Consider the following 72,089-nt stretch of genomic DNA (forward strand, 5'->3'; position numbering starts at 1 on the left):
CTTAAAAGAAGGTCAATGATTGGAGATCCTTCTAGAACCCGGTTACTATTCTAGGACAGGTTGAACCAACCAAACTTCAGTGGGGAGGGTACTTACCTTTGGAACTCATGCAAGCCTTAAAACTTAGGAATGATTGTTGTATGACTTGCTTGTGCTTGTTATTTACTTAACGTCATAACATCATAACATCATAACATCATGGCATTGTACTAACCATTTCAAGGACTCTAAACATTGAAAACATTTCATACATTGCCTTGCATAACATAACATCGCATAACAGGTATTCTAAAGGATCAATATTCTCACGGTCTTCCTTCAACAGAAAAATGGACCTCGAACAAACTGTCAAAGATCTCCAGGCTTAGAATGCTCAATTCCAGGAAATGATCTTGAACTTATCCAAGGGGCAGGAGGAACTGAAGGCTCTCTTGCTCGAGAAGAAAAAAGACAAGAAACCTGTGTGTTACATTAACCCGGGAAGAAGGCTTAAAGGACAGGCTGCAGGAGTCAAGATTAGAATTCCGAAGGATCAAGAAGAGGGGACAGATTCAGAAGATGAGAATGCTAATCCTTTCAGCCAGGAGGATGAAGATGAAGATTATGAGAATGAACAGTACTCTCCAAGAGATGATAAATACAAGTTGCTGGAAGAACGTATGCTAGCTATGGAAGGTCAGAAGACGCCCGGTCTGGACTTCGAAAGCTTGGGTCTAGTCTCTGATATGGTCATTCCCCGCAAATTCAAGGTCCCCGCTTTCACTAAGTATGATGAGGCATCTTGTCCTCAGATGCATCTGAGAGCTTATGTGAGAAAGATTCAGCCGTATACCACTGATAGGAAGCTATGGATCCATTTCTTCCAAGAGAGTCTGGCTGGCACACAGTTGGAATGGTACTATCAGCTCGAGAGCTCTAACATCCGCACCTGGACTGATTTAGCAACAACTTTCTACAAGCATTACCAATATAATTCTGAATTAGCGCCTACTCGGCTACAGCTGCAGAGTATGACTATGGGATATAAAGAAAGCTTCAAAGAATATGCTCAAAAATGGAGAGATTTGGCTGGCAGAGTCAAACCCCCTATGACTGATCGAGAATTAGTGGACATGTTCATGAGCACACTGACTGGCCCATTCTACAGCCATCTACTGGGAAGATCTTCATCGGGTTTCACTGAACTTATATTAACAGGTGAACATGTTGAAAGCGGCATTCGAAGTGGAAAGATACAGGCGGCTACCTCTGATCCTCCGGAGACTCCTAATGTCATCACTGCTCCTCTGCCTAATCTTGACAAGACTGTCAATGTTGTGGAAGATGCTGATAACAATTGTGACTTGGATAACTGGGTTTTCCTAACAATTGGTGACGAACTCAATAATTGGAAGGCTGAGGACACTATCCTGATTTCCTTTAGTCAGGAGTAATTGTTATTGCTTAATTTAATGTATTAAGTTTTGTTAAATGTTTTGTCATTTTCATAAGCACATTTACATTCAATAAATCAATGGACCTTCTTTGCATTCAAATATTGCGCTCTTTATCTTTCTTGTCTTCTTTTAAACAAGCTATGTTTTCTCACACACACTCACGTAACAAATAACAGATCCATATCCACTCTGGATCCTGTTGATAATAATCCCGCTACTGTTCATTATGACTTTGAAAATCCGATCTACCAAGCCGAGGATGGAAGTGAGGAAGATTGTGAAGTACCTAGAGAGCTTGCCAGACTGTTACTGAAAGAAGAAAAGACTATACAGCCGCATGAGGAATCAATTGAAATTGTAAATCTGAGTACTAGAGTGGACAGGAAAGAAGTCAGAAGCTTCTTGGGACACTTGAATTACATTGCCCGATTTATCTCCCATTTGACTGAGAACAGTCAAGAGATGATGAATGTCAGGAAGCTTTTGACAAAATCAAGAAGTATCTCCAGGAACCTCCAATTCTGATACCACCAGTTGAAGGAAGACCTCTAATCACGTATTCGACTGTGTTAGAAAATTCAATAGGGTGTGCTGGGGCAACATGACGAGTCTGGTCGAAAAGAGCATGCCATATACTACCTTAGCAAAAAGGTACCGACTGTGAAACAAGATACTCACAACTCGAGAAAGCTTGTTGTGCTTTGGCTTGGGTTGTTCGCCGACTAAGACAGTATATGTTGAATCATACCACTTTATTGATTTCTAAGATGGATCTTATCAAATATACATCTGAGAAACCTGCTCTCTCCGGAAGAACAACAAGATGATTACTGAACTCTGCACGCGGTTCAAAATAAAACACCATAACTCTTCTCCGTACCGGCCAAAGATGAACGACGACGTGGAGGCTGCTAATAAGAATATCAAGAAGATCATACAAAAGATGACGGTAACGTACAAAGACTGGCATGAGATGTTACCATTTACTCTCCATGGATTATCGCACTTCAGTGCGCACTTCGACAAGGGCAACTCCGTTCTCTGTAGTCTACGGAACGGAGGTCGTCTTACCAGTGGAAGTTCAGATCCCCTCTCTAAGAATCATGAAAGAGGCAGGTTTAGATGAGGATGAATGGATTCAGACTCGACTCGATCAGATAAATTTGATTGATGAGAAGAGACTTGCGGCTGTTTGTCATGGTGTAACACCTCAAAATTTACCCTCCTCTCTTGGGACTAGTTTAGTACATTGCATATCATTTTTAGGTTATTAGGCATTGCATATTGCATATCATGTTGTTACATTGTGCAAGTTATCCTCACAAGTCTTGATCAGAAGATAAAGAGGTGGATATATGCAAGCTGATGGTTTCATTGATTGAATGGATTGATCATTAATCATCTAAGGATGTGGGGTCTGAATTAGGGTTTTGATTCTCAAGGAGATTGGTCTTGATCTTGGTTGAAATGGTACATCATCATCATCATGGTCTTGATATCATCCAAGAGGTTCAAGAGATTGATCATATTCCTTGAGATTAGGGTTTTGACCACTGGTCAACCCTAATCATCTGCATTGGGCCAATCAGGGCATGGCAAGAAGATGGGGTCTACAATGAATAGGGGGATCATCATGTGATTGTATTTAGCTTATGGAGGCTAGGGTTTCATCCTTGAGCCATTTCATCAGAGAATTGGGGCTCAACTTGATCAGTGCATTGCCAAATTCATCTATCAGTTGAAAAGTCAATTGTGGTCAACTGTGCTTGATTTTATGGATTTGGAGGTGGGAGAGAGTTGGATACACTTCATTCATGTCTAAACAAGCTTCATTTGACATTTCAAACATCAAGAATGAAGAAAATAAAATCAGGGGAAAAGTTGCCAAAAATGGAAAGTGACTTGTAATGGAAGTTTCCAAAAATGGAAAGTTTTTCACCACAAAATTACATGTCCAAAAAAGCTTCAAATGAAAATTTGTTCAACATGAAAGTTGTAGATCTTGCTCTCACCTTTCCAAAAAGTCCAAGAACTTGAATTTCTCAGGTATGGTTGACAAGTTATGGTCCATTCATTTTCCAAAAATGCCTATAATCAAAGTGGCATAACTTTCACATGGAATGTCCAATTTGGGTGATCTTTCTTTGAGAAAACCCTATTTCACATGTACTTTCATGATGCATAATCAAAATTCATCAAAAATACTCAAGGCAAAAAGTCATTTTTCAAGTGTTCAAATTGGAAATTGGTGGGAAAATAGGTGAAATCTCAAAATACATGGTTTTTGAATGCAAGGCCAATTCTAACACACTCCATATGCCAAATAGAACTTGTGCCAACTGGTTTTTGCTGTCACATTGCATTATTTGGCAAGGTCATTTTTGGACTTTCACTAAAAGTGCATTTGTGCTAATCACTTGGTTTTTGATAATTGAGATTAAGAAATGGATTAAGGAGAGAGTATATATTGTTAAGTATAACAGAATTTGCTAATTACAATCACATTCTCCAAGATCTAACTGTTTTTCCCTCCATTTTCTCTCAAATTCTCCAAGAACTTCATCACTATTTTTCAACATTTCTTCACCAATTCTTAATCAATTCGCATCATTCTTCTTTGGTTCATCTTCCACAAGACTCATTGAGGAACTGTTTGCTGAATTCGTGGCCAAAAGCATCAAGAATCGTGACTGTCCAAAGCTTGCATTTCCATGGCATTTTGATGATTCTCGAAGCTGAAGTTGTGTTGAGCTAAACTACTGGTTGTAATCACTTTCCTAAGCATTGATCTTCATCTGTTTTAGAGTTTTACACGAGGAAACACAAGAATTCACCTCTGCCATCTCCAAGAGGTAAATGCTCGAACTCTTCGATTGGTTGAATCATTATATGGCTTTTGTAGGTCTTTGAATGTAGATTATCATGATGTTTATAGTTTTTGATTTGGTTGAGAATTGAATGAGTAATCGTGATTTGAAGTTTGATGATCATTTCTTAAATCGTTCGATCCCGTTGCTATGCTTAGAGTTAGGTTGAATTGGTTACATATTCATGATCCTTGTTGGAAGACGGTTCTAATGATTATAAGTTTGTTGATTTTGGTTACGATTTGATGTTCTTCATTTTTCTGGAAATCTGAGTTTGTTCTCGTCCAAGAACACTCATGCACGTGTGTTTGATCTTCATTTCGCATGGCCTGAGTTTGAAATGTGTTTGGCGCCATCTCCAGCCAATAGAAACACGCCAAGCCGTTTAATGAAACGTCGCGTTTTGGCTATTCTGAAGCGTATTTACGCTTATGCCATTATCCAATTTAATTTACATTATTTCTATTTTCTTTTCCTTATTTCATTTCATGTTGATGCTTGATCTTTAGAAAATCATATCTAATTCATTTTTTGTCCAAATTGAGTGAGGTTTTTTCCATGATACTCCTTGAGATGTGTAGAATTTAATCATGATTTTTGTGATTTTTGTGCATATGTGAAAAATTAATTTGTCTAGGGATTGATTGAATGTGTCACATTTGTATATGTCTTGCCATATCTTTCATAAAATGATGATGCTTTCAAATAAATGGATGAAATTGTTTGTGCATATTCTGGACACTTTGATGGTGATTTTGATGTAGAGTTTGCTAATTTTGGATACTTGGTTGGGGAGATATGAATTTTTGATTAGAGGTGTGACAATTTGTGTCACACCAAGCTTGATGAACTTCATGATTTTATTTAAAATGCTTAGGGATGTTAGATTGAGCCAAAATTTTGCATGAATGAGCAGATGTATGTTGAGATCACATGTGATTTTTTCTGGATTTATTGATGGCATTTCCTAATTGATTGGAATTTTCTCTTCTGTTGGATCATTTTGTGACATTGTGTAACACATGATTGTATTTTGCTTGTGAAATTCTCATGGTGTATTGGATGGATGTGGAATTTGACATGTGGATTGTAGACACATTATAGGTCATTGTGGTTTTGATCCCATTCATTTATCTTGTTGTGTCACTGTTTTATGATTTTTGGAAGTTGATGCTTGTTTGGATACCATGTGTTGGCTTGCTTGAACTTGTCTGAAATTTATGAATTTAATTTCCATACTTCCATTGATCCAATTGAGCTGAAAATTGATATGCTACTCATTGAATGTGTTCTGTTTAGGTTGGAATTTTTGTGGAATTTATTGATTTGTTTTGATATTGATTTGATTGAGATCTTTCTGTTTGGTCATTTGGAGTTGCAAATTGCATGTTGGATGCTATTTTGTGCATAAAATGATAATGGTGATTGAGATGAGCATGGGACCAATTGCATTTGCTTCTAAATTGTTTGAATGTGGTTTTGGATAATTTTCACTTGCTGTTTTGAATTTTTCATCTCCTTTGGACCCTAGGCTTGGCCTAGTGGTCTTGTTTCTCATGTTTGGAATTGTGTTTCAGGTTTGAGTTGCAAATGCCTTAAGGAGAACAATGCAAGTTGTAAATTGAGTTTGTTTGATGTTGTAAACTAACATTGACTTTGTGTTGTAGGGTTTGATGCTTGAGTTTGAGCTCATGGCTTGCACTTGTGTGCATTAACTTGTGTTTGACTGTACAGATTAACATTTGCTGTTTACTGTTGGTTTGTCTGAGTACTGATGATACTTGATTGATTTCAGGTACATTTAGTTGCTTACAGTTCCTTGAGAACTTGCTTGCTGTTGCTTGGTTTTTAAACCAATTGAGGTAGAATTTCTATTCTCCATGTAGTCTGGAAGACCTGGCCTGTTACTTGGCCAGGCAACTGTCTGAAGTCCTCCTTAAGAGGCGATGTTTGTGATTGTTTAATTTTGTCCCCAAGCAGGTAAAGACCTTGATTAAGGCAATTGGTGGATCATAGAGATATGCAGTCTATCTCCCACTATTCTGTTGAGTCGTCCCTCTGCTCACACCACTGTGTTGATGCATTGGGACACAAACCCAAGATCTTGTACATTGTACAGTTGTGTCAGAGTCTTGAGTGTAGAAGGGTTCCTCCTTTCTGAACCCACACTCCTTTGTCTGAAGCTCTCCCTGGACAGGGATAAGAGCTGTGAAGTCTAATCTTCACTCACCTTTCATCTGGCTTCACCCTGACTCTCAATGTCAGGGTTAAGAGCTAACACTACCCTTGTACAGATGACTTGCCTTGGCAGTCGAACCCTTTGTTTGAGCCTCACTTGACTGGATATAGTGTGTGCTATCTGAAATGTGAATGTTTGCTTTGTTTATGCTTGTATGCTTGCTTTCTTCCTGGATAGGATTAGCTTGCTGTTGTGCAAGTAGGTAGAAACCATAACATAGGGCAATGATGCATGATAACACTAGGCTCGAGTACAGCTCCCTGGTAGTGTGTCTTCCCTTTGTGTCTGGCTAGTCTTTCTCCCCCGTTGGGGGGAACTACGTCGCCCTGATCCTCATACCAGATAAGGTACGTAGGCAGGAGACCGCGCGAGGTCTCTCCGGGCACTTTTTTTCCTTTTTGTGTGTGTCTGTTTGTTAACCCTATTATGTGTCAGGATATGGATGTAAGCCCAGCGATTGGCTGTCCGTATCTTGATTGTGTTTGTTTGGTTCGGAAGCCGATGTAAGTCCATCGAGTGGCATTCGGGTTCCATGTTTGCCTGAGTTTGTGTGTGTCTTGTTTGGCGTGCGTGAGCCGAACTACGGCAGCTCTGATTCTCGTTCCAGACGAGATACGTAGGCATAGGACGCGATGTCCTATCGAGCCCTCTTCCCCCTTCTCCCACCTGTGTTGTGTTTCTTGTGTGTGTGATGTTTGTTTTAGCAACCTTTTTCTATCTTTGAGCGTGGATCCCGTCGAGTACGACGGACGTGAGGGGTGCTAATACCTTCCCCTTGCGTAACCGACTTCCGTACCCTTTCTCTTTGGTCGCGAGACCATGCTTTTTCCAGGTTTACTCTGAGCGTTTCCTTTCCCTCTTTGGGATAAATAACGCACGGTGGCGGCTCTGTGTTGTTTTTGTTTTAGCCCGCCGGTTGTTTTTCGCGGATGCGACACATGGGCAGATATATCAGAAGCGCATGACCCATGCATTTAACAAAAGAGTCAAGAGACAGGTGTATCAAATTGACGACTTGGTAATAAAGCGTATCATTCTACCACAAGGTGATCCCAGAGGCAAATGGACTCCCATATACGAAGGGCCATTTGTAGTTAAGAAGGTATTCTCTGGTGGAGCCATGATACTTGCTACGATGGATGGCGAAGATTTCCCGCATCCTGTGAACGCGAACATAGTTAAAAAATACTACGCATAAAAGAGACCCGCTAGGTCGACGTATCTAGGCAAAAGTAAGGGCATCCCGGCGAACCAAAAGGGTTCGGGCAAAAATTAGGGATAAACATATAAAAATGTACACCCGGCAAGTCGAAAACCTGAAAAGGCGGCTTGGGCAAAAAAGGGTATCCTGGTGGACTGAAAACCTGAAAAGGCGGTCTAGGCAAAAATTAGGGATTAAAGCGTATGACTAGGTCCCGTTCTCAGTCAGCTTCACCCAAGTTCAAAGGACTGAACAAGCTAATCACTTTTATCCGACCGCAGGAGATGAGAGGCTTGAAGACATAATGACAGTGGTGGAATTAAAATCAATAGGACTTTTTCTGCATAGCTTTCTCTTTGTTTTCTTGACAATCTCCTCTTACTAGGATTTCTGTCTCCTTATACACAAATTGCCTGTTTATAGGCCCTCTTTCAAAATCAATACAATTTTATTTCCAAAAGATGCTTTTGTTTTACTTTCTCTGTTTTGTTTGCATAAACGTCCATTGATTTAATTTGAATTAATATATGCATTTGAATATGATCGATGTTTATCAAAAATACATGCATAAAATAGCAATAGCAATTACTAAAAGACTTCAGGATCGAGGATAAGGTCTAACCATGCTTTCCAAGGAATCCGGTTGCTAATTCTATTCCCCAACAAAAACCAGCTATTTCCCAGAAGAGGTCGGCATCACCAGACAGACGGGTCATCTCCTCCATCCCCAGCCAGGCTCTGTTGGATATTTCCACCATCAGACAGAAATCAAGTATCCCCAGCTAAGAAAGGGTCATCAATACAAGTATCTCCAACCAGAATATTGGGATTTATTTTCCCCTGGAAGAACTTTTCAGACGCATAATTCATTCATTACATCATTTCACAGCATACGCATGCATACATTGTTCGCATTTATTTTCAGAAGCATAAAACATCTCATGCATCATGACGTGGCATGAAGCTAACTTTATTTTTCAAGTTAATTATCCTCCGGATACGGTCAAAATAAAGAACCATTCAGACGGACATCTTTATCGATTACATTTACATCTTTCAGATATAATCCACATGAACATCCATTCCGACAAGCACTCTGATATCCTCCTAATGATGGCATCTCTAAGCCCATCCCAGACATTTATTGCGGATACAACATATACAAATATCATCGGATATAGCCTAGCGTACGACTCATTCTGATTCAGCCTAACGTATGGTTTCTTCAACTATTCAGATACAGCCTAACGGACGACTCATTCTGCTGCTCAGATGCTACCTAGCGTACGGTACATTCTGAAGTGTAGTCTGGCGTATGACTACCCCTTTCATCATCAGATGCAGCCTAACGGACAGCTCATTCTGCTGCTCAGATGCTACCTAGCGTACGGTACATTCTGAAGTGTAGTCTGGCGTATGACTACCCCTTTCATCAGATGCAGCCTAACGGACGGCTCATTCTGCTGCTCAGACGCTACCTAGCGTACGGTACATTCTGAAGTGTAGTCTGGCGTACGACTACCCCTTTCATCATCAGATTCAACCTAACAGACGACTCATTATGCTACTCAGATACGATCTAGCGTACGATCCGGTCTGACCTTTATTTCATCAGATGTAGCCTAACGGACGGCTCATTCTGCTACTCAGATACGATCTAGCGTACGATCCGGTCTGACCTTTATTTCTCCAGATACAGCCTAACGGACGACTCCTTCTGCTACTCAGATACGATCTAGCATACGATCCGGTCTGATCTTCCATCCCCAGTGAAGTCACCCGCTTAATGGACGACTCATTCTGTTACTCAGATACGATCTAGCGTACGATCCATTCTGATCTTTACCTCTCTAGACACCGCCTAAGGGACGGCGCATTCTGCTATTCATATACGATCTAGCGTATGATCCATTCTAATCCTTTATCCCCAGCAGGGTATGATCCATTCAGATCCTTATCTCATCAAGTTCAGCTCACCCTAATACCACCTAATGGATGACTCATTATACGGTCTAGCGTATGACCCGGTGTGGCACCCATGTCTTCAAATTGGTCTGATGTGCGACGCAATCTGAAGCTCTCATCATCAAACTTCCTGGAGGGCATCTTTAAGCCCATCTCCACCAAGACTAACTGTTGATTAACAAGTGCAAAATTTTGGGGCATTCTAGTGTTCAATAATCTTCCACCTCCAGACCACGAATGACATACATACCATTCTAACTCTCTCGGTTCAAGAATATTGAACAGGGGCAGCTGTCATACCCCAAAATTTGCCCGTTAATATTACAAGGCATTTTTTAAGGCATTCCAACGTGTTTTTCAAGACATTAATCTTAAAGGAACCAAGACCCAGCACACAGACGGCCGAATCCAGAAAATGGCTCAAACTGGCATGCTCGCTAGGCGAGCAACTCCTTCGCCTGGCGAACCCTTCGCTACGCCACTCGCCTAGCGAAGCTTGCGAATACCAGAAAATTCTGGGCTTCATGCTGAGCCCATTAGGTCACAAAAAGAGCATTATAAATACCACAACTTCAGTCAGAAAAAGGGGATCAGTCAGAGAACAAAAAGGGGAGAGAAAGGCAAACACCCACAGCCAGCAAACCCTGGAGGCTAACCCAGAGAATTCAGAGCAACCCTAAAGGAAACCCTGAGGGAAACCCATCTGCACAAAGGTTACCTCCGCCCAACTCAATCCGGCGCCAACCCTAAAAGTGACTTGCCAATTCAAGGTTGCAATTCAGTTGCAAACAGGTTTGCATTACTATTACCGCTTTATGTTCTTAACTTGCATGTGGCATTATGATTGAATCTATAAAAATATCTTAAGTTTTTGCATGTGAATTTAAGTATGTATGAATATCTTGAACGTTCAACCATGTAATTTCTGTAATGGATGCCATAGGGTGTGAAGCTTGCTGAAATCATACTGTTCTGAAATTCAAAACCCGCAGCCGCTCGCTAGCACATCGCTAAGCGAGCATGTAGCGAGTATTCGCTAAGCCTTCGCTAGGCGAGGCAGAGGCGAACGTGACAGTCGCTGATTTTTCTGTTCTGTTCTATGCTTATCTGATCTGTTTTATTCTAACCATGCGTTATTTTGCCTGACATTCCTACCGCTGTGTTTCTTTTGTGGTGTAATTCTCGATTGTACCCTAATTTGGTATTCTGACCTGTTTGCTGAATTTTGTAAGGGTTCACATACTCCCGGAGAAAGTAGCTTGCTAGGTATTCCACTTTATTTGTGGGATACCCTTGTGGAGATTCACCCTAATCACCTAATTGATTATAATGTGGACCTAATTACCTAATTGATTACAACTACCTAATTGATTATAAAGTACTGCCTTTGAATATGTGATCTTGGACCTCTCTTTGTTGCCTTACGATATTACGGTATTATGGTCATGTCCCGCGAATGTGGGGATACACTTAGCAAAGACCCTTCGACTAACTCATCATGTCCCTATAAAATAAATCATAGTCCCTCGGATGTTGCCTGCGAATATATGATTTTGTCCCTCGATGACCCGTCGTTATAGCTTACGGTTAATGATGATCGTCCCTTCGAATGCTAAGATATCCTTACAAATGTTGCCTTCCATGACCAATCGATGACCCTCCGATGACCCTTTTACATCCAAAGGATAAAACTACTTACTTCTCAATAGTAAGGACAGTTTTACCCTCATAAGGATAGGAAATGCCCATAAAGACCTTGGATAGGTATAACTCTTAATTGCTGGCTCACAACCTAAAACATTTTTCATACATCACACTTTGCAAAACATCTACTAGAAAATCACCACTTGGTATACATTCATACTAGAATCATTGCCAAGTTATATTTTTCTAAACAGTTTTCAAAATTAAACGAGATAAACACTTTGTATACATTCGTACAGGAATCATTACAAAGTTAAACTCTCTTTTCAAAACATTTTTAAGTAATTCACAAACATTTTTTTCAGACAAACATAAGTGATCAAGCAATTAAGAGCCCATGGATAACCATGGATACAAAGGGTGCTAACACCCTCCCTTTTGTATAATGTACCTCCCGAATCCAAAATCTAATTAAGGTCTTTCCTGTTCTTTTCCGTCTTTCTTTATTGGATAAAAGAAAAGTCGGTGGCGACTCTTGCTAACCGCGACATTTGCTTTCCAAAGCAAAAACACAAAAGTCCAGTTCACCGTATGACATTATCCTTTCAGATACTTCCACCATAAGAATACTTTGAAAGTACTCTTCTTGTGTCAACATCTTCTGCTTGCAAGCACCTCGACAATTTTGAAAGTCTTCCCAGATTAAATTCACCCTTAGGAATGAGAGAGATGAATTCTTCCTTGCAAATGTGTCACACAACCACCAGAACCCATGTGACACAGGTCAACAGCCAACCAGACCCTAGGCTGACCAAATGTGAGGAGGTTAACCAAAACTCCCCCTCAAATTAACAATCATGGAAACTTCACACCAATATCCATGCATTGTACAGACATGTCTCAACATGACATACACCATCCCTACCAGTGGCACCTAACTCTATGAGTTATACCTATACATACTCCAATCACACCAATCAGACTTCAGCTGACCATAAGTACTAGTGAAAAACAACACCAGTCAATAGTAGATATGCATTGCCAGAGCATACTACCTCAACCAACCTCTGAATCTTCATATTCTCACTCCTTGAAGGAACTGCCACTTCTGAGCGAGGTGTTTGAATAACAAGATTCATGGTCCCAATCCTCTTAAATGGAATAGCAGTCAGGTTACCCCATTATTGACTTCTATCATCCAGGGGACTTGTCTTCCAGCACAACATAGTACTTCAGGGAACAACTATCTAACCCTGATCAAGTTATAGGAATAAGGCAAATAGCAGACAATTGCACAATGTCATATCTCAACCAGCTCCACTTCTAGAGAACCACTTGCTTTAATACCAGATCGTCTTCTCGTATTTCTCTTGCCTCTACTTTGGAGTTATATCTTTAGGCGGAAAATTCTATAACATGAATGACTTCTCTCAATTCGTCAATCAGGTTCCATGCACATTCCAATTTTTCCTTGTTTACTTCTTGATTAAATTGGGATCGTCGCCACGAGGGTGTGTCAATCTCCATAGGCATCATGGAATTCGCTCCATATACCATGGCAAACAGAGTTTCCTTAGTAGTGGAAAATGGATGGTGTGGTATGACCATAATATCTCATGGAGCAAATTTTCCCATAAACTCTTCGCATAATCAAACTTCTTCTCGAGTCCCTTTAGAATTACTTTGTTTGCTGATTATGATTTTCCACTCGCCTGCGGGTGTACAACGATACAAACTTTGTCTGCACTCCCAAATCTCTACAAAAGTTAGTGATCGTAGCACTGACAAACCAAGTTCCATTGTTTGAGGAGATAACTTTGGGAAGTCCATACCCGCACATAGTTTTATGCCAATAGAAACTGAGAATTCTTTCAGTTATTATTTTAGCAACAACTTCCACCTCTATCCATTTGGTGAAATAATCAAATTCTACTATCAAGAATTTCAGTTATCCCCGCGCCACAAAGAATGAACCCAATATGTCTACGCCCCACTACTAGTAAAAAAGACATGGCAACATGTCTCTGGCACTGGTCACACTTATTAACAAAGGCAGTGGTATCCTTCATCAAAGTAGGCCAATAATATCCCACCTTTAACAGCTTGTGGGCGAGGGCTTTTCTGCTAATTTGATTGATGCATGTTCCTTTGTGTACTTCTACAAGTACCAGGGCAATTTCATGCTTGCTTAGGCACCGAAACATAGGAGAAGTTCTCTCCATTTTATAAGGCTTTTATGAGAGCATATTATACTTAGCATTCTGCTTTCGAATTCTCCTTGCTTCCCCCTCATCTAGTGGAAGTTTGTCCGCCTATACGTAACACAGTATGAACGACATCCAACTAGACTTAATGACAACTTTCATGGATTATACTTCACTCAACTCGATGTTGGGGGAGGCGAGAGTCCCTTGGATATTTTGTTAAATCATGTTATCTTCGAGGTTCTAGAGTTGGACAAAAGGTCTGCTTTGAAGTCCTGTTTGCAAGGAACATGTTCTATTTCAAAGGAAGTAAAATGAGAGGATATACTTCGTGCCTTTAGAAGATATTTCATCAGTTGGGGTTCTTTTGTCTGGTACTATCGAGAAACTTGGTTGACGACTAATTGGGAGTCACTTTTGGGTTTGATTCCTGAGGCAACCATTTCCAAAAATGCCTTGAAGTCGTACAAGATGAATTGGGAGTTGTCACAAAATTTCTAGGCAATTTTTTATGCTAACCAATTGATTGACACTTATATCCAATTGATCAAATTAGTGTAAAAATATGGCTTATTTGTTTAGGATAACACCTTAATGAATAGTAATGGCTAAATATCTTTTATTTCCTTTTTACCTTGCTAATCGATTAATTTTATGCCTACCAATCAGTTAGGCCTTAAGCCAATCGATTGGCTCATTAATTTTGCCTTCAAATTATTTTCTTTTTTTGCAAAAATCTCTAGTCTATAAATAGAGGTCTCTTCCCATACATCTCAATATCTAGAAAACGTGTGCTCTCATATCTCACTACTCACTCTCTCTAAAAATATTTTCTCATTTTCTCTCACTTAGAAAATTAGCCATAGTGCTTTCGAGAAAAGTATTTTGCGAGTGAGACAATTGTGTAATTTTGGAAGGGTAGTGAAATTCTTGAAGGAGAATTTGCGACCCAAAGCGCAGCGGAAATTAAAATTTCTCCTTTAGAGATCCTTACGAATGGTCATGATCAGTGATAGAATATTTACCTCTTGTGACGATTGAAACCTTTGGTGCAGATCTCTTGTAACGATCAAAACCCTTTGATGCAGATCCACGAAATGATCACGAACGTTGAACGATGACAACGTCTCTACTCAGTCCACACGAACGGATTCCTTCAATCTCAGTGCTAGCTGGTGTGAATGAAGGCTTTGAGTGAGAGAGAGAGAAAATGAGAAAACGAAAATAATGCAACCGCAAATTTTTGCTTCTGCACAAGGGTTCTATTTATAGAACCACTTGTGTGGGCTTCAAGCTAAAAGCCCACTTAAGTGTATTTTGGCCCATATCTTATAATATGCCCAAAATCACTTAAGCTCATGGTACCTTACCATATTTCGTATTCTACTCAAGTACACCGTACCTTACGATGTTCTATAACTCAGTTAAGGGCACCGTACCTTACGGTATTCCTTAGTTACTCTATCTCTCATCAATCCGTCCTTTGTGTGTGACCCTGTAGGTTTTCGTGACGTTGGCAATTATATTAAATCACACATTTAACATAATAAACAGTGAGCGGTATCTAGCAACATATCACTGCTACCCAAGACACGAAAATGTCAAGTGATCTGACAATTCCTTCTGTGATAATAATTATGTGTATAATTACCCTTTTGCCCTTATGTCTATATTGAACACAAGGCATAGACCGTGTCATCCTTGTCCAGTTCAATATTGGGCCCATAGACACTTATCCTGTTACGCAGGATGGGCAAATTCCATCTAGGTCACTCATGTCCCTTAGCATGCTTCGTGGAGTACCCATTAACTGTCTTTATGGTTATCCAGTTACGGACAACGTTGGATCAGCAATAAAGCACTCGACTCTACATATAGGATCCATAGTGGTTTCAGGTCGAAGAGTGGAATACACTATTATCACCATGAGAATAACTTATGACACTTTGCATAACTTTCTATATAGTATTCTCATAGCGGGTCAATCCGATATAAATATTACTCCTAATATTCATACCTATGTTTAAGACTTGATAACTCTTTATCCATGATCCATGAGATGTGATCATCAGTCTACAAACATAATAGTCTTAATGCTTTAATGCTATCCCACTTCACACTAAAGCTCGACTACGGATACTTTAGGAATAGTGTCCTTATGTTTAATGTGACCTCATGATTAAGTCATACTTGATACATTAAACAGACTAACTATTCTAGGGACTTTATTAAACAAACGTAATAAAGAAAAAGCCTTTTATTATTAATAAATAATTCGATACAAGTACCAAAAGTATTGGCCTCTAGGGCTTACACCAACAATTCTGGCGTAGTCAGATTTCAGATGTTCTACTCCAAGTTATGACATCTGATCCAACATTGCTACAAATACAACAAGATAGTTATACAATTCAAACCCAGTACTGATATGCACACATTCACAGATGTCACGACATCTGCTACTATATCACCATAGTATGGAAGAACACTCAGTTCTGTCCATTTGGTACAAAGACACAGCAGAGATCAACCATAACACTTACTTCTGTTGAGCCTGCACAGTTATCAGCATGATGTCTCAACATTGATTTGAACATCACCTGTTACAGCATTACATGTTTACCTTATTTTATAACAGACAAAATTATAACATGCAGAAGGTAAAAACACAAGTAATTGTTAACCCAGTTCGGTGCAACATCACCTACGTCTGGGGGCATACCAAGCCAGGAAGAAGATCCACTATCAGCAGTATTAATTCAGAGTTAAACTCCCCCGTTTACAACTCTTCACTTAATCCCTACCCAATGCAATCTATACCTAGGAACTCCTAGATAGAAACCTCCAGTTTCCATTCCTATCACTACAATTACAATGTAATGCTAAACAACTTGAACTTGCTTCACAGCTTCGTTCAAGAACATAATCACTCTTGCCTACAGGCTTTGAGTTACAAAAACTCTCAGCTTTGAACACTGAGAAACACATGGTAACCTTCCCACAGATTGGGAGGTTTACCTCACACACACCCCTAAATTTTCATTCTAAGAGGCTTACAAAAACTAGGTTACAATATGCTATTTATAACCTAATCACCCAACTGGATTTGGGCCTTCAGAAATCGCAGCAAACTTCTCCTTTGCTGTTACAACATCAGCAGAAACTTTCTGCTACAAACAAGGTCTTCAATCTTTTAGTTCCTAAAATATCTCCATATTTAGTTCCTAAAATATCTCCATATTTAGTTCCTAAAATATCTCAAGACCTCCACAAATAATGCCACATAGGATTCAAACTAATTTCCACATATTAGTGTGCTAACAAATAGGCTATTTGTTAGGTTCCTTAATTGTAGCTTGGTTGTTGGTTTCCTGGATTTTAGCCTGAGAAAAATGCTGAAACAGAAAAACTAAACAACCTACAATATAGCATATGCTGTCAGGAATGAATGTCACAACATTAAGTTTGACTTCCAAATCATTAACCATATGCTAAGTCTGTTTTTCCAGAAAACAGACTGTACAATTTGTTGTACTGTACAGAACCAATTTGTCCATACTTCAGTATCAGCGTACATTAATAAATGTCAAAACATCCAATTTGACATTCACACATAGAGCCTTACATCAGGTCTGTTATCCTCTTGATAAGCAGACTGAGTTGCATACTGAAATGTAGCAGAAAACCAATCTGCTTATTGTTCAGTATATGCTGTCAATGATGAATGTCATAACATCCAGTTTGACATTCAGACAGTAGCCCTTATGCCAGGTCTGTTATTTCCTTGATAAGCAGATTGATAATAAATACTGAGTTATAGTAGAACACCACCTGTTCTATTCCTCAGTATCTGCTGACAGGGATGAATGTCATAACATCCAGTTTGACATTCAATGAATCCTATATTAGCTAATCCTGCAGTACATTACTCAGAATGTCATGACATCAGCCAAGACATCAGAGTACAGCTAGGTATTCTAACATACAATGCAGTCAAACAAACATCTCCACAGCATGTCATGACATCAGTCAAGACATTAGAATCCAGCTAGTATTTTACCATACAATGCAGCCAATCAAACATCTACAGGTAGAATTGTAAATTCACCAAGGAACATTTGTTTCTGCCTTGATTTAATAATTTATCCATTTAGGAATTTTCATTTGGGTTCAAAGCTAAATCCGTTATAAGCTATGGTTTAGGATTTTATGATTAAGTCTCCATTTAGGTTCAAAATTTTAACACGTTCAAAAGCTTTCAAAGGTTTGAAATAAGCCTAGTATTAAAATCTCAAGTTGGTTGTTGGTTATCCTATATAAAACCTCTTTTCAATTCGTAAACTGAGCCCAATCAGAAGCTTACTACAGTTGGAGATCAACCCGATCTAAAATCTCCTAGGTTCGTGGTTAGCCCGTGAAAACCTTAGTTCGGTTCGAGTTCGGCTCGTGATAAAAGCTCACAAAGGTTCGAGATCAGCCCGTGTAAAATCTCAGTTTTAATACTTAAAGAATAACTGCTCCAAGTTGCTGTTTGGAAAGAAGACTAACCACTTAAATCCATCACTTGGAAGGAAGAATCTTTGTGTTCTTTCCATGTTTATTGTTTGGTTGGAAGTTAAGCACAAACTTCATTTTTCTCGTATAAGGGGGTTTGAGAGTTCAACTTACTAAAAACTCTTAAATTTATTGGTTACTGTCAAGATCAAATCTTGGGGACAAGATTAAGTCGTTTTTGACTGAAATTGTATAATTCTGGATGTTTTCTCTATTCCCTTAAATTTTATTTTCCACAATTTAAAATTTCCCTGTTTAATTATAAAACATTTTAAAAATGTTTTTAAACTCTGAAAATGATCTAAAAAGTTTTTCAAAATCAAGTTTTTTTGAAACCCATAATTTACCCCGCCTCTGTGTGTGTGGAGTCATATGTCTAACATTACATACTTTTCAACAATTCATTAGTTCCTTGTAGGCCAAGATTAGCCTATAAGATCTAGAAACTGAGGAGTGCTTCACGTCTAGTTACAACAGGCGATAACATGGGTCTGAAGGAATGTTTTCTTAAGTAGAATTGTGGAGCAGATCTGACAAATGCAGGAAGTTGAGAAGTTCCTTGATTTGCATTAGATTGTTCAAAGTTCGATGTCGGAAGAAAGAAATGATTAGTTGTCAAGACTTGATCGTGTTCCCCCTCGAGGAGGAGGTGAAGGATTCCTCGTTGCTTCAGCAATTACAATTGCTTACCGTTGAACGGAAAACGAATGACTTTGGAAGATGCCATCATCTGATGGATATGATGGAAATAGTTTAACTTTGAACTTAATGGAACCAATCTGGAGATGGATATATGTGCTTCGATCGAAGGAGATATGAATTTGATTCACTTGAGTCAAGAAACGATGGATCGTGGAAATCGTAGGAATCAAAAGTCGATTTCCATAATATTTTGCTCTAGAACTATACGATGATCGAAGAAAATGAATTTGCGTTGATTCAAGGTTTCCGATGCAGTGGAGATGGGACTGACCTACAAGGTTAACACTTTAACACTAAAGATAGTAAGAGAATGGAAAATGAGAATTGAAGATAAAAGATTTAAATACATAAGGAATGATACATTTTACTCTTTAAATAGGGGAGATGGCCGATAACCACATGTGTGTGTGAGAAAAACCAACATATTAGATTGTTTGGGAGATTGACATGATATCCTCGTGACGGATGCTTTATGACGTGAGAGAAAAAAGTCAGCATACTCTTCATGTGATGACTTCTTAATTTTGTTATTGTAATTTCATTTCTTATGCCTTGCAACCGATCCGGAACAAGTTTTAATTTTAATATTTTTTTAATATTTATTACACATCATAAATTAAAAAAGAAAAGAAAACGAATATATAAAATATATTGTAAAATTTTATTTTTCGAAAGTTTTAACTTATTAATTGAAAGGGTGATTTAGTATTTCTACATCTTTCGGAGGTGGGAGCTTAATGACTCTTAGGAAGAGAGGTGTGAACAACAACCCTTGGAGTGAGTAGAGAATGGAGGAGGAAGAAGAGAGTGCACCGGCGGCAATGGTGAAGTTGGGTTCATACGGTGGTTCGGTCATGTTGGTTGTTCCCGGGGAGGAATCAGCTGCTGAAGAGACCATGCTTCTTTGGGGTATTCTTCAGCCTACTCTTTCCAAACCTAATGCTTTTGTTGCTCAATCTTCCTTGCAGCTCTGCCTCGACTCCTGCGGTCACTCTCTCTCCATTCTTCAATCACCTTCTTCCTTGGTATCTCTCTCTTATTCTTTAATTAAAGGTTATTGGTAAAATATTTGATTTTGATGATAGTATGGGTTCTAATTTGATGACCCATTTGTTTTTTTAGTACAATCACGATGACCTAATTCATGAAATACTATCCCACTGATTGTTGCTGCTTAAAGTTAGAAGCTTTCAGTGACCATTGATTTGCTGTTTGTGTTCTGCCGGTTGTGTTTGTAATGATTATTCAGGATTATGTGTTTGTGTGTTTGTGTCTTTGTGTGTCTGTGTGTTTGTGTGATGATTCGGGATTATAGTTTGTATGTGATTGTGTACGTAGGCTGACACTTCATATTGAAAGTGTGTTTGGTGTCGAAGTGTTCAGTGTTTGTATTTGTGTTTGTGTGTGTTTGTGATGATGATTGAAGGCTAGAGTATGATTGTGTTTTTGTGTGTATGGTTGTATTTTAATGCTTCCGATCGTGTGGATAATTTGCATTAGTGCTTAATTAGTAGTTTTGAGTTTTAATGGTTAAATTGACATCATACCTACATACATACCATTGTTGAATTCAGTTCAAACTTCACAGTTGTGGCCTTTTGATTCAAGGGCACACCTGGAGTAACTGGATCAGTGATGTGGGACAGTGGAGTTATGCTGGGCAAGTTTCTAGAACATTCTGTTGACTCTGGATTGCTTGTTCTTCAAGGCAAGAAGATTGTTGAATTGGGATCTGGTTGCGGTTTGGTTGGGTAATTACAATCAAACTCTTATTGTTGTTGTTGATGATTAGTTTGTTGTACTAAAAGACTAAATTTTTTTACTAGTTTTTCTTTATTTGCTTTTAGCTTTTTAACAAGACAAGATAGGATTGGGAAAGAAATCATTAGAGATAAAGTTGGGTTAGCGTTCATAGTAAACCAGATAATCCAATAGTTGGTAGAAAGGGACCAAGGGATAATCAGTGTTTTCAAGAAGGGATTATAGCAGCCCCATAGTGTAGTGGAATTTTAACAAATTGCTTTTGTTCCACAATCTGCTATTTAGCACAAAATGTGGTCAAATAGAGGCTATAGCGGCAATATAACACTGTAGCGTAGCAGATTTGAACAAACAACTATTTACCGCGTTCGGCACACTAGGGAATGGGAATAATATAGGCCAAACCATTAAAAAAGATTTAGAATTAAATTTGATATATTGCCAATGAAACGTGTTAGTGTCGGCAAATCACAACATGTAAGGCTTAGTTATGATTGAAGTCAAATGTTTTTAATGATACAACTATTATGATTAACGGTTAGTGTAAATTTTTTTCCTAACACTGTATATGATTTTCTTACAGTCACATTGTATATAAAATAAAAACTTATTTTATTAGTTTTTACGGTCACGTTGTCTATAATGCTTGTTACTTATTTATTTTTCTTCCTTAGTTGTATTGCAGCTCTTTTGGGTGGTGAAGTCGTTCTTACTGATCTGCCTGATAGACTGAGGCTACTCAGAAAGAACATTGAAACCAATATGAAACATATCTCTCTGCGCGGTTCTATAACAGCAACTGAACTCACATGGGGAGATGATCCTGATCCAGAACTCATAGTTCCCACACCTGATTACAGTAATAACCCTCTCTCAACCCTTTTTATCAAGTAATGAACTCACTGTGACATGTTACTATCATTTGTATTGTTATCATCACCTTAATAAGTGTGTTATCAATCGCAGATTGCATAAAATAGCGATTTGTTCAAATTCCTCTGCACTACTGTGCTATAGTAGCTATCTAACAATACTATGTACCATAAGACACTTTGAGAAAATGTTTCCTTCTCTCATTTTCTGTTTTCACACCTTGTTTACGATCTGTCGGTCGTTTTCAAAGATTTGTATATGAAACTCACTTGATTTATTGCTTTCAGTACTAGGATCTGACGTGGTGTACAGTGAAGGTGCTGTTGTGGATCTGCTAGAAACACTTGCTCAGCTCTCGGGACCTAACACAACAATATTTTTGGCCGGGGAACTTAGAAATGGTAAGGAGATAATTCCCTTATCTTCATATATGGACCTAAATCCTTACTAGAGGGGTCAAAAAAGCCCTAAATGATAAAGCCCTAACAATTAGGCCCCTATTTGGCCCCATTTTTTTAGGCCCCCTACTAAATCAATAACTCTTTGGTCCCTTATTTTTAAGCCCCCTCATATTTTTGTTTTTTAAAGGGCCTAAATGAGGGACTCAAAATATAATTTATTTGAAACAACATATATTATTTTTTTAAATAAATATTTTTAAATAATAAATATTTTTGAAAAATATTTTTTTTCAAAAAAAACCTTATTTTTTTAAAATAAAAAAAAACAATTTTTTTAAATAAAAAAAATCATTTTTTTAAAAAAATAAACATAATTGATTTTTTTTTAAATATTAAATTTTTTAATTTTTTTTACAAAAATTTGATATTTTTGAAAAAAAAATAAATAGATTTTTTCGTAAAAAAAACTGATTAATTTTTTAAAATGAGAAAGGCGGTTTTTCTTTAAAAATAAAAAATCAATTTTTTTCGAAAAAAAAGTCAATTCTTTTTTAAAAGAAAAAATTATATTTTTCGAAAAAGAATATCAATTTTATTTTGAAAATAAACAATCGATTTTTTTCGAGAAAAAAGTCGATTTTTCCTGAATGTAAAAAATTTGATTTTTTTTGGAAAAAAATTTCAATTTTTTTTATATATAAGAAAAGTCGATTTTTTTTTGAAAAAAAACCCGAATTTTTTCGAAAATAAAAAAAACTGACTTTTTTCGAAAATAGAAAAAAAAAGTCAAAGTTTTTTCCAAAATAAAAAAAATCGATTTTTTCCAAAAAATTAAATCGATTTTTTTAAATAAAAAAGTTTAATTTTATTTGAAACAAAATCGAATTTTTCCTAATATAAAAAAGTTGATATTTTTTGAAAATAATTATTTTTATGAAAATAAAATAATAAAATAATTTTTTCTTAAAAAAAAGTCAATTTTTTTCTTTAAAATGTCAACTTTAAAAAATGATGGGGCCTTAAGGCTTTACTTGAATTTTATGGGCCTTTAGTTTAGAGGGTCTATATATTTTGGGGCTCATTTATTTTTAGAATTTTGGGCCCCCTATATTTTGGGGGCCTTAAAAGTTAGGCCCCGGCCCCCTAAATTGACGGCTCTAATCCTTACCATAGTTGTGAAAGATGTTGTTTTCTGATTTCAGATGCAATTCTTGAGTACTTCTTAGAAGCTGCAATGAACGATTTCACGATCGGTCGAGTGGATCAAACTCTATGGCATCCTGATTATCGCAGCAATCGCGTTGTTCTATATGTTCTAGTTAAGAAATGATTAAGAGTAATTTTGTTTAATGCTAGAAATATAGCATTTTATTCTTTCTTCCAAGTTATTTTTATAAAATTTCTATTTAGTGAATAGCATACAAAAGTTTGTGATGTGAAATTTGAATGGGATTGGATTAGACACTTTGGTTAGTCTTCCAAATTGTCAAATAAAGATTCCAAGCTCTCGAAGTGTTGTTATTATTGATTCTATTCTTTGTGGGTTTTAATTCTGAAATGAAGCCAACAATTTATACTTTAATTCAATTAGTACATAGTATTAATTGAACTATTCCACCCCATATTAGTTGAACTACTTCATTGGTGGAATGACAAGGGTCAAATTGTTTAAAATTTGTATACTTTTTAAACAAATTGACCTTAATTGAGATATATTAATTACTTTACTGAATTAGTTGCTTATTTGTTTTTTCTTTTTTAAATTACACTTTAAGTCTCTATTTTGTCTGATTTATGAAATTTGTAATCTTATTTTAAATTTAAACAATTTTGGTCCCTCTATTTTAAATGGAAATAGTTTTAGTTTTCTCTCATGTTTTTTAATAGAAAATTGATGGAATTTTTTGTATTTTTAACTTATATTTTTATCTACAAAGTTTAATAATATGTTTATATATGATAATTTGTTATGTTTTATAAGTAACTTGTCATTTAAAAATGAAAACACCCTAAATTTTAAATATAAAAGTATAAGAGAAAGACCAAAATTGTTTAAATTTAAATAGGGGGATTAAAACTATTTATATTTAAAACAAAATAGGGGAATCAATTTTATAAATTAGATAAAATAGAGAAATCAATAAGTTTTAATTCCCTATTCTTTTCTTTTTCGTCGTCCTTTTCAAATCTAAGTGTTATTCCCCCTGTCCTACAATAAGTGACCCATTTAGAATAAACGAGTGTCCCAAAATAAATTACACATTTCAATTTTCAATGTATCTTTTTCACTTTTATCATTTAATTAATATTACTTTCATCATTCTGAATACATGATAAGGGTAGTTTAGTAAAAATATCATTATCTCTTTCATTTATTCCTTTTTTTAAATCTGTGTGAAATAATCATCTGAGTCACTCATTGTGAGACAGATTGAGTACTGTAAAGATATAGATTCACACGATGGTAGCGTGACGCCTCTCAGGCCGTCCCACCCTTCACCCCTTTAGGGGTTGGCGTGATGTCGGCGTTGCGCTGGTCGTTTCGTTGTCACGGTTCCACTGCTTATTGCATTTTGCAAGTGGTTGGTTTTGTTCTTTTCAAATCTCCAAGAAAAGATCTCTTTGCAAAGCACTCCGGGTCTACTTCTCCGACAGTGATTCTACTTCTTCAGTGCCGTTGATTGGTTCGCACTAGCTTTGCTGAAATTTGATCTTTTTTCAGTTTTGCTTATACGATTCATTTGTGCTAAGTGTGGAATCTTTTCTTTGATCTCGGGTTCTTTCCGGATATGTAACTTTCATTGTATTTGGGTTTGACAAGACACCAGTGGTTATGTGGTGGTTATAACCTCTTCGTCAATGTGATGTTCAATTGTTGTTTGATATGATGCATTTGAGCTAGTTCGTTGCGATCCGGTTGATTAGGCTCGAAAGAGTTATTAAACTTGCTTTGGTTTACATTACAAGAGTATTTGTCCGTGTTGGCGGTCGAAACATTTACCATTCTATAAATAAAAGACAAATTTGTTTTTTCAAACTTGTCTGGTTTGTTTAGAATGCTTGTGATTTTTTATACTTTTTTTTGCAATTTGGTTTCGGACTTCAAGTTGGGTATGCTGGATTTATGCTATCTATGTATCTATTTGCTTCGCATTAGATTTTTTACTAGTTGTTGTCTTGTTTCTTTTACATATCATTTTTGTTTTCTATGTTGTATTACCCTTTTAGGATTGAAATGTTGTTGTTGGGTTAGGTTTATAAGTAACGCGGGTTGTAATTTCTATTTTTATTTATTAGATTTTATTTGGCTTAAAAATAGATTTTTTAATCATTAATTCAAACAATGGATTCAGTTTTTTCCGGAGAAACCGAGTATCCTGTACGTGCAATTGAAGACATTAATCCCTCGAGGTGGATAAAACTCTTCCTCAAGAGAATTTAACACTTTTGTGCGCCTAGAGTTAAGTTCGAACTCAGGACTAAAGATGCATGTGGACCAGTTTGGGTTGGATTTGACCAAACACAATACTCAATTCATATAAGATACTCTGATTTAGGTGAGGTAAAATAACCACAAACTATATCAATGGATTCATTTGTGCAAATTCACTCATTTTCAGATTGATTAAGTTGAATAGTGGGTTATCTAAGCAGTTTTTTTTTATATTTGATTAATATTAAATGACTGAATAATGAGTTAGCATTTTTTTATAAAAATTACATAATATTTTTATCTTCTTAAAAAAAACTAAATAATCTATTTTTATTATTTTTTAGCATCATAAATAAAAATATAAAAATTATTATAAAATATTAACAACAAATTAAAAATTATATAACATAAAATTATATTATCATCAAAATAATCAAAGAGTGAAACATTTATATTTAGTTAAAGTTACGGTTCACTAAAATACTAAATATTCAAGAGATTAATATTATAATAATTAAATTAATATTCATCAAAATTATTAAACTTATAATAATAAATATTTGATTAGTTTGTCAATCGACTTATTGAGTTTATGTTCGATTTTATCTCTTATTTTTCTAATGAGTTTTTTAATTTTAAAATTCATACCCACCCTATTACCCAATTCAATCCATTTCTTTTAATTTAAATTTTTAGATGGATTTGATTGAATTTTGTGGATTGACCCTTTATCCAGGACCATTGGTTAAGTTGAAAAAATCTTTTACCCTCCATTGTATATAATAGATTCAGTTTTTTAAAACATGGTAAAATTTCTGAAAAATGACATGTTTTGCAAGTGACATTTTACGGTAAGATCTATCCGTTGATTGTTTTTTATTAGAGTTAAAATCAATTAAAAAAATAATTTGAACGGTAGAGATCTTAAGTGGATTTCATCCTGTTAAAACTCTACAGGAAAGAATTCAAGTGTTGGTTTTGTTTTCCTTCTCCAATGACCCACCAACCAACCACCAACCAGATTGAGTCAATGGTAAAATAAGTGAATATATTTGCAGTTAGTTAATTAAAAACATTAGTTAATCACCTTATTAAATTTAAATTAATTGTGATTTAATATTTTAAACCATCAAACTTAGATTTAATTTGTATGATATACTCCTATCATATTCCTCCACCTACCACTGCCAACAACAACAACAACAACATCATCAACAATTCAACTTTTAATTTTGTTTTTCTTCTTCTTTAGACATCATCAGCCATCATGGCAGCAGCATCAACTCCTAGAGTCATAACCTGCAAAGGTGAGTTTGAGTTCACTTTACCATTTTCTTAATTTATGTTATCATATCTATCTATCTATAACCTATGTCCATTGTTTATGAATCGAACAGCTGCAGTAGCATGGGGAGCTGGAGAGCCATTGGTACTGGAGGATGTGGATGTCAGTCCTCCCCAACCATTCGAGATTAGGATTAAGGTTGTCTCAACTTCTCTTTGTCGCAGTGATCTTTCTGCTTGGGAATCCCATGTAAGTTTTTCTTTATTTCTATCTTACCCTTTTATTTTATTTTTAAGCTGTCACACAATTTATATACCAATCAACATTTTGTTTGACCCGATTAATGATCTGATTAAAAGTGTCTCCTGCACTACTAGTACGACATAACACTTGTGGTTACATTCAATTATTTCATTTTCTCAAATTATTAGTGATGTTGACGCTTCAGTGTTACTACTGATATATGTTTGATGTTTGTGTTTGTGTCAGTTCTTCATAGATGATCAATTAGTATTCTATTAAGAAATTCTAAACATCTGACATAAGGTGTTTTTTAATGCAGGCTATATTTCCTCGCATATTTGGCCATGAAGCATCTGGGTAATCTACACTTAATGTTCTACTTGTGATTTAATTTAACTACGAGTCATTAGTGATAGTGATCCTTTAGTTATTTTAGGAGAAGATCTTAAAAACAATTTCTCTTTTTTAGAGTTTCACAATTAGCTATTATGTACTTAGAATTAGATCAAATACTTAGACACCAAAGTTCGGTTAGCGCGACAACGATCAATACGGAAATGGACTCCTTACTGTTAAAACATTACATGCTACATTTGATTAATTAGAATCATTGGATGAAGATCAGACAACACACATTTTGCAGGGTTGTTGAGAGTGTTGGGCTCGGAGTGACTGAATTCCAAGAAGGGGACCATGTGCTAACGGTTTTCATCGGAGAATGCATGTCATGCAAGCCGTGCAAATCAGGAAAAAGTAATATTTGTCAAGCTTTGGGATTGGAAAGAAAGGGCTTAATGCATAGTGATCAAAAGACAAGATTCTCAATAAAAGGGAAGCCTGTTTATCATTATTGCGGTGTTTCAAGTTTTAGCGAATACACAGTTGTCCATTCTGGATGTGCAGTGAAAGTTAGTCCTCATGTACCTCTCGACAAAATATGCCTTCTAAGCTGTGGCGTCGCTGCAGGTGAAGTTCATGGAGAGCATTGAAACTCTACTGCCATAAATGAATTTTTTGTTGTGTTATTGATTGTTTGACAAATTTGCATTAGGTCTGGGCGCAGCATGGAATGTTGCCGATGTGACAAAAGGATCAACAGTTGTTATATTCGGTCTCGGAACTGTTGGCCTTTCTGTAAGTCCAACAACTCAACAACTATTCACGAATTCTCTTCGTGCTCGAGGTCTTATAATCTTCTTAACAGACGAATGATATGATATTTTGCAAATCATAACTTTCGTGTTCAATAGGTTGCTCAAGGTGCTAAACTAAGAGGTGCATCTAGAATAATCGGTGTTGACAACAATCCGCAGAAGTGTGAAAATGGTAACATAATTTGTTCTCCGAATTTATTCATAAACCTTAAAACCTGTCATAAATCATAACCTCTTGGTTTACTATCTGTTTTCTTGTTGATTGCCACCACAGCTCAATCTTTTGGGGTTACAGAAGTTGTTGATCCGAATTCGTACAGAGAACCTATCGCGCAGGTGGATTCTTCATCTCATTACAATATATCCAAAACTTAAAACCTTTTCAAATAGTCTTTTTGTTGGAAATTTCAGGTTATTAAGCGCATTACTGATGGTGGAGCCGATTTCTGTTTCGAATGTGTCGGGGACACTGATATGATAACAACTGCATTGCAATCATGTTGTGATGTAATACTCTATACCCTTCAACTCACATAGAACCAGCTTATACATAAACACTTATAAGATATAAGCGCTTAATTAAGTTATTTATCTAAACAATGAGCCTGCCTTGAACTTGATTCTATCTTTCTATATTTGTAATAGGGATCGGGTTTGACTGTAACACTCGGTGTGCCGAAGGTGAAGCCTGAGATGTCGGCTCATTATGGACTATTCTTGACAGGAAGAACATTAAAAGGATCTCTATTTGGAGGATGGAAACCTAAAACCGATCTTCCTTCACTAGTAGAAAAATATATGAACAAGGTAAAACAAGTTTGATTGAATGCTATGATAAAAGTATGTGCTAATAATATATATGATACATAAATGTGCAGGAAATTGAGATTGATGACTACATAACACACAATTTGGCATTTGATGACATTAACAAAGCTTTCAACCTCATGAAAGAAGGAAAGTGTCTTCGTTGTGTTATCCACATGCCATGATAATTTCTTTGGCTTCTTGTTTCTTTCATGAAATTATTATCCTAGAGTGTGTAGAAGATATTAACTACTTTATTGATGTACATGGGGAGAATTGTCGATTGTAAGGGACAATATTGATCATTTTTTTCACACAATATTGATCATTTTTTTTACCAAATGACATGATCTTCTCTATTATTAGTTATAAATGTTGTGTTTTTTTATTTGTAATTATTATATTAAAATTTCAAAAAATATTTATTTGCATGCAATTGGGTTGTGAGAGACTTTTTAGAGTCCAAGTGTTCTTTTTATTATTTTGTTGTGAAAATTGTTTGGATCAGAAAAATTAAAAAGTTTGATGGGGGCAGACTTTAACTTTTAAAAAAAGTAGATCGAAGATTATTTGTATTAGAAAAAGCTTCACCAACTTCTCATAGAGAAGAGATTAGTTTCTATGAAGGAAAATGAGTAAAACTTTCTCAATAGACAAACACTTGGTGTTATAAGATTTTTGCTATTTCAAAATGTTATTTTTAACATTGCAAAGGAGAAGACAATTGGTCTTATTTTGACTCTTTTTAACATGTATGAAAAAACCATTGACATCAAATAAAGTTAATTAGGTCAAATAAAACTAATTTGATGAGGAGGTTGTCTATACTTTGGATGATAGAACTTCCATCAATTGTGCAATATATCAATAAATTCAATATTGTCACAATCCAATTAAGTTTAATTGGAATTGAATTTGACGAGGTGATATGAGCAATGATACTTTTGTTTTTCTTGGTAGATAATTGGAGTGCTATTGTCACGATAGTGAGTAGCTCTTCGAGAAATATAAAGATAGAATTTGATAATGTTCATCTAACGAAGAGAGTTGGGTGAATCGTCATCCTCTTTAGTAATATATACAGAGTCAAGAGGAATAAATTTGACTAGAGGAAATGGATGTGATAAATCAAAGGACAAACATTCCAAATCTAGAAATCATCATAGTTCCCACGATTCGAAGACTATCCAATGTTGGAATTATGGAAAGATGTGGTACTATAGAAATCAGTGTAGGCTCCCACCAAAAAATCAAGAGGCACACAACGAAGAAAATGTTGTTTCCACCTCAAAAAGGAGATGATACTTTGATATGTTTTTTTGGAGAGTAAGGAAGAGTCCTGGGTATTAGACTCTAGAGCATCCTCTCACATTACTTTCCAAAAAGAATTATTTAAGTATTATGTCTCTGAAAATCTCAGTAAAATTTATCATGGTAATGAACAATCATGTGAGATTGTGGGAAAAGATGAAGTAAAGATCAAGTTGAATGTGTGTGTACGAGAATTGAAAAAGGCCAAACATATTCCCGACCTAAGAAAAACTTATTCTCTATAGGCTAGTTGGCCAATGACGGTTACCCAATAGTCTTTCTTGAAAATGATTAGAAGATTTCAAAGGGTGCAATAACAATTGATTATGGAAGAAAGAGTGATACTCTTTACAAAACACCAATAGCATTTGATTTGATTACAATTGCAACAAATGAAAGTCCCAATCTATGAAACCATATATTATGCCATATGATTGAGAAAAGAAGGATGGTTATGCACTGAAAATAAAAACTACCAAGTCTTCCATAAGTAGAAATCGATATATGTGAAGAATTTATATTTGGAAAATAAAAAAAGTTAACTTTCAAACAAGTAGAAGAACCCAAAAGAAAGAGAGGCCCGACCTTATTCACTGCAATGTTTGAGGTTCAACAATTGTCTCATCCATTGAGGAAATAACCACTTTATGACTTTTATCGATGATCACTTCAGTAAGGTATGCACATACTTTACAAAACTTAAGTATGCAATATTTGAGGCTTTAAAAAGGTGTAAAGCCATGGTGGAAAATAAGATAAAATTGAAGATAAAAAAGTTGATAACCGACAATGGCGGTGAATATGAAGACATCATATTCATGAAGTTTTGATATGAGTACATGATTAAAATGGAGAGAAAAATGTAAGGAATATATCAACCCAATAGTGTAGCAGAGCGTATGAATATAATATTGATTGAGAGATCTAGAAGCTTACCAAAGAGCTTTTGGGCAGAGGCAATAAACACACAAGCTTACTTAATGTTTGAAATTTCACTTTCAGTGTGTTCTGCCCCTAGTCCTAATATCCACATTTGGATTGTCTTATGTAGTGATATATTTGTGAGAATCCCATATAAGGGTGACCCGCGGGTCCCCGCCCTATGAGGCATCGGCCAAGCGGAACCTTTGTGCCATGAGGGACCCGCCCTAAGGTGAAACGTGGATAACGGTGTTTACTTAGTCCATAACGACATATACAAAGTCATGCTCACGACTCCCCAAAAAGTAGGCAGGCAATAGTCTCCTCCGATCTTGAGGGGAACAATTATCATCACTTAGGGTTCCTAAACCCTAGGCCCAAGAGCCCTATATAAATACCTCTCCCCTAACGGGAGAAAAAACAAATCATCATACCCTCAGCATAATACTAAAATACACAGAGTCTTTCACCTCACGTGAGCTAACCCTCTTTCTCCACAGTAAACATCACCAAGCAGGGCCTCTCACCACTGTGAGCAAGCCCTAACCACCCTTAATTACTTAGGCCTTTGAGTATCCCACTACTACGGATTACATATCTTACCACGGCTGGTAAAAATACTCCACTATGGACGGTGGTCCGTAGTAACGTAAGATGTGGTTGTATGCACCCTATTTACCACCATGGGCTACTAGCCACGGTAAAAACTGAAGGAGAATTGCGATCCAAAACGCAGCGGAAATTAAAATTTTCTCCTTTAGAGATCCTTACGAATGGTCATGATCAGTGATAGAATATTTACCTCTTGTGACGATTGAAACCTTTGGTGCATGTCATACCCCAAAATTTGCCCATTAATATTTCAAGACATTTTTCAGGGCACTCCGACTCATTTTTATGACACTGATCTTAAAGGAACAAAGGCCCAGCTCACGAGTGGCCCAATCCAGAAAATGGCCCAAACTGGCCTGCTCGCTAGGCGAGCAAATCCTTCGCCTAGCGAACGTTCGCTGCACGCTCGCCTAGCGAACGTTCGCTACACGCTCGCCTAGCGAAGCTGGCAGATAATAGAAAATTTTGGGCTTCACTCTGAGCCCATTAGGTCATGAAAAAAGGCATTATAAATACCACAACTCCAGTCAGAAAAAGGGAGAACGAAAACGGAGAAAGGAGAGCCCTGGCAAGCAAACCCTGATACTCACTGGAGACAAACCCTGAAGGAAAAGCCGGCGGCAGCAAGGTCACTTCCGCTCCATTCGATCCGATCGGCCAATTCAAGGTTACAATTCGATTACAAACAGGTTGGCATTGCTATTACTACCTTATGTTCTTAATTTGCACATGGTATCATGATTGAATTTATGAAACTATCTTAAGTTTTACATATGAATTTAAGTATGTATGAACATCTGAATGTCTAACCACATAATCTCTGTAATGAATGCTATAAGGTGTGAAACTTGCTGCCATTATATCGTTATTAAAACCGGAATCCGCAGCCGCTCGCTAGCACATCGCTAAGCGAGCATGCAACGAGTGTTCGCTAAGACTTCGCTAGGCGAAGCAGGAGCGAACGCGACAGCAGCCGACTTTTCTGTTCTGACTTTTGCCCACCTGTCATGTTTTTATCATAGCCATGCATTGTTTATCTGACCCTACTGCTGTTCTGGTTTCTTTTGTGGTGTGATTCTCGATTGCACCCTGATTTGGTATTCTGACATGTTTGCTGAGTTTTGCAAAGGTTCACACATCGCCGGGAAAGCTAGCTAGATAGGTATTCCACTTTATTTGTGGGATGCCCTTTGTGGAGTTTCACCCTAAATTACCTAATTAATTTTAATGTATTAATTTTAATGTGGAGATCCACCCTCAATTACTTAGCTGATTTTAATGTATTGATTTTAATGTGGAGATTCATCCTAATTGCCTAATTGATTGTAAAATACGGCCTTTAAATATGTGATCTTGGACCTCTCTTTGCTGCCCTACGGTATTACGGTATAACGGTCGTGTCCCGCGAATGTAGGGATACACTTAGCAAAGACCCTTCGGTTAAATCATCATAAAATAAATCACGGTCCCTCGGATGTTGCCTTCGAAAATACGATTTTGTCCCTCGATGACCCTTCGGTGTAGCCTACGGTTAAATGATGATCGTCCCTTCGAATTCTAAGGTATCCTTACAACTGTTGCCTTCAATGACCTATCGATGACCCTACAATGACCCTTTTACATCCAAAGGATAAAACTACTTACTTCTCAATAGTAAGGACAATTTTACCCTCATAAGGATAGGAAATGCCCATAACGACCTTAGGAAGGTATAACTCTCAATTACTGGATCATAACCTAAAACCTTTTCCACCCCTCACACTTTGCAAGTCCTAGAAAATCACCACTTGGTATACATTCATACTAGAATCATTACCAAGTTATATTTTTCTAAACTGTTTTTCAAAATCAAACGAGATAAATACTTTGTATACATTCATACGAGAATCATTACAAAGTTAAACTCTCTTTTCGAAACATTTTTAAACAATTCACCAACACTTTTCAGACAAAAATATAAGTGATCCAGCAATTAAGAGCCCATGGATAACCATGGATACAAAGGGTGCTAATACCTTCCCTTTGTATAATGTACCTCCCGAACCCAAAATCTATTGAGGTCTTTCCTGTTCTTTTCCACCTTTCCTTATTGGATAAAAGAAAAGTCGGTGGCGACTCTTGCTATCCGCGACATTGCGATAAAAAGCAAAATACCCCAAGTCAGTTCACCGTATGACAGAATTGGCGACTCTGCTGGGGACGATTACAAGAGAGGTTACCTTAAAAAAACAAGATCACTTATTTAAAATTGTCTGATTTACTTTTAAGGGATTGCTTGGGTATTCTTGAGTGAAAGATCCTACACCCGGATCTAGTGTACCTTAGGTAAGTAGCAATAGATCATCGCGACTATCCGGCGTATACTGGAATGGTTAAAATGATGGCTACGGTTGTAGCACCTCAAATTTGCACCTATCATTGTACATACATTTTCATATTAGGTCATAGCATATCATGGTCCACTGCATAGCATTGCATTATCCCAGTTGCCTCAAGTGCAAGCCAGTCAAGAGAATTAGGTCAAACTGATCAGGAGATCAGTCAGTCAACCAAGCAAGCAAGTGCATTTCTCAAGGAGCCAAGGCCCTAGGGTTGGTCCAACAAGTTCACATGACTTGGAGGTCCATTTGAAGTGTTTAAGTCAAAGGTTGGATGTTCAAAAGCCATCAGTCAGTGCACAGTCAGGCAGAAACCCTAAAAGTCAACTGTTGGTCAACTGTCCATTTAATCAGTGATTTTGATGGTTGGATTTGGTTTGAGAGGTCTCATTCATGTCCATATAGTCTTCATATATCATGTCAAACACCATCATGGAAGAATTTGAAGCCAGATCAGAAATTTCCAAAAATGGAAACTGGACCTGTAACTGAAACTTACCAAAAATGGAAAGTCTTGATCCTCAAACTTACATCATGATACAAGCTTCAAATGAATTTTTGCCCAACATGAAAGTTGAAGATCTTGTTCTCCCATTTCCAAAAAGTCCAAGAACACTCAATTCCCATGTATGGTTGGCAAGTTATGATCGAATCGTTTTCAAAAATTCTTGAACTTCAAAAGGCCATATCTCTCAAACCATTTGGCCAATTTTGGTGGGGTTTTTTCCTACAAGTCACATTTGATCCCCTCTTTCCAAAAATGTAACTTTCATGTACCAAAACCTTATGGATCAAAATGGCATTTTTTGACTTATATGAATTGATTTCAAGTGTGGTACAAAAGTGATTTTTTGAGATAGCCATTTCTAATCAATTTGGCCATTCAAACATGTTTAGAAATCATATTTTGGTCATGTTACAAGTCATTTTTATGCAGTACATATGGCCATTCCCTAACTTGCTTGAAATTTGGACAAAAGTGCATTTCCCACCAAATCCATCCCACCATTTCATGAACCATGCCTTGTACTATGAAAACAGAAAATTGGAAGATCATTTTCTGTCAATTAAAACCTCATTTGCAGCCTAAAAACCAACAGAAAAAGGCCATGCCCTAGTTGCTTGAAAATTGGCAAAAGTACACTTTCACCCATACTTCCATGGACCATGCTTGGTACTCAAAGATAGCAGGTTATCATCAATTTTCTGTCAAGGACAAACCCTAATAGCAGCCACAAGCCACATCCAACAGCAGACCAACCATTGTTCTCTCATTTTCTCAAAAACTTCACTTTTGGCCATTTCTAAAAAAAGCTGTCAAAAAACTTCCAAAGAATTGAGCCTGGCCATTGTTGTTTCTTCATTCAAGCAGCATTTGAAAGCATTTTAAAGCATCAAAACTCAACTGAAAGTGGCTTTGATTCAACTGTTTTCCAAAGAACCTTTTCATGGCAGAATGAGATTTAAGCATGAGCAAGCATCCATGAGCTAGGATCCTTCACCATTCAACTTATGGAAGCATAATCCTCACCTGTTCAAGCTCATACAAGCCAAAGGAGCACTGAATCATCACTGAGTTTCATCTTTGGTAAAATTTCGAATCCTTTGTTTTTTAAATCTATGCCATACTTAATGTAGGTCTTGTTATGCTGAATCCAATGAAGTTTGTCTCATGTAATTTGGTTGACTAGTTTGCAAGAAATCTGAGAATGAAGTTTTGTGTTCATTTGCATTTTTGCTCGAATCTCTTATCATAGTTTGTTTCCATGAAAACCATGCTTGGATTTGTATTGTACATGCTCCAATGGTTCTGTTGATATGCTACTCGATCATTTCTGGCCATATTTGTTCTTGAGCAAGATTGGATGCTTGAATTTCTTCTGTTTGATTCAGGGCGTGTGTGTTGCTTTACTGAAAATTAATGATAGATTCATGATGTCCATGCCTTGCTGATCATGTCTATGTGTTTAATTTTGTTTTCTGGGCATTTGGAAAATTCGATTGCATGAAGATGATGAATGTTGTCCTGTAGCTGTAAACCCTAATTGCATTGCCATGATTTTCTGGGTTTTTCACGTATGTGTGAGGGATGTTACTGTTCCATTAGTTGCTAACCAATCAAATTATTTGGTTTGTCTTTGCTAAACGCTGTCGTTTAAGTTAGTGATGGCCAAAATTACGACCGTGCCACTGGTCAACTCGGTTGACTTTGCTTATTCATGTTATTTTGTCCATGTTCTTCCAATTTGTTCACCATCTTGCAAAATTCATAAATTGCTCATTTTAAATCCAAATCCAGTGGGGTTTTTTGCATCATGATCATAAAAGTGTCTAGTTTTTTATCATTATTTTTCCAGATTTTTTGGATCATGGGTTTTTAAATGGTGCTAGGGTTTGTGACATGTATGCACATTTTGTACACTTTGCCAAAACATTTGTGAAATGATGATACTTCATCCAATGGCTCTCCAATTTTTTGTGCTTAAACTAGACACACTCATGGTGATTTTGGTGTAGAGTTTGTGAATTTATCATTTGTGGTTTGTGAGTTATGATTTTTTGAATTAGGGTGTGACAATTTGTGTCACACCATTGATGTCCAACTTCATGATTTTCATTACCATGCTTCTTGACCTCCAATTGATCTGATTTTTTGCATGAACCTACTCTTGTATGTCTAGTTTACATGTGAATTTTCTTGGAATTATTTGTGGCATTTCCTAATTGTTTGTGATTTTCTCCCCTGCTTAGTCAAATGTTGACTTTTTGTGACACATGTTCCCATTTCATTTGTGAAATCCTCATACTTTATTAGATGGACATGAAATTTTACATGAGATAACTAGACATCCTCATCTTCATCATGGTTTTAGTCCCATTCATTTCTCATACACCATATCGGATTTATGATTTTTCTAAGTTGATGCATGTTTGGTTGACTTCTTTGAGCATGTTCAAAATTGCTTTGACTTTCTGATTTTCATTGACTGCCTTCCACTTGTCCAAATGGGATGAAATTTGACATGCTTACCATGCTGTGGGTTGTGATTGATCATGATTTATTTGGTGATTTTTGGAAATGTTTAAGATTGGTTTTGATGCAAGTCTTGCTGTTGACTTCTATGAGCTTCTAAATGCCATGTTTTGACCTAATTTGTTCATGAAATGATGATGATGATTGATATGAATGTGAACCCAATTGGTCTTGTTTCTTAATTGTTTGAACATGATTTTGGTTGACTTTCATTTTCTGTTTTGACTTTCTCATTCCTTTTTGACCCTAGGCTTGTCCTAGTGGTCCTGTTACTCACTTTTGAGCTTGTGTTTTCAGGTTGACCAACAAATGACCAATGAGACCAATTCTTTTTGATTGAGCTTGCTTAAATATCATTGTCTAACTTGTTTGTTTTGTAGGTGGCTTGGCTCACATGCCTTGAGCCTTGTGCCTTGCACATTCATTTGCTTCTGACTGACTGTTGACTTCTGTTTCCTTTTGCTTTGTTTTGAAGTTGCATACTAACATCTGCTTGACTGTTTCAGGTGCTTTTAGTTGCTCAGTTCCTTGTGAACTTTTGCTTTGCTTTGCTTGTATAAGCAATTTGCATTGAGGTATACTTCTAATCTTCATGTAGTCTGGAAGACCTGGCCTGTTACTTGGCCAGGCAACTGTCTGAAGTCCTCCTTAAGAGGCAATGTTTGTGGATGTTTAATTTTGTCCTTGCATAGAGTCAAAGACCTCCTAAGTGAAGAGGCAATTGGCAGAACCCAAGGGATATGCAACCTATCCCCTGCTATTCAGTGTGTCTTCTGTTTTGCTCACACCACTGTGTTGATGCATTACAGATAAAAACCCAAGATCTTGTACAATTGTACAGTTGAGTCAGTTTTAAATGTGTAGAAGGGTTCCCACTTTCTGAACCCACACATTCTTGTCTTGAGCTCTCCCAGGTCAGGGATAAGAGCTGTGAAGTCTTATCTTCACTCACCTTTCATCTGCTTCACCTTAGCCCCTCAATGGCAAGGTTAAGAGCACATTCACCCAGTTCCAGAGGTTTGTTTGTTGAGGTTGATATGACCCCTCGACTAAAACCTAACCCTTGTTTGAGTCACTTGCTTGTGTATAGTGTGTGCTATCTGTGCTTGTAGGATTGTTTGACTTGCTTCCTGTGCAAGTTAGGATTGTTTGACTTGCTTCCTGTGCAAGTTAGGATTGTTTGACTTGCTTCCTGTGCAAGTTAGGTTTTGCTTGGCTTGCTTCCTGTGCAAGTTAAGTGTGTGTGTGTGGCTTGCTTCCTGTGCAAGTCATGCTTAGGATAGGCTGGCTCCCTGTGCCAGTTAGCTAGAAACCTTAACTTAGGGATGAATTTGCATGATAACATCTAGGCTCGAGTCGTAGTCTCCCTAGTTGTGTCTCCCTCTGTTATCTGGTTAGACTAGTCCTGTATCCCTCCGTAGGGGAACTACATCGCCCTGATCTTCATACCAGATGAAGTATGTAGGCAGGAGATGAGCAGATCTCTCCGGGCGCCTATGTCTTTGTTTTGTTTTGTTGTGTGCTTGGAAGCTGATGTAAGTCCATCGAGTGGCATTTGGGTTCCAGTGTGCGTGTGTTTTGGTTCGGATGCTGATGTAAGTCCAGTGATTGGCATTCAGGCTCCATGTCTGCCTTCTTGTGTGTGTTCTGGTTCGGATGCTGATGTAAGTCCAGTGATTGGCATTCAGGCTCCACGTTTGCCTTTGCCTGTGTTTGTTTGTGTGCGTGTCAGCCGAGCTACGAATGCTTTGATTCTTCTTTTGTCCAAGAAGATACGTATGCATAGGATGCGATGTCCTAGCGAGCATGTGTCGTTTCCCCAGTCCGAACTACTTCGACTCTGATGTCTATGCCTGATAGACTAAGTAGGCCCAGGATGCGATGTCCTGCCGAGTCAGTTTCAGTCTGTTTTCTTGTGTCTCTTTCAGCCAGTAGTGTGTGTGTGTGTGAGCAGTGTTTTCAGCAACCATTTTCCTTCCTATTGTGCGTGGATCCCGTCGAGTACGACGGATGCGTAGGGGTGCTAATACCTTCCCTCCGCATAACTGACTCCCGAACCCATTCTTTTTGGTCGCGAGACCATGTCTTTTCCAGGTTTACTTCGAGCGTTTCCTTTCCCTCTTTTGGGATAAATAACGCACGGTGGCGGCTCTGTTGTTTCTTCTTTTCCCGCCGGTTTTTCGCGTAATGCGACAGCTGGCGACTCTGCTGGGGACGAGAGAAGTTGACCTCTTGCTGGTCCATCTTCCCTAAGCGAGTCTCTCCTAGCGCTCTCTAGGTTAGGGTTTTGGTTGCTTTGTGCTGTTATTTATTGCGTTCATTATTTACTGTTTGCATTCATTGTCTATTGTTTGCATTGATGTTTGCATTCGTATTCATCTGTTCACCTGGCTGGTTGTCTGTTTCTCTCTGTTGGGGTGGGAGTTACATGAGGTAAAAGGCCCAATACCCAGGCCATGAGTGAAATCTAGGATACTTAGGAATAAAGTGATTCATGGGAAGCGGGTGGTATTGCGCCACTTTGCAGAACATTGATATCACGAGCAGTTCAGACCCTGGTGGGACATTATCGTTACATACTTCGGGTGTGTATATGATGATGTTCTGCGAAAGGTTATTTATGCTGCGTTTCTCCCGACCTTACCCTGGCCTAGATGACACCCGTGAGTGGGGAGGGAATGATCATTATTACAGGTACAGTTGGTGACTTGTTGGTGACTTGTTGGTGACTTGTGATCCTGTTGGTGACCATTGGTTCAGAATTTTGGGGTCTCAGATGACTTTGGGTTTCAGATGAATTTGTGGTTCCGAGTTCAAGCCGAAGCTTTGATCCTGTGTTCTGAGAGACACAGCCAACCAGTCGTGTCTGCATCATTTGCATCATAGCATATTTATTTTTCAAAAGAAACGCAATAAAAAAAAATACAAAAAAAAAGAAAAGGGAGAAAAAACAAAAAAGAACTAATCCCTGCATGCATATCATTTCTCAGGTACATTCCAGAGCTTGTTCACTGATAGAGATGGCAACAGTCCCAGAGTTGAAGCGGAAGACTTGTTCCTACAGCTTTCACCGTGAACCTTTGACGTCTCTGATTGAGTTGAGCAACCTTATGACCAGTGGTAACCAGAAGGGGTTTGTTGACCAGTATGGAGATATTCTGACACTGTTGAAGATGGTAGTCGATCCGGTGCCGTTGTAGACTCTTCTACAGTTCTACGACCCAGAGCTTCATTGTTTCACCTTTCAAGATTATCAGTTAGCGCCTACTCTTGAGGAGTACTCCATTCTGCTGAGTGTCCCAGTCCGGTATCAGGTTCCTTTCTTGGATGTGCCCAAGGAGGTTGATTTCAGAGCTGTTGCCAGAGCTCTCCATTTGGGTATCAAGGAAGTCAGTGATAGTTGGAAGTCCAGTGGGGATGTTGTAGGATTGCCTTTGAAGTTTCTGTTGAGGGTAGCTAGAGAAGAAGCAGAGAAGGGAAGTTGGGAAGCCTTTCATGCTCAGTTGGCCGTCATGATCTATGGGATCGTCCTGTTTCCGAGTATGCCAAATTTTGTTGACTATGCTGCAGTCAGTATTTTCATTGGAGGAAATCCAGTTCCTACTCTATTAGCTGACACTTACTATGCTATTCACAGTAGGCATGGTAAGGGTGGGGCTATCAGGTGTTGTCTCCCGCTTTTGCTCAGATGGTTCTTGTTTCTTCTGCCAGTCAGTGGACCTTTTGTGGATGCTCAGAGCACGCATAAGTGGACTCAGAGGGTTATGTCTCTTACCTCCTATGATATCAGGTGGCAATCTTACCGGATGGATGTGCGTAACGTCATTATGAGCTGTGGAGGATTCCGTAATGTGCCACTCGTAGGAACTAAGGGTTGCATCAATTACAACCCGGTTCTTTCTCTTCGCCAGTTGGGGTTTGTGATGAAGGGAAGACCACTTGAGGCTGAGGTAGCGGAAAGTGTGTATTTTGAGAAGCAGAGTGACCCGGCCAGATTGGAGCAGATAGGGAGAGCTTGGAAGTCTATCGGTGTGAAGGATGGATCTGTCTTAGGGAAGAAGTTTGCCGTTGCTATGACTGATTACACTGATTGGGTCAAGGAGAGAGTGGAAACTTTGTTGTTACCCTACGATAGGATGGAGCCGTTGCAGGAGCAACCACCTTTGATCCTTGCTGAGAGTGTGCCCGCGGAGCACTACAAGCAAGCCCTGATGGAGAATCGCCGTTTGAGAGGGAAGGAGCAAGATACCCAGATGGAGCTGTACAAAGCCAAAGCTGATAGTTTGAACTTGGCTCATCAACTCAGAGGAGTGCGAGAAGAAGATGCTAGCAGACCGAGAAGCAAGAAGAGATCCTACGAGGAGGTGGAGAGCATGTTAGATGCAGAACACCGGGAGTGCTTGAGGCTGCAGAGAGTTGAGGCCAGCTATCAGAAGAAGATCAGAGACTTGGAGAAGCAACTCAGAGATAAAGACATCCAGTTGAAGAAGGAAGTAGACTTGAGACGGACATCAGAGAACCATCTTGGAGGAGAAGTGGTAGAGCTTAGACGACAACTGAAGGAGAAGATTACCCCTCTACCAGAATGTTCAGAATGCACACTGTTTTTAGACCAGTGCCATTACCTGAAGACCCTCATTCCAGAAGACCGTCTGTCTTAGTTTGTATCTTTGTTTTTGTTTTGTTGAGAATCACCTCCAGGCTTGTTGGATGGGATTCATTTGTTTGTACTCCGTCTTTGGATCTTCATTGTTGAGAATCACCTCCAGGCTTGTTGGATGGGATTCATTTCTTTGTACTCTGTTTATGCGAATTTTCTGTTGACTCGGTGGTATTGACCTTTTTACCCTTATGTATAGATAAGGTTGTCAGTATTTCCCTGTTGTTCTCATTTTCCTTGTATTTGTTTGTTCTTTTGTTGCTGCAGGTTGCCATCTTTTCAGGATGGGTCAGGCTCTTTGAATGCCTGAGAAATGAGCATATCATGTGCATCATACGCATCATTAGCATCATACTCATATCATTTTGCATAACAGGTGTTCTTGGTCGTGACTTCTCACTCTTGGTTCCTGTTCAGGCAGGATAGCTGATCAACGTTCGCACCGCTACTCAACAAGACTGAATCAACAGAGAGGTATGGATCAAGTTCAAGCAGAGTTGGCTGAGATGAAGGCTAACATGGCCCAGTTTATGAATATGATGCAAGGGGTTGCGCAAGGTCAAGAAGAACTTCGAGCCATGGTTCAGAGACAAGAGGCTGCAAATCCACCGGCCAACCATGCTCCGCCAGAGAGAGGCCCAATCGATGATAACAATGTCGCTGCTGCTGTACCCATCAACAACTATGCTACAGGTGATGAGTTGGGGGGAATTCGAATCAACGGTCAACCTATTGTTCCAGATGCCGCTAATGCCAGAGCAGTCCGTGCCCCGGCCCGTAATCCTGTTCCGATTGTTGACAGACAAGAGGATATGTTTACTCTGATCAGTGAAGACGAAGATGTTCTGGGAAGAGTTGATGAGAGGGATCGTAAGGTTGATGCCCTTGCTGAGAAAATTAGAGCTATGGAATGTCAGAATTCTCTCGGTTTTGATGTTACCAATATGGGGTTGGTGGAAGGTTTGAGAATCCCTTACAAGTTCAAAGCACCGTCCTTCGATAAATACAACGGTACTTCTTGCCCTCGCACCCATGTGCAGGCTTATTATCGAAAAATCTTTGCGTATACCGACGATGAAAAGATGTGGATGTATTTTTTCCAAGATAGTCTATCTGGGGCTTCTTTGGACTGGTACATGGAATTGAAGAGAGATTCTATCCGATGCTGGAGGGATCTGGGTGAGGCCTTCTTGAGGCAATACAAACATAACATGGACATGGCGCCTAGCCGGACTCAGCTGCAGAGTCTATGTCAGAAATCCAATGAAAGCTTCAAGGAGTACGCCCAGAGGTGGCGTGAATTGGCTGCTAGAGTTCAACCCCCTATGCTGGAGAGGGAGTTGACAGATATGTTTATCGGCACTCTTTAGGGTGTGTTTATGGACCGGATGGGGAGCTGCCCATTCGGTAGTTTTTCTGATGTTGTCATTTGTGGAGAGAGGACTGAGAGCTTGATTAAAACTGGGAAGATCCAAGATGCTGGTTCCTCTTCTTCTAAGAAGCCGTTTGCTGGGGCACCTCGTCGAAGAGAGGGTGAAACTAATGCTGTTCAACACCGCAGAGATCAGAACAGAATTGAATACCGTCAAGCTGCTGCAGTGACCATTCCGGCACCTCAACCTCGTCAACAACAACAACAAAGAGTTCAACAACCGCAACAACAACAACAACAACAGCAACGTCCGTATCAGCCCAGACAAAGGATGCCTGATCGACGTTTTGATTCGCTACCTATGTCGTACGCCGAACTGCTGCCCGAATTACTCAGGTTGGGGATGGTTGAATTGCGTACAATGGCTCCGCCTACAGTATTGCCTCCTGGGTACGACGCCAACGTCCGTTGTGACTTTCACTCTGGGGCACCAGGGCATCATACCGAGAAGTGTCGGGCTCTCCAGCACAAGGTCCAAGATTTGATCGATGCCAAAGCAATCAACTTCGCTCCAGTGCCTAACGTCGTCAACAACCCTATGCCTCAGCATGGTGGGCATAGAGTGAACAATATTGAGGGGAAAGAAGCTGAAGATCTGGTTGTTAGTGTTGATGATGTTCAGACTTCTCTGCTAGTTGTGAAGGGCCGTCTGCTGAATGAGGGTGTCTACTCGGGCTGTGATGAGGATTGTTTGGGCTGTGCAGAATCTGAGAATGGTTGCGACCAGTTAAGGGCCGGTATCCAGGGTATGATGGATGAGGGTTGTTTGCAATTCAGTAGGGCTGTAAAAGATCGTGGAACAGTGTCAACTATCACCATTTACTTTAAACCGTCTGAAGGACGTGGACAAAGGGTCGTTAGTGCACCTGCAACAAATGGTACCCCAGTTACCATTTCCGTGCCTGTAACCATCAGTGCTCCAACTACTACCGTTGCGTCTGGAAGAAGGGCTGTTGAGAATAGTAGAGCCGTGCCGTGGAAGTATGATAATGCTTACCGCAATTACAGAAGGGCTGAAAGTCAGACAAGACCAGTGAATCAAACTCCAGTGACAATTGGTTTACCGAATAGAGTTCCTGCAACTGTTGGTCCGGCTGTGGATAATGTAGGGGGTCCAGGAGGTTTTACCAGAAGCGGTCGTCTGTTCGCACCGCAGCCTTTGAGGGACAATAATGCTGAGGCTCTCGCCAGAGCGAAGGGTAAACAAGCTGTGGTTGAGGAAGAACCTGTCCAGAAGGAAGCGCCCGAGGGGTCATTTGAGAAGGACGTGGAGGAGTTTATGAAAATAATCAAGAAGAGTGACTACAAGATTGTAGATCAGTTGAATCAAACTCCGTCCAAGATTTCTATACTTTCACTGTTGATGTGCTCTGAGGCACACCGTAATGCCTTGCTGAAGATGTTGAATCTGGCTTACGTGCCCCAGGAGATTTCTGTCAATCAACTGGAGGGTGTGATGGCCAATGTGAGCACCAGGCATGGTGTAGGATTCACCAACCTGGACTTACCGCCTGAAGGGCGGAACCATAACAAAGCCTTGCACATCACCATGGAGTGCAAGGGGGCAGTGTTGTCTCACGTATTGGTAGACACCGGGTCGTCGCTGAATGTGCTGCCTAAGCAGATTCTGAAGAAGATTGATGTGGAAGGGTTTGTGCTTAATCCCAGTGACCTGATCGTTCGTGCTTTCGACGGATCCAAATGTTCTGTGTGTGGGGAAGTTACCTTGCCTGTGAAGATAGGTCCTGAGGTATTTGATATCATCTTCTATGTTATGGACATCCAGCCCGCCTATAGTTGTTTGTTGGGGCGTCCATGGATTCATGCAGCAGGGGCAGTCTCGTCGACTCTCCATCAAAAGCTCAAGTATGTCTGGAACGGTCAGATTGTGACTGTGTGCGGTGAAGAAGAGATTCTGGTGAGTCATCTATCCTCGTTCAAGTATGTTGAGGTGGATGGCGAGATCCACGAAACCTTATGTCAGGCGTTTGAGACTGTGGCTCTTGAGAAAGTGGCGTACGCTGAGCAGAGGAAGCCAGGTGCTTCAATTACTTCTTACAAGCAGGCTAAGGAGGTTGTTGATTCTGGCAAAGCTGAAGGCTGGGGCAAGATGGTGGACTTGCCTGTCAAAGAAGACAAATTTGGCGTTGGTTATGAGCCTCTCCGAGCAGAGCAGAATGGTCAAGCGGGTCCGAGTACCTTTACCAGCGCTGGGCTGATGAATCATGGCGACGTCTCTGCAACCGGTAGTGAAGACTGTGACAGTGATTGTGATTTGGACAACTGGGTTCGCCCGTGTGCACCAGGGGGGTCTATCAACAACTGGACGGCTGAAGAAGTGGTTCAAGTTACTCTTCTGACAGAGTAATTTTCTGTTGTTTTGTCATTTTGCATGAAAATCCTACGTTCTGCCCAAGGCGTAGTGATTCATTGTAGGGCCTCATCATGTTTTAATGATTGTCATTAATGAAGGACATTTTTTGAAATCAAACTTTGTGATCCCTGTCTTTCTGTTTTTTTGTTTTCATCCTTTTTCAAAAAACAATAAAAATGGCAATGTTTTTGTTTTTTGTGACTTTATTGAACTCTTTTTCTAAAACAAAGCATTAAACATGCAGAAGCGATCTTATGGCATTCACTATGAACAGTTCTGTTATGGCTCAGTATGATTTCGACAATCCCATCTACCAAGCTGAAGAGGAGAGTGAGGAAGACTGTGAACTCCCTGCAGAATTGGTCAGATTGCTGAAGCAGGAGGAAAGGGTCATCCAACCTCATCAGGAGGAGTTGGAGGTTGTTAATTTGGGTACTGAGGACGCCAAAAGAGAAATCAAGATTGGGGCTGCTTTAGAGGACTCTGTCAAGAGGAGGCTGATTGAGATGCTGAGAGAATATGTGGAGATATTCGCCTGGTCATATCAAGATATGCCTGGTTTAGATACAGACATTGTGGTGCATCGATTACCTCTTAGAGAAGGATGTCCTTCGGTCAAGCAGAAGCTTCGTAGAACGAGTCCTGACATGGCAACTAAGATCAAGGAAGAGGTTCAGAAGCAGTGGGATGCGGGTTTTTTGGCTGTTACAAGTTATCCCCCATGGGTGGCCAACATCGTTCCTGTGCCGAAGAAGGATGGTAAAGTCAGAATGTGTGTCGATTACCGGGATTTGAATAGAGCGAGTCCGAAAGATGATTTCCCATTACCTCACATTGATGTATTGGTTGATAATACGGCTCAATCCTCGGTATTCTCTTTCATGGATGGTTTCTCTGGATATAATCAGATCAAGATGGCGCCAGAGGACATGGAAAAGACGACATTCATTACACCTTGGGGCACGTTCTGCTACAAGGTGATGCCATTTGGGCTAAAGAATGCCGGTGCTACCTATCAGAGGGCAATGACGACTCTTTTTCATGACATGATGCACAAAGAAATTGAAGTGTATGTAGATGATATGATCGCAAAGTCGCAGACAGAAGAGGAACACCTGGTTAATTTGCAGAAGCTGTTTGACCGGTTGAGAAAGTTCAAGCTGAGGTTGAATCCGAACAAGTGTACGTTTGGGGTGAGATCAGGGAAGCTTTTAGGCTTCATTGTCAGTGAGAAAGGGATTGAGGTTGATCCAGCAAAAGTCAAAGCTATTCAAGAGATGCCTGAACCGAAAACGGAGAAGCAAGTCCGTGGGTTTTTAGGGAGGTTGAACTACATTGCAAGGTTCATATCTCACCTAACTGCCACATGTGAACCAATTTTCAAACTGCTCCGAAAGAATCAGGCGATCAAGTGGAATGATGATTGTCAGAAAGCTTTTGACAAGATTAAAGAGTATTTACAGGAACCTCCAATCCTTATACCTCCAGTTCCAGGGAGACCTCTGATAATGTACCTGTCAGTGACTGAGAACTCGATGGGGTGTGTATTGGGACAGCATGACGAGTCTGGTCGAAAAGAGCATGCCATATACTACCTTAGCAAAAAGTTTACCGACTGTGAAACAAGATATTCACTGCTCGAGAAAACTTGCTGTGCTTTGGCCTGGGCTGCTCGCCGACTAAGGCAGTATATGTTGAACCATACTACCTTATTGATTTCTAAGATGGACCCAGTGAAATACATCTTTGAGAAACCGGCTCTCACCGGACGCGTTGCTCGTTGGCAGATGATTCTAACAGAATATGATATTCAGTACACGTCACAAAAGGCCATCAAAGGTAGTATTCTGTCAGACTACCTCGCCGAGCAACCGATTGAAGATTATCAGCCTATGATGTTTGAATTCCCTGATGAAGACATCATGTATCTTAAGATGAAAGATTGTGAAGAGCCCCTTGTCGAGGAAGGACCGGATCCGGATGACAAATGGACACTGATGTTTGATGGGGCTGTGAATATGAACGGTAATGGTGTTGGGGCAGTATTGATCAATCCTAAAGGTGCTCATATACCTTTTTCTGCCAGATTGACGTTTGACGTCACCAACAACGAAGCTGAGTATGAGGCTTGTATCATGGGGATAGAAGAAGCCATTGATCTGAGGATCAAAACTCTTGATATATTTGGAGATTCCGCTCTAGTGGTCAATCAAGTCAATGGAGATTGGAATACGAATCAGCCGCATTTGATTCCGTATAGAGATTACACCAGAAGAATACTGACGTTCTTCAAGAAAGTGAAGTTGTATCATGTCCCCCGGGATGAGAATCAAATGGCTGATGCCTTGGCTACTTTGTCGTCTATGATCAAAGTTCATTGGTGGAATCATGTGCCACATGTTGCGGTGAATCGACTTGAGAGGCCTGCGTATGTGTTTGCAGCCGAGTCTGTTGTGATTGATGAGAAGCCGTGGTATTATGACATCAAGAACTTCCTCAAGACTCAGGAGTATCCTGAAGGTGCGTCGAAGAATGACAAGAAAACCCTGAGGAGGCTAGCTGGAAGCTTCTATTTGAATCAGGATGATGTGCTGTATAAGAGAAACTTTGACATGGTCTTGCTCAGATGCGTGGACAGACCCGAGGCGGACATGTTAATGCAGGAAGTTCATGAAGGTTCCTTCGGTACTCATGCCGGCGGACATGCAATGGCTAAGAAGTTGTTGAGAGCGGGTTATTACTGGATGACTATGGAATCCGATTGTTTCAAGTATGCTCGGAAGTGCCATAAGTGTCAAATTTATGCTGATAAGGTGCATGTACCACCAAGCCCTCTGAATGTCATGAATTCGCCTTGGCCGTTTGCCATGTGGGGCATTGATATGATTGGAAAGATTGAGCCTACTGCTTCGAATGGACATCGCTTCATCTTGGTTGCGATTGACTATTTCACCAAGTGGGTGGAAGCAGCGTCCTATGCTAACGTTACCAAACAAGTGGTTACCCGGTTCATCAAGAAAGAAATCATATGTCGTTATGGAGTTCCTGAGAGAATCATCACTGACAATGGTTCGAATCTTAATAACAAGATGATGAAAAAGCTTTGTAAAGATTTCAAGATTGAGCATCACAATTCTTCTCCTTACAGACCGAAGATGAATGGTGCTGTAGAAGCGGCAAACAAGAATATCAAGAAGATTGTGCAGAAGATGGTCGTCACGTACAAGGATTGGCATGAGATGCTGGCTTTCGCTTTGCATGGGTACCGTACCTCAGTACGTACGTCGACCGGGGCAACCCCTTACTCCCTTGTGTATGGTATGGAAGCTGTCTTACCTGTTGAAGTGGAGATTCCTTCTCTGAGAGTTTTATTGGATGTCAAGTTGGACGAAGCCGAGTGGATTCGAACAAGGTTTAACGAGTTGAGCCTTATCGAGGAGAGACGGCTAGCAGCTGTATGCCATGGACAGTTGTATCAGAGAAGGATGAAGCGAGCCTTTGATCAGAAAGTGCGTCCTCGAAGCTATCAGATCGGTGATCTAGTTCTGAAGAGGATCCTCCCTCCCGGTGCAGATAACAGGGGCAAGTGGACTCCTAATTATGAAGGTCCGTATGTTGTGAAAAAGGTATTCTCCGGTGGAGCCTTGATGCTTACAACTATGGATGGTGAAGATTTTCCGTCTCCTGTTAACTCAGATATAGTCAAAAAATACTTCGCATAAATTGACCCGCTGGACAAAAGAAAAAAAGAGTCCAGGCAAAAAAAGGGCATCCCGGCGAACCAAAAAACAGAAAGGAAAGGTTCGGGCAAAAATTAGGGATAAAATAAAAAGAATTTGTACACCCGGTAAGTCGAAAACCCGCAAGGGCGGCTTAGGCAAAAATGGGTATCCCGGTGGATTGAAAACCCGAAAGGGCGATCCAGGCAAAAATTAGGGATTAAAGCGAAGACTACAGTCTGAGTTATCTGTACTTCATCAAGCTTTGTCGTCTGCCATCTCGAAAGATGTGATCCGTCCAGTCATTCTTCTCAGAAAGCAAGGAGTTGGGAGGAAAATTGATGATCTGTGAGTTATAACAGAATTGGGAAATAGTGGATGCCGTGTTCACATTGCCATTAGGATAGATTTTTTCCTTTTGTGCGCAATTACCTCTTTCTAGGAGTTGCGTCCTGATGTATTTGCCTCTTCAGGCACATTTTCAATCAATAAAAGTCGTTATTCAGCTAAATAGCTCTTTGGTTTTTATTTTTACTGTTTTGTTTGCAAAAATGTCCGAATTTTCGATAAGCATTGCATATAAGAACATGAAGGCTACACAATAATGTGCAGAAAGACAAAACATTTGAAAATCATTTTGAATGTTGAGGACACCTGAGCGTATCTTGTCCATGTATCCCCTGGGGGGCATTTTGTTGTGCTGTTTTTCAGATTGGCATCTGTGAGGACGTTTCCTCAGCAGATATTCTCCCCAAGCAAGTTTGGAAGCTATCAGAGCTATGTTCCCCTGCGAAGACTTCTGTGGATAGTGTCTTCTATTCCCCGACAGATTTAAGGTTTGCCTATCCCCAGCAGGCCGGTATTTGCCGATTTCCTCCCCAAGTGAGGCAGGTTCATTGCAATTTATCTCCAGCATTTGTCCTATCTGTGGACTGAAGGATATCCCCAGCGGAGTTTACCTTTCCCCAGCAGCAGTGTTATTCTCCAACATGAGTGTGAAGTCGCGCTTTACCATTCCCCAAGCAGAGTTCCCCGCAGAGTATTTCCCCAAGAGGAGTTTCCCCACAGAGTCAGAGTATCTGATCATTTCGGCTCCCTAGCCAGGGTTCATTTGCATTTTGCATGTAGTAATCATTGCATCCTCAAAAATCGCGTAGCATTTCCATTCCTAAATGGAGCATTACGCCATAGAAAAATTCAAACATATGCATTCATGTGTTCGAAACCCCATTAAACCGTATCCCCTGCAGAGACGGATTTTTGTTCAACCTGTACAACGCATTTGCTACAGTTGCTCCAGTCAACAATTGGTGTTGATAATCCCCATAGAGGTTTATTTCCTCATCCGTTGGTGAAAGGAAAGCTTGCTTCTCCCCAGTGAGACCCCCCTGCAAGTGTTCAGCCTTGCCCGGTCATTTTGAGAATGTTAGTATACCCCGTCAGCACCCGTGTGTGTTGTTTCCTTGGTAAACACCATCTTTCGGTGATTCCCAGTCATGCGTAAGTGTCTGGCCTTCTTTGATGTCTGTAAACATCATCTTTCGATGTTCGTAGCGTCGTCCCTCCCCATGTGGATTTACCTCTCCGTTGGTTTCGATAAACGACGAGTTTTTCCCATTCGTCCGTTGACGTCTGGTTGTGTTTCTCTTATTCCCATTCATCTGTAAATGTCTGGTCAATCTTTTTGGTGTCTGTAAACATCATCTTTCGATGTCTGTAAACGTCGAGTTTTCTCCCATTCATCCGTTGATGTCTGGTCGAGTCTTCCCATTCATCTGTAAATGTCTGGTCGATTTTTTTTGGTGTCTATAAACATCATCTTTCGATGACTGTAAACGTCGAGTATTCCCATTTATCTGTAAATGTCTGGTCGATCTTTTTGGTGTCTGTAAACATCATCTTTCGATGTCTGTAAACGTCGAGTTTTCCCATTCATCTGTAAATGTCTGGTCGATCTTTTTGGTGTCTGTAAACATCATCTTTCGATGTCTGTAAACGTCGAGTATTCCCATTCATCAGTAAATGTCTGGTCGATCTTTTTGGTGTCTGTAAACATCATCTTTCGATGTCTGTAAACGTCGAGTTTTCTCCCATTCATCCGTTGATGTCTGGTCGAGTCCTCCCATTCATCAGTAAATGTATGGTTACCTCTCCGTTGGTTTCGATAAACGTCGAGTTTTTCCTGGTCGTCCCCAGTCGTGTACCTCTCCGTTGGTTTCGATAAACGTCGAGTTTTTCCTGGTCGTCCCCAGTTGGTTACCTCTCCGTTGGTCTTGGTAAACGTCGAGTTTTTTCCATTTCGTCCATTGACGCATGGTTGTATCTTTTCCAGTCATTTCATTAATGTCTGGTCACCTCTCCGTTGGTTCAGATAAACGTCGAGTTTTTCCTAGTTGTCCGTTGGCATCTAGTTGTGATTTCTTTTCCCATTCATCGTCGTTGCGATGTCTGGATGTGGCCGTACCCTTTGAAAACAAAAACCAATAAATACCCAGTAATAAATATCAAATCCCGGTGGACGTTTCCATTGGTAGATCCCTGTATTGTGCAAATTCTACGGTTCTTGGTATTCAATCCCTGTTTACCCTGAAAGTCTGACAGCCGTTGCTCTCATCCATTCGGGTTCCCAGCTGATTGAATAGGGGCAGCTGTAGCACCTCAAATTTGCACCTATCATTGTACATACATTTTCATATTAGGTCATAGCATATTATGGTCCACTGCATAGCATTGCATTGTCCCAGTTGCCTCAAGTGCAAGCCAGTCAAGAGAATTAGGTCAAACTGATCAGGAGATCAGTCAGTCAACCAAGCAAGCAAATGCATTTCTCAAGGAGCCAAGGCCCTAGGGTTGGTCCAACAAGTTCACATGACTTGGAGGTCCATTTGAAGTGTTTAAGTCAAAGGTTGGATGTTCAAAAGCCATCAGTCAGTGCACAGTCAGGCAGAAACCCTAAAAGTCAACTGTTGGTCAACTGTCCATTTAATCAGTGATTTTGATGGTTGGATTTGGTTTGAGAGGTCTCATTCATGTCCATATAGTCTTAATATATCATGTCAAACACCATCATGGAAGAATTTGAAGCCAGATCAGAAATTTCCAAAAATGGAAACTGGATCTGTAACTGAAACTTACCAAAAATGGAAAGTCTTGATCCTCAAACTTACATCATGATACAAGCTTCAAATGAATTTTTGCCCAACATGAAAGTTGAAGATCTTGTTCTCCCATTTCCAAAAAGTACAAGAACACTCAATTCCCATGTATGGTTGGCAAGTTATGATCGAATCGTTTTCAAAAATTCTTGAACTTCAAAAGGCCATATCTCTCAAACCATTTGGCCAATTTTGGTGGGGTTTTTTCCTACAAGTCACATTTGATCCCCTCTTTCCAAAAATGTAACTTTCATGTACCAAAACCTTATGGATCAAAATGGCATTTTTTGACTTATATGAATTGATTTCAAGTGTGGTACAAAAGTGATTTTTTGAGATAGCCATTTCTAATCAATTTGGCCATTCAAACATGTTTAGAAATCATATTTTGGTCATGTTACAAGTCATTTTTATGCAGTACATATGGCCATTCCCTAACTTGCTTGAAATTTGGACAAAAGTGCATTTCCCACCAAATCCATCCCACCATTTCATGAACCATGCCTTGTACTATGAAAACAGAAAATTGGAAGATCATTTTCTGTCAATTAAAACCTCATTTGCAGCCTAAAAACCAACAGAAAAAGGCCATGCCCTAGTTGCTTGAAAATTGGCAAAAGTACACTTTCACCCATACTTCCATGGACCATGCTTGGTACTCAAAGATAGCAGGTTATCATCAATTTTCTGTCAAGGACAAACCCTAATAGCAGCCACAAGCCACATCCAACAGCAGACCAACCATTGTTCTCTCATTTTCTCAAAAACTTCACTTTTGGCCATTTCTAAAAAAGCTGTCAAAAAACTTCCAAAGAATTGAGCCTGGCCATTGTTGTTTCTTCATTCAAGCAGCATTTGAAAGCATTTTAAAGCATCAAAACTCAACTGAAAGTGGCTTTGATTCAACTGTTTTCCAAAGAACCTTTTCATGGCAGAATGAGATTTAAGCATGAGCAAGCATCCATGAGCTAGGATCCTTCACCATTCAACTTATGGAAGCATAATCCTCACCTGTTCAAGCTCATACAAGCCAAAGGAGCACTGAATCATCACTGAGTTTCATCTTTGGTAAAATTTCGAATCCTTTGTTTTTTAAATCTATGCCATACTTAATGTAGGTCTTGTTATGCTGAATCCAATGAAGTTTGTCTCATGTAATTTGGTTGACTAGTTTGCAAGAAATCTGAGAATGAAGTTTTGTTTCATTTGCATTTTTGCTCGAATCTCTTATCATAGTTTGTTTCCATGAAAACCATGCTTGGATTTGTATTGTACATGCTCCAATGGTTCTGTTGATATGCTACTCGATCATTTTTGGCCATATTTGTTCTTGAGCAAGATTGGATGCTTGAATTTCTTCTGTTTGATTCAGGGCGTGTGTGTTGCTTTACTGAAAATTAATGATAGATTCATGATGTCCATGCCTTGCTGATCATGTCTATGTGTTTAATTTTGTTTTCTGGGCATTTGGAAAATTCGATTGCATGAAGATGATGAATGTTGTCCTGTAGCTGTAAACCCTAATTGCATTGCCATGATTTTCTGGGTTTTTCACGTATGTGTGAGGGATGTTACTGTTCCATTAGTTGCTAACCAATCAAATTATTTGGTTTGTCTTTGCTAAACGCTGTCGTTTAAGTTAGTGATGGCCAGAATTACGACCGTGCCACTGGTCAACTCGGTTGACTTTGCTTATTCATGTTATTTTGTCCATGTTCTTCCAATTTGTTCACCATCTTGCAAAATTCATAAATTGCTCATTTTAAATCCAAATCCAGTGGGGTTTTTTGCATCATGATCATAAAAGTGTCTAGTTTTTTATCATTATTTTTCCAGATTTTTTGGATCATGGGTTTTTAAATGGTGCTAGGGTTTGTGACATGTATGCACATTTTGTACACTTTTCCAAAACATTTGTGAAATGATGATACTTCATCCAATGGCTCTCCAATTTTTTGTGCTTAAACTAGACACACTCATGGTGATTTTGGTGTAGAGTTTGTGAATTTATCATTTGTGGTTTGTGAGTTATGATTTTTTGAATTAGGGTGTGACAATTTGTGTCACACCATTGATGTCCAACTTCATGATTTTCATTACCATGCTTCTTGACCTCCAATTTATCTGATTTTTTGCATGAACCTACTCTTGTATGTCTAGTTTACATGTGAATTTTCTTGGAATTATTTGTGGCATTTCCTAATTGTTTGAGATTTTCTCCCCTGCTTAGTCAAATGTTGACTTTTTGTGACACATGTTCCCATTTCATTTGTGAAATCCTCATACTTTATTAGATGGACATGAAATTTTACATGAGATAACTAGACATCCTCATATTCATCATGGTTTTAGTCCCATTCATTTCTCATACACCATATCGGATTTATGATTTTTCTAAGTTGATGCATGTTTGGTTGACTTCTTTGAGCATGTTCAAAATTGCTTTGACTTTCTGATTTTCATTGACTGCCTTCCACTTGTCCAAATGGGATGAAATTTGACATGCTTACCATGCTGTGGGTTGTGATTGATCATGATTTATTTGGTGATTTTTGGAAATGTTTAAGATTGGTTTTGATGCAAGTCTTGCTGTTGACTTCTATGAGCTTCTAAATGCCATGTTTTGACCTAATTTGTTCATGAAATGATGATGATGATTGATATGAATGTGAACCCAATTGGTCTTGTTTCTTAATTGTTTGAACATGATTTTGGTTGACTTTCATTTGCTGTTTTGACTTTCTCATTCCTTTTTGACCCTAGGCTTGTCCTAGTGGTCCTGTTACTCACTTTTGAGCTTGTGTTTTCAGGTTGACCAACAAATGACCAATGAGACCAATTCTTTTTGATTGAGCTTGCTTAAATATCATTGTCTAACTTGTTTGTTTTGTAGGTGGCTTGGCTCACATGCCTTGAGCCTTGTGCCTTGCACATTCATTTGCTTCTGACTGACTGTTGACTTCTGTTTCCTTTTGCTTTGTTTTGAAGTTGCATACTAACATCTGCTTGACTGTTTCAGGTGCTTTTAGTTGCTCAGTTCCTTGTGAACTTTTGCTTTGCTTTGCTTGTATAAGCAATTTGCATTGAGGTATACTTCTAATCTTCATGTAGTCTGGAAGACCTGGCCTGTTACTTGGCCAGGCAACTGTCTGAAGTCCTCCTTAAGAGGCAATGTTTGTGGATGTTTAATTTTGTCCTTGCATAGAGTCAAAGACCTCCTAAGTGAAGAGGCAATTGGCAGAACCCAAGGGATATGCAACCTATCCCCTGCTATTCAGTGTGTCTTCTGTTTTGCTCACACCACTGTGTTGATGCATTACAGATAAAAACCCAAGATCTTGTACAATTGTACAGTTGAGTCAGTTTTAAATGTGTAGAAGGGTTCCCACTTTCTGAACCCACACATTCTTGTCTTGAGCTCTCCCAGGTCAGGGATAAGAGCTGTGAAGTCTTATCTTCACTCACCTTTCATCTGCTTCACCTTAGCCCCTCAATGGCAAGGTTAAGAGCACATTCACCCAGTTCCAGAGGTTTGTTTGTTGAGGTTGATATGACCCCTCGACTAAAACCTAACCCTTGTTTGAGTCACTTGCTTGTGTATAGTGTGTGCTATCTGTGCTTGTAGGATTGTTTGACTTGCTTCCTGTGCAAGTTAGGATTGTTTGACTTGCTTCCTGTGCAAGTTAGGATTGTTTGACTTGCTTCCTGTGCAAGTTAGGATTGTTTGACTTGCTTCCTGTGCAAGTTAGGTTTTGCTTGGCTTGCTTCCTGTGCAAGTTAAGTGTGTGTGTGGCTTGCTTCCTGTGCAAGTCATGCTTAGGATAGGCTGGCTCCCTGTGCCAGTTAGCTAGAAACCTTAACTTAGGGATGAATTTGCATGATAACATCTAGGCTCGAGTCGTAGTCTCCCTAGTTGTGTCTCCCTCTGTTATCTGGTTAGGCTAGTCCTGTATCCCTCCGTAGGGGAACTACATCGCCCTGATCTTCATACCAGATGAAGTATGTAGGCAGGAGATGAGCAGATCTCTCCGGGCGCCTGTGTCTTTGTTTTGTTTTGTTGTGTGCTTGGAAGCTGATGTAAGTCCATCGAGTGGCATTTGGGTTCCAGTGTGCGTGTGTTTTGGTTCGGATGCTGATGTAAGTCCAGTGATTGGCATTCAGGCTCCATGTCTGCCTTCTTGTGTGTGTTCTGGTTCGGATGCTGATGTAAGTCCAGTGATTGGCATTCAGGCTCCACGTTTGCCTTTGCCTGTGTTTGTTTGTGTGCGTGTCAGCCGAGCTACGAATGCTTTGATTCTTCTTTCGTCCAAGAAGATACGTATGCATAGGATGCGATGTCCTAGCGAGCATGTGTCGTTTCCCCAGTCCGAACTACTTCGACTCTGATGTCTATGCCTGATAGACTAAGTAGGCCCAGGATGCGATGTCCTGCCGAGTCAGTTTCAGTCTGTTTTCTTGTGTCTCTTTCAGCCAGTAGTGTGTGTGTGTGTGAGCAGTGTTTTCAGCAACCATTTTCCTTCCTATTGTGCGTGGATCCCGTCGAGTACGACGGATGCGTAGGGGTGCTAATACCTTCCCTCCGCATAACTGACTCCCGAACCCATTCTTTTTGGTCGCGAGACCATGTCTTTTCCAGGTTTACTTCGAGCGTTTCCTTTCCCTCTTTTGGGATAAATAACGCACGGTGGCGGCTCTGTTGTTTCTTCTTTTCCCGCCGGTTTTTCGCGTAATGCGACAACGGTTAATGTGACACTTTGGATGTCCTGATGTTCCTCATGTTTACTTGAGGAAAAATTTGGCATCTGCGTGGTGTCATTAAAGCATTAACCAGACCTTTAGAACCCTAATTGACTCATCCTGGCCATTAGAAAGTAGTGAGATAACTGACTTCGGTTCTGACTGGGGTTGGTTGAGACTCGATACTACACTCCTTGAGATTGGACTTTAGGGAAGCTTCGGTCAACCACTTGGTGTTGCACTGAAGTGGACTTGAAGGAAGGTCAATGATTGGAGATCCTTTTAGAACCCGGTTACTATTCTAGGACAGGTTGAACCAACCAAACTTCAGTAGGGAGGGTACTTACCTATGGAACTCATGCAAGCCTTAATACTTAGGAGTGATTGTTGTGTGACTTGCTTGTGTTTGTTTACATAACATCATAACATAATAACATCATAACATCATAATATCATGACATTATAACCATTTCGAGGACTTAGGGATTTAACTTTGCTCTGTTTTGTAAAGCTATGGCTCCCAGGAAGACCATCCGGATTAATCTTGTAGCAATCTCTCCTCAACTCAAGAACTTAGTGTCAGAACTTTCCGATCATGCGCAGTTCATCAAGAGACATGGTTCTCTTCTCAATTTAGTTACCATTGGGTTCAAAGAAGATATGATGAGAGTTTTATTCCAGTTCTTCGACCCTAAACATCATTGCTTCACATTCCCAGATTATCAGTTGGTACCCACATTGGAAGAATTCTCCAGACTGCTTGGGATACCTATCCTTGATCAACTACCGTTCAGTGGTTTAGAAAAGGTTCCGAAGTCTGAAGAAGTTGCCGCAGCTTTACACATGACGAAGTCCGACATTGAAGCTAATTGGGTAACAAGGAGTGGAGTTAAGGGTTTACTTGCCAAATTCCTGACAAATAAGGCCCAAGAATTCTTAAAAGTTATGAATGTCCGTGCTTTCGAAGACATCCTGGCATTGCTAATCTATGGCTTGGTGTTATTCCCTAATCCAGACCAATTCATAGACATGAATGCTATTAAGATATTTCTCACTCATAACCCTGTACCTACCTTGCTGGGAGACATTTTGCATTCCCTCCACACTCGTACCATGAAGAAACAAGGGACTCTCATGTGCTGCATACCTTTGTTGTCTAGGTGGTTTATTTCGCACCTTCCTCAATCGGTCTTGAAGAACGAGCAGAATTTGAAATGGTCTCAAAGGATAATGTCGCTCTCCCACCTAGACATCTGTTGGTGTCCTCAGTTCAAGGAAAATGTTACCATCATTGACCGTTGTGGCGAGTTCCCTAATGTACCACTCCTAGGAATAAGAGGAGGTATTACTTATAATCCTGCTTTAGCTCTGCGACAGTTTGGTTGTGCTCGAAGAGATGGTCCACATGAAATGATCATCGAAGGCATTGTGTTCGACTATGACAACGATTCCCCAGGCCTCCGTCAAAGATTTGTACGAGCTTGGGGCATGGTGAAGAGAGGTACGTTAGGACAGAAAAATTCTATTCCTATGGAACCTTATCTCAGATGGGTACGCGCCAGAGCTCGTGAACTTGTCATGCCATATCTTGCAATCGGACCTCAGATTGTCGAACCTGAAGCTGAAGGAGGTGCTCCTCAGATCATTCCTTATCCAGATATGCCTACCAATGTTGAGGAACTAAAGAAATCCTGGATCCAGTTGAGAGAAGAAAGGGATACTTTCAAGACTCAGTTCGTCGCAGAAAGGAAGAAAGTGTTAGAACTTACCAGTCAGCTTAATGAGGAACGAAGACTCAATGCGTATCTTCGCCCAAAAAGAAGCCGCCCCTGGGAGACTTGAGCTTTCATTGTATTTTTATTATTATTCCTTTTGTAATGAACATTGGTCAAAGAAATTAGCAATAAACATTTCTCTCTTGTTGGTGATTTACGCAAAGTTAAATTCCAAAAGTCCTTGAAAACATTTCATACATTGCATAGCATAACATAACACTGCATAACAGGTATTCTACAAGTTCAATGTTCTCACGGTCTTCCTTCTAAACACAAAAATGGATCTCGAACAAACTGTCAAAGATCTCCAGACTCAGAATGCTCAATTCAAGGAGATGATGCTAAGCTTATCCAAGGGGCAGGAGGAACTGAAGGCTCTTTTGCTCGAAAAGAAGAAAGACAAGAAAGCTGTGAGTTTCATTAACCCGGGAAGAAGGCGTAAAGGACAGGCCGCAGGAGTCAAGTTTGGGATCCCGAATGGTCCAGAAGAGGAGACAGAGAATGATTCAGAAGAGGAGAATGTCGATCTCTTCAACCCTGAGGACGACGATGAAGATTATGAAAATGAACAGTACTCTCCAAGAGATGATAAGTACAAGTTGCTGGAAGAACGTATGCTAGCTATGGAGGGTCAGAAGACGCCCGGTCTGGATTTCGAAAGTTTGGGTCTGGTCTCCGATGTGACCATTCCTCGCAAATTCAAAATCCCCACTTTCACTAAGTACGATGGTGCGTCCTGTCCTCAGATGCATCTGAGAGCTTATGTGAGAAAGATTCAGCCGCATACCACTGACAGGAAGCTATGGATCCATTTCTTCCAAGAGAGCCTGTCTGGCACACAGTTGGAATGGTATTATCAGCTCGAGAGCTCTGACATCCGCACCTGGACTGATTTAGCAACAACTTTCTATAAATAGTACCAGTATAACTCTGAACTAGCGCCTACCCGGCTACAGCTGTAGAATATGACTATGGGATCTAAAGAAAGCTTCAAAGAATATGCTCAAAAATGGAGAGATTTGGCTGGCAGAGTCAAACCCCCTATGACTGACAGAGAATTGGTGGATATGTTCATGGGCACACTGACCGGCCCATTCTACAGCCATCTACTGGGAAGTTCTTCATCAGGTTTCACTGAACTTATATTGACAGGTGAACGTGTTGAAAGTGGCATCCGAAGTGGAAAGATACAGGCGGCTGCCTCTGCAAGCACCAAAAGGTCCTATTAGGGGAGGAATGAATCAAATGCTGTGTACGGTCAAAAGGGTCGTAACAAGAAAAACCGTGACCATGACATCGGAGCAGTTACGATTGCAGCACCACCATCTCAAAACTTCCAGCCCAAACAAGACAGGCCAAGAAGGCAGTTTACCAGGATCAATATGACCTTGGCACAGACACTACAGGGAATGCTAAAGGCAAATTTGATCACCCTCAGAGATCCTCCTACGAATCCCAACACTACTTCTTCTCGTTATAACCCTAATGACAGGTGTGCATATCACTCCGATAGCCCCGGGCATGATACAAACGATTGCTGGTCATTGAAGAATAAGATTCAGGATATGATCGAAGCTGGAGAAATTGAGTTTGAGCCTCCGGAGACCCCTAATGTCATCACTGCTCCTATGCCTAATCATGACAAGACGGTTAATGTCGTGGATGACGACGATCACGTTTCCAATGTGGCGGACTTAACATCTCCTCTCCCGATCATAAAGAGGAATTTATTGCAAGCTGGTTTATTTCCAGGTTGTGCTGAAGATTGCAATCTCTGTATATTCCAACCAGATGATTGTTGGGAATTGAAGAATGGTATTCAACGGCTGATGGATGATCGTACAGTTCTCTTCGAAAAGATTCCTAAGGCGGAAAACCCTATTGAAGAAATATCTGTGATTGCTAGGTCCAAAGTTCCAGTGAAGATTACCGCTACTAGGGCGCCTGTGAAGATTACTGTTGAGCCCAGGGTAGCTCCCCTAATCATTACTGCACCTGGCCCGATCCCGTATTCCTCAAGCAAAGCTATTCCGTGGAATTATGGCGGTGATGTTTACGTCCATGGCGTAAAGCAAATTGACAATTCTACTAATCCTAATGGCATCGTTGGGACTAGTAAAATTACTCGAAGTGGAAGGATCTTCTCTCCAGAAATCTCACCTCCTGTCCTTGAAACTCGAGGAAAGGAACCAGTCAATCCTTCTCTGTCAGAGACACCAGTCGAAGTTACTCCCGAAGATGTTGCCAAACAGGAAATGGAAGAAGTGCTGAAAATCATCCGCAAGAGTGATTTCGATGTGGTAGAACAGTTGGGGCATACCCCGTCTAAGATCTCGATGTTATCCTTGCTGTTATCTTCTGAATCTCATGCCAATGCATTGATAAAATTCTTGAAGACTGCTCATGTGCCTCAGGAAACATCTGTCGATCAGTTCGAAAATTATGTTGCTCACTTGGCTGTTGACAATGGCCTAGGCTTTTCCGATGCTGACCTGACACCAGCGGGAAAGAATCACAATAAAGCCCTGCATATCTCCATTGAGTGTAGGGGAATCACTTTGTCTCATGTGTTGATCGATAATGGCTCTTCCTTGAATGTGCTGCCAACAGCTGTGCTGGATAAGCTGGACTGTAAAAGCATCGAACTGAAACCTGGTGACATTGTGGTACGTGCTTACGATGGTGCGAAGAGTGTTGTCCATGGCGAAGTAGTCCTCCCTATCAAGATAGGACCTCAAGTCTTCAATACTACCTTCCATGTAATGAACATTCGTCCTGCCTATTCCTGCTTACTGGGACGCCCTTGGATTCATGGGTCAGGTGCTGTAGCTTCGTCTCTCCATCAAAAGCTGAGGTATCCCACAGAGGGCAAAATTGTCACCGTGTGTGGAGAAGAAGAGTACATTGTCAGTAGTGTGCATGCCTTCAGATACGTCGAGATGGATGGTGAATTCATTGAGACTCCTTGTCAGTCATTTGAAGTAGTTCCTCCGACCAATCCTGTCCTTAAGCCAACTTCCGGTGTGCCCAAGGTTATTCGGACTCCTCCTGCTATGATTTCCCTGAAGGACGCTCAAGCTGTGGTTGAAGATGGTGGCTGTACTGGCTGGGGTCAACTGATCGACGTACCGTACAAGTCTGACAAATTTGGCCTGGGGTTTAGCTCTGAGAAGGTAGCCAAGAGTCAAATTAATGCTGTAGAAGACGCTGACAGCGATTGCGACCTGGATAGCTGGATTTTCCCAACAATTGGCGACGGACTCAATAATTGGAAGGCTGAAGACACTGTCCCGATTTCCTTTAGTCAGGAGTAATTGTTATTGTCTATTTTGGTGTTGCAAATTTTTGTTTTTTTTACAATTGAACTTCTCCAAGCGTTGTGTCTATGCCCGGGGCACAATAGCTAATTTGTTAAGGGTTTTGTCATTTTCATAAGCATATTCATATTCAATAAATCAATGGACTTTTTGCATTCAAATATTGCGCTCTTTGTCTTTCCTGTCATCTTCCAAATAAGCTATGTTTTCTTACACACACTCACGTAACGAATTGCAGATCCATACCCACTCTGGATCCTGTTGATAATAGTTCTACTACTGTTCATTATGACTTTGAAAATCCGATCTACCAAGCCGAGGATGGAAGTGTGGAAGATTGTGAAGTACCTGGAGAACTTGCCAGACTGTTACTGCAGGAAGAGAGGACTATACAGCCGCACGAGGAGTCAGTTGAGATTGTAAATCTGGGTACCGAAGTAGACAAGAAAGAAGTCAAAATAGGAGCAGGCTTGGAAAACAGTGTCAAAAGAAGGTTGATTCAGATGTTACATGACTATGTAGAGATTTTTGCTTGGTCTTATGAAGACATGCCAGGACTGGATACTGATATAGTAGTACATCGGCTGCCAACGAGGGAAGATTGTCGTCCTGTTAAGCAAAAGGTTCGTCGCATGCGTCCTGAAATGTCTGAGAAAATCAAAGCCGAGGTTATGAAACAATTTGATGCAGGTTTTCTGGCTGTTACTTCTTATCCTCAATGGGTTGCTAATGTGGTACCAGTGCCGAAGAAGGATGGCAAGGTGCGAATGTGTGTAGACTACAGAGATTTGAATAAAGCGAGTCCCAAAGACGACTTTCCACTTCCGCACATTGATGTTCTGGTAGATAACACCGCTCAACACAAGGTATTCTCATTCATGGATGGATTCTCAGGTTATAACCAGATTAAGATGGCGCCTGAGGACATGGAGAAAACTACGTTTGTAACGCAATGGGGCACGTTCTGTTATAAAGTAATGCCGTTTGGTTTAAAGAATGCAGGGGCAACGTACCAGCGTGCTATGGTGGTTTTGTTCCATGATATGATCCATCATGAAATAGAAGTGTATGTGGATGACATGATAGCCAGATCTCATACTGAGGGAGAGCATCTCGATCATTTATACAAACTGTTCGAGAGGTTGAAGAAATACAAGTTGAGGTTGAACCCGAACAAATGCACCTTTGGAGTAAGATCCGGCAAACTCTTGGGCTTTATTGTCAGTGGTAAAGGGATTGAGGTTGACCCGGCTAAGGTGAGGGCTATTCAAGAAATGCCAGTTCCCCGTACAGATAAAGAGGTCAGAGGTTTCTTGGGACGTTTGAATTATATTGCCCGATTTATATCCCACTTGACTGCTACCTGCAAACCCCTCTTCAAACTACTGAGGAAAAATCAAGAGATGAGATGGAATGATGAATGTCAAGAAGCTTTCGACAAAATCAAGGAGTATCTTCAAAAACCTCCCATTCTGATACCACCAGTTGAAGGAAGACCTTTAATCATGTATTTGACCGTGTTAGAAAATTCAATGGGGTGTGTGTTGGGACAACATGACGAGTCTGGCCGAAAAGAGCATGCCATATACTACCTTAGCAAAAAGTTTACCGACTGTGAAACAAGATACTCACTGCTCGAGAAAACTTGTTGTGCTTTGGCCTGGGCTGCTCGCCGACTAAGACAATACATGTTGAATCATACCACTTTATATTTCTAAGATGGATCCTATCAAATACATATTTGAGAAACCTGCCCTCTCCGGAAAAATAGCAAGATGGCAGATGATTTTAACAGAGTATGACATCCAGTATACTACCCAGAAAGCAATCAAAGGAAGCGTGCTAGCCGATCATTTGGCTCATCAAGCGGTGAATGATTACCAATCTATGAATTTTGAGTTCCCGGATGAAGATGTCATGCTTGTTACTGATCAGGAAGAACATGGACCGGATGAAAGACCCGAACTTGGATCCCGATGGACTATGGTTTTCGATGGATCTTCTAATGCATTGGGCAACGGTGTTGGTGTTGTAATTATATCTCCCCGGGGTTGCCATACGCCCTTCACTGCCAGACTATGCTTTGATTGCACCAACAATATGGCTGAGTATGAAGCATGTATTTTGGGACTTAAGGCTGCTATAGACCTGAGAATCAAGTTTTTGAGGGTGTATGGAGACTCGGCCCTAGTAGTCAGTCAGATCAAAGGAGAATGGGACACTAAACATCCGAATCTCATCCCTTATCGAGAGCGGGTGTTAACATTAATCCCATACTTCGAAGAGATTACATTCGAACACATTCCACGAGAAGAGAACCAGTTGGCAGACGCATTGGCTACCATGTCATCTATGTTCAGAGTCAGATGGGGCAGCGAAGCTCCCATGATCACCATTGAACGGTTAGATGAACCAGCGTATTGTTATGAACTTAACGCTGATGGAGTAGAGGAGAAACCTTGGTTCCACGAAGTAAAAAGATATTTGGAAACTCAGGAATACCCTGAAGAGGCATCTATCAATGACAGAAAATTTCTGAGGAAGTTCTCCGCTAAATTCTTTTTGAGTAATGGATTATTATACAAACGTAATCATGATTCGACTTTGCTTCGCTGTGTGGATAAAAAGGAAGCAGAAAAGATTATGGAAGACATGCATGATGGTATTTTTGGGACTCATTCTAGTGGGCATACGATGGCCAAGAAGATTCTGAGATCAGGGTATTATTGGTCTACCATGGAAGCTGATTGCCATCATCACTCCAGAACCTGTCACAAGTGCCAGATATATGCGGATAAAGTACATGTGCCTCCTGCTCCATTGAACGTGTTGACAGCATCTTGGCCCTTTGCAATGTGGGGCATTGATATGATTGGAGAGATTAAACCTACTGCTTCTAACGGGCATCGTTTCATCCTTGTTGCTATTGATTACTTTACAAAATGGGTAGAGGCCGCCTCATTCGCTTCTGTCACCAAGAATGTGGTGGCACGATTCATCAAGAATAATCTCATTTGTCGATATGGCATCCCTGAAAGAATTATTACTGACAATGGTACTAATTTGAACAACAAGATGATTACTGAACTCTGCACGCAGTTCAAAATAAAACACCATAACTCTTCTCCGTACCGGCCAAAGATGAACGGTGCCGTGGAGGCTGCTAATAAGAATATCAAGAAGATCATACAAAAGATGACGGTGACGTACAAAGACTGGCATGAGATGTTACCGTTTGCTCTTCACGGTTATCGCACTTCAGTACGCACTTCGACAGGAGCAACTCCTTTCTCTTTAGTCTACGGAATGGAAGCCGTTTTACCAGTGGAAGTCCAGATTCCCTATCTAAGAATCATAAAAGAGGCGGGCTTAGATGAAGATGAATGGATTCAGACTCGACTCAACCAGATAAACTTGATCGATGAGAAGAGACTTGCGGCTGTGTGTCATGGACAGATATATCAGAAGCGCATGACCCAGGCATTTAACAAAAAGGTCAGGAGACGAGTGTACCAAATCGACGACTTAGTTATCAAGCGTATCATTCTACCACAAGGTGATCCCAGGGGCAAATGGACTCCCACATACGAAGGGCCATTTGTAGTTAAGAAGGTATTCTCCGGTGGCGCCATGATACTTGCTACGATGGATGGTGAAGATTTCCCGCATCCGGTGAACGCGGACATAGTTAAAAAATACTACGCATAAAAGACCCGCTAGGTCGACGTGTCTAGGCAAAAGTAAGGGCATCCCGGCGAGCCAAAAAGGGTTCGGGCAAAAATTAGGGATAAACATATAAAAAATGTACACCCGGCAAGTCGAAAACCTGAAAAGGCGGCTTGGGCAAAAAAGGGTATCCTGGTGGACTGAAAACCTGAAAAGGCGGTCCAGGCAAAAATTAGGGATCAAAGCGTATGACTATGTCCCGTTCTCAGACAGCTTCATCCAAGTTCAAAGGACTGAACAAGCTAATCACTTCTATCCGACAGCAGGAGATGAGAGGCTTGAAGACATAATGGCAGTAGGGGAATTAAAGTCAATAGGACATTTTCGACATAGCTTTCTCTTTGTTTTCTTGACAATTTCCTCTTACTAGGATTTCTGTCTCCTTGTACACAAATTGCCTGTTTATAGGCCCTCTTTCGAAATCAATATAATTTTAGTTTCAAAAAAAAATGCTTTTGTTTTACTTTCTCTGTTTTGTTTGCATAAGCGTCCATTGATTTAATTCGAATTAATATATGCATTTGGATATGATCGATGTTTACCAAAAATGCGTGCATAAAATAGAAATAGCAATTACTACAAGGCTTCAGGATCGAGGAGAAGGTCTAACCATGCTTTCCAATGAATCCGTTGCTAATTCTATTCCCCAGCAAAGCCAGTTATTCCCCAGAAGCAATTGGCATTACTAGACAAATTGGTCATCTCTTCCACCCCCAGCCAGGCTTCTGTTGAACATTTCTACCATCAGACAGAAATCAGGCATCCCCGGCTAAGAAAGGGTCATCGATACCAGTATCTCCCAACCAGAAGATTGAGATTTGTTTTCCCCAGTAGAGTCCTCTAGAAGAACTTTTCAGATGCATAATTCATTCATTACATCATTTCACAGCATACGCATGCATACATCGTTCACAGTTATTTTCGAAAGCATAAAACATCTCATGCATCATGACATGGCATGAAGCTAACTTTATTTTTCAGGTTAATTATTCCCCTGACACAGTCAAAACAAAGGTCCATTCAGACGGACATCCTCATCAATTACGTTCAGGATTCAACTACATCTTTCAGATATACTCCATGTCAACATTCATTCTGACATCCTCCTAACGATGGCATCTATAAGCCCATCCCAGACATTTATTGCAAATACAACATATACAAATACTATCAGATATAGCCTAGCGTACGGTTCATTCTGATTCAGCTCAACATATGACTCTTTCAACTCAGATGCGATCTAACGTACGATCCATTCCGACCTTCAACAACTCCAATACGGTCTAGCATACGACCCATTTGGACCTTCAAGGCCTCAAATGCTACCTAGCGTACGGTACATTCTGAAGTGTAGTCTGGCGTATGACTACCCCCTTTCATCATCAGGTACAGCCTAACGGACGGCTCAGTCTACAACTCAGATACGATCTAGCATACGATCCATTCTGATCCTTCACCCCCAGTAACGATACAGCCTAACGGACGGCTCGTTCCGCAACTCAGATACGATCTAGCGTACGATCCATTCTGATCCTTTATCCCCAGCAGTGTATGACTCATTCGGATTCTTATCTCATTTTGATTCGGCACAACATATTACTCCTCCAACAATACGGTCTCGCGTACGACCCATTCGGATCTTCATTCCTCAGATACTACTTGGCGTACAGTACATCCCGAGGTGTAGTCTAGCGTACGACTACTTTTCGTCAGATATAGCCTAACGGACGACCCATTCTGCAACTCAGATACGATCTAGCGTATGATCCATTCTGATCTGTTATCCCCAGCGGCGTATGACCCATTCTAACTCCCCAGTGAAGTCGACGGCCTAATGAATGACTCACTATACGGTCTAGCGTATGACCCAGTGACACCCATGACTTCAGATATCTTCTAACGTACGACGTACTCTGAAGCTCTCATCATCAAACTTCCTAGATGGCATCTTTAAACCCATCTCCATCAAGACTAACTAATTGACAAGTGCAAATTTTTGGGGCATCCTAAGTGTTCAATAATCTTCCACCTCCAGACCACGAATGGCGTACATACCATTCTGACTCTCTCGGTTCAAGAATATTGAACAGGGGCAGCTGTCATACCCCAAAATTTGCCCATTAATATTTCAAGACATTTTTCAGGGCACTCCGACTCATTTTTATGACACTGATCTTAAAGGAACAAAGGCCCAGCTCACGAGTGGCCCAATCCAGAAAATGGCCCAAACTGGCCTGCTCGCTAGGCGAGCAAATCCTTCGCCTAGCGAACGTTCGCTGCACGCTCGCCTAGCGAACGTTCGCTATACGCTCGCCTAGCGAAGCTGGCAGATAATAGAAAATTTTGGGCTTCACTCTGAGCCCATTAGGTCATGAAAAAAGGCATTATAAATACCACAACTCCAGTCAGAAAAAGGGAGAACGAAAACGGAGAAAGGAGAGCCCTGGCAAGCAAACCCTGATACTCACTGGAGACAAACCCTGAAGGAAAAGCCGGCGGCAGCAAGGTCACTTCCGCTCCATTCGATCCGATCGGCCAATTCAAGGTTACAATTCGATTACAAACAGGTTGGCATTGCTATTACTACCTTATGTTCTTAATTTGCACATGGTATCATGATTGAATTTATGAAACTATCTTAAGTTTTACATATGAATTTAAGTATGTATGAACATCTGAATGTCTAACCACATAATCTCTGTAATGAATGCTATAAGGTGTGAAGCTTGCTGCCATTATATCGTTATTAAAACCGGAATCCGCAGCCGCTCGCTAGCACATCGCTAAGCGAGCATGCAACGAGTGTTCGCTAAGACTTCGCTAGGCGAAGCAGGAGCGAACGCGACAGCAGCCGACTTTTCTGTTCTGACTTTTGCCCACCTGTCATGTTTTTATCATAGCCATGCATTGTTTATCTGACCCTACTGCTGTTTTGGTTTCTTTTGTGGTGTGATTCTCGATTGCACCCTGATTTGGTATTCTGACATGTTTGCTGAGTTTTGCAAAGGTTCACACATCGTCGGGAAAGCTAGCTAGATAGGTATTCCACTTTATTTGTGGGATGCCCTTTGTGGAGTTTCACCCTAAATTACCTAATTAATTTTAATGTATTAATTTTAATGTGGAGATCCACCCTCAATTACTTAGCTGATTTTAATGTATTGATTTTAATGTGGAGATTCATCCTAATTGCCTAATTGATTGTAAAATACGGCCTTTAAATATGTGATCTTGGACCTCTCTTTGCTGCCCTACGGTATTACGGTATAACGGTCGTGTCCCGCGAATGTAGGGATACACTTAGCAAAGACCCTTCGGTTAAATCATCATAAAATAAATCATGGTCCCTCGGATGTTGCCTTCGAAAATACGATTTTGTCCCTCGATGACCCTTCGGTGTAGCCTACGGTTAAATGATGATCGTCCCTTCGAATGCTAAGGTATCCTTACAACTGTTGCCTTCAATGACCTATCGATGACCCTACAATGACCCTTTTACATCCAAAGGATAAACTACTTACTTCTCAATAGTAAGGACAGTTTTACCCTCATAAGGATAGGAAATGCCCATAACGACCTTAGGAAGGTATAACTCTCAATTACTGGATCATAACCTAAAACCTTTTCCACCCCTCACACTTTGCAAGTCCTAGAAAATCACCACTTGGTATACATTCATACTAGAATCATTACCAAGTTATATTTTTCTAAACTGTTTTTCAAAATCAAACGAGATAAATACTTTGTATACATTCATACGAGAATCATTACAAAGTTAAACTCTCTTTTCGAAACATTTTTAAACAATTCACCAACACTTTTCAGACAAAAATATAAGTGATCCAGCAATTAAGAGCCCATGGATAACCATGGATACAAAGGGTGCTAATACCTTCCCTTTGTATAATGTACCTCCCGAACCCAAAATCTATTGAGGTCTTTCCTGTTCTTTTCCACCTTTCCTTATTGGATAAAAGAAAAGTCGGTGGCGACTCTTGCTATCCGCGACATTGCGATAAAAAGCAAAATACCCCAAGTCAGTTCACCGTATGACAGTGCAGATCTCTTGTGATGATCAAAACCTTTGATGCAGATCCACAGAGCGATCACGAACGTTGAACGATGACAACGTCTCTACTCAGTCCACACGAACGGATTCCTTCAATCTCAGTGCTAGCTGGTACGAATGAAGGCTTTGAGAGAGAGAGAGAGAGAGAGAAAGAGAGAGAGAGAGAAAACGAAAATAAAGCAACCACAATTCATGCTTCTGCACAAGGGTTCTATTTATAGAACCACTTGTGTGGGCTTCAAGCTAAAAGCCCACTTAAGTGTATTTTGACCCATATCTTATAATATGCCCAAAATCACTTAAGGCCATGGTACCTTACCATATTTCGTATTCTACTTAAGTACACCGTACCTTACGATGTTCTATAATCCACTTAAGGGCACCGTACCTTACGGTATTCCTTAGTTACTCTATCTCTCATCAATCCGTCCTTTGTGTGTGACCCTGTAGGTTTTCGTGACGTTGACAATTATATTAAATCACACATTTAACATAATAAACAGTGAGCGGTATCTAGCAACACATCACTGCTACCCAAGACACGAAAATGTCAAGTGATCTGACAATTCCTTCTGTGATAATACTTATGTGTATAATTACCCTTTTGCCCTTATGTCTATATTGAACACAAGGCATAGACCGTGTCATCCTTGTCCAGTTCAATATTGGGCCCATAGACATTTATCCTGTTACGGAGGATGGGCAAATTCCATCTAGGTCACTCATGTCCCTTAGCATGCTTCGTGGAGTACCCATCAACTGTCTTTATGGTTATCCAGTTACGGACAATGTTGGATCAGCAATAAAGCACTCGACTCTACATCTAGGGTCCATAGTGGTTTCAGGTCGAAGAGTGGTGTCGCAACCTGAAAAATCAGTGCGAAAAAACACCCGGCGAAAGAGGAATGACAGAAGAGTCGCCACCGTGCGTTATTTATCCCAAAGGAGGGAAAGGAAACGCTCGAAGTAAACCTGGAGAAAGGAAAGGAAAAGACAAGGTCTCGCAACCAAATCTTGGGTTCGGGAGTCGATTATGCGAAGGGAAGGTATTAGCACCCTTATGCATCCGTAGTACTCTACGGGATCCACTCTTGTTGTTCTTGTCTAAAGGGTGTGTGTTTATCTAATGTACTATTTACTAAAAGAAGGGGTCAAAGAAAATGACTCGCACGGATGTCGCATCCACTGCATACGTATCTCATCTAAATATGAGAATCAGAGTCTTCGTAGCTCGGTTACCTAGGGGTTAAGGGTAAGTGTGCTCGCTAAGACATCGCGTCTTATGCCTACGTATCTCATCTGGAATGAGAATCAGAGCAAAACGTAGTTCAGCTACATAGGGGTTTCCATCTGAACATGGACTTACAAAGGAGGACACCAGTTGTGTCAAAGGAGAGTGGGCAATGTGTTCACGTCCTAGCAGTAGGTGTCGCAGCTCGCTGAATCGAGTCTTAGGCAGTTATCTCTTTGCAATAGGACGGATTGACATGCCACAGGATCGGAGACGCACGAAAGGTCTAAAAATGGGGAAGCTCTGCCCTAGAGTTGTCATGCAATATGTACTTAAGTGTTAGGATTTACAAATGGGAATATCTACCTAATGTTAGCATGCAAAGAATATGAGAATTCTACCTATGTTATCATACAAAAGAATAAAGGAATCCTACCTATGTTATCATACAAAAGGATATGGGAATCCTACCTATGTTATCATACAAAGGGATATATCTAATGGGTGCTACCTAATCGGAACAAGAATTGACGAGTGGAGCAAGGAGAGGTGCTAGGAATAAGGGTAGATGGCGATGCATGAAGCAATCGACTTACAAGGTTGATGGCGATGCATAAAGCAATCGACTTACAAGGTTGATGGCGATGCATAAAGCAATCGACTTACAAGGTTGATGGTGATGCATAAAGCAATCGACTTACAAAAGGGTGGATGAATACGTGTTGGTTCTGTTAGGTTTTGAAAAATGATTACTCGACGTTGGATCGAGGTTTTGATCTTGTTTTGAAATGGTTATCGAATGTTCATTTTAATTCTTGTATTAACAGATGAATAAAGAATGAAAGAATAAATATTATACATTTCATGGG

At 40.0% G+C, this 72,089-nt stretch overlaps 2 protein-coding genes across 3 annotated transcripts; both read left to right on the top strand.

Moving 5' to 3' along the window:
- The first annotated feature begins 19,527 nt into the window (after positions 1–19,527).
- Positions 19,528–23,371, top strand: LOC127131995 (uncharacterized). Of its 2 annotated transcripts, none has more exons than XM_051060866.1 (5): positions 19,528–19,837; positions 20,421–20,563; positions 21,248–21,432; positions 21,734–21,847; positions 23,050–23,371. In XM_051060866.1, exons 1-5 carry the CDS (start codon positions 19,601–19,603, stop codon positions 23,175–23,177), a joined length of 807 nt encoding a protein of 268 aa, XP_050916823.1. In that variant the 5' UTR covers positions 19,528–19,600; the 3' UTR covers positions 23,178–23,371. The 2 variants fall into 2 exon arrangements, with proteins under 2 accessions (XP_050916823.1, XP_050916827.1); XM_051060870.1 differs by having other exon boundaries at positions 23,030–23,311.
- A 3,048-nt stretch (positions 23,372–26,419) lies between these two features.
- Positions 26,420–29,142, top strand: LOC127132009 (alcohol dehydrogenase-like 6). The gene is made up of 10 exons (XM_051060875.1): positions 26,420–26,587; positions 26,678–26,814; positions 27,128–27,165; positions 27,452–27,774; positions 27,860–27,942; positions 28,059–28,134; positions 28,237–28,298; positions 28,374–28,469; positions 28,608–28,769; positions 28,841–29,142. The coding sequence occupies exons 1-10, from the start codon at positions 26,548–26,550 to the stop codon at positions 28,952–28,954; spliced, it is 1,131 nt and encodes a 376-aa protein (XP_050916832.1). The 5' UTR covers positions 26,420–26,547; the 3' UTR covers positions 28,955–29,142.
- Positions 29,143–72,089: the final 42,947 nt, after the last annotated feature.

This window comes from Lathyrus oleraceus, chromosome 1 (assembly GCF_024323335.1).
Source record: "Lathyrus oleraceus cultivar Zhongwan6 chromosome 1, CAAS_Psat_ZW6_1.0, whole genome shotgun sequence".
Classification (NCBI taxonomy): Eukaryota; Viridiplantae; Streptophyta; class Magnoliopsida; order Fabales; family Fabaceae; genus Lathyrus; species Lathyrus oleraceus.

Bases quoted from the DNA above. Each gene is read 5' to 3' on its own strand.
- LOC127132009 (XM_051060875.1), top strand. From the start codon at position 26,548: ATGGCAGCAGCATCAACTCCTAGAGTCATAACCTGCAAAG. The intron at 27,166-27,451 runs GTAATCTACACT...CACATTTTGCAG, and splicing joins TTTGGCCATGAAGCATCTGG to GGTTGTTGAGAGTGTTGGGC. The intron at 27,775-27,859 runs GTGAAGTTCATG...AATTTGCATTAG, and splicing joins AAGCTGTGGCGTCGCTGCAG to GTCTGGGCGCAGCATGGAAT.
- LOC127131995 (XM_051060866.1), top strand. From the start codon at position 19,601: ATGGAGGAGGAAGAAGAGAGTGCACCGGCGGCAATGGTGAAGTTGGGT. The intron at 20,564-21,247 runs GTAATTACAATC...TTTCTTCCTTAG, and splicing joins TCTGGTTGCGGTTTGGTTGG to TTGTATTGCAGCTCTTTTGG. The intron at 21,848-23,049 runs GTAAGGAGATAA...TTCTGATTTCAG, and splicing joins GGCCGGGGAACTTAGAAATG to ATGCAATTCTTGAGTACTTC.